This window comes from Terrapene carolina, unplaced genomic scaffold, assembly GCF_002925995.2.
Source record: "Terrapene carolina triunguis isolate 2854851 unplaced genomic scaffold, T_m_triunguis-2.0 Scaffold33452, whole genome shotgun sequence".
Taxonomy (NCBI): Eukaryota; Metazoa; Chordata; order Testudines; family Emydidae; genus Terrapene; species Terrapene triunguis.
Genome location: NW_020697803.1, coordinates 1 through 58,271, shown reverse-complemented (window position 1 = coordinate 58,271; position 58,271 = coordinate 1). Strand labels below are relative to the sequence as shown.

At 50.8% G+C, this 58,271-nt stretch overlaps 1 protein-coding gene across 1 annotated transcript; it reads right to left on the bottom strand.

Moving 5' to 3' along the window:
- Positions 1-14,644: 14,644 nt before the first annotated feature.
- On the bottom strand, positions 14,645-42,565 carry LOC113409465 (tripartite motif-containing protein 10-like). Its single transcript, XM_026663399.2, has 8 exons — positions 42,537-42,565; positions 42,015-42,018; positions 40,172-40,630; positions 34,208-34,316; positions 31,318-31,535; positions 27,540-27,562; positions 25,114-25,229; positions 14,645-15,660 (listed from the first exon to the last, which is right to left on the bottom strand). Exons 1-8 carry the CDS (start codon positions 42,563-42,565, stop codon positions 15,149-15,151), a joined length of 1,470 nt encoding a protein of 489 aa, XP_026519184.2. The 3' UTR covers positions 14,645-15,148.
- Positions 42,566-58,271: the final 15,706 nt, after the last annotated feature.

Here is a 58,271-nt window from a genome sequence, read left to right as displayed (position 1 = left end):
ATATTACAAAATCGAACGTGTGTGTCCACACTAAGGACAGTAATTCGACTTTGTGAGTCCACACTAACGGGGAAAGCGTCGACATTGGAAGCGGTGCACTGTGGGCAGCTATCCCACAGTTCCCACTGCCCATTGGAATTCTGGGTAGAGCCGCCAATGCCTTCTGGGTAAAAAAATGTGTCGAGGGTGCTTTTGGGTAACTGTCATCATCCGTCCGTCACTACCACCCTCCCTCCCTGAAAGCGCCGGCGGGAAGTCATTTTGTGCACTTTTCTGGTCAGTGACAGCGCGGACGCCACAGCACTGCGAGCATGGAGCCCGCTGCGACCATCGCTGCAGTTATGGCCGTTGTCAACACCTCGCAGCTTATCACCCACCTTTCCCAGAGGCAGATGCAGAGAAATCAGGCGAGGAGGCTATGGCAGCGCGGTGAGGGCCTGAAGTCTGAGAGTGGCACAGACCTCTCAGAAAGCACGGGACCCAGCGCAGAGGACATCACGGTGGCAATGGGTCATGTTGATGTTGTGGAACGGCGATTCTGGGCCCGGGAAACAAGCACGGACTGGTGGGACTGCATAGTGCTGCAGCTCTGGGATGAATCCCAGTGGCTGCGAAACTTTCGCATGCGGAAGGGGACTTTCATGGAACTTTGTGAGTTGCTGTCCCCTGCCCTGAAGCGCAATGACACCCAGATGCGAGCAGCCCTGACTGTCCAGAAGCGAGTGGCCATAGCCCTCTGGAAGCTTGCAACGCCAGACAGCTACCGGTCAGTCACGAACCACTTTGGCATGGGCAAATCTACCGTGGGGGTTGTTGTGATGCAAGTAGCCAACGCAATCGTTGAGGTACTGCTGTCAAAGGTAGTGACCCTGGGAAACGCGCAGGTCATCATAGATGGCTTCGCCGCGATGGGATTCCCAAACTGCGGTGGGGCTATAGATGGAACTCACATCCCTATCCTGAGACGGGACCACCAGGCCAGCCAGTACATTAACAGAAAGGGCTACTTTTCAATGGTGCTGCAAGCACTGGTGGACCATAGGGGACGTTTTACAAACATCAACGTCGGATGGCCGGGCAAGGTTCATGACGCTCGTGTTTTCAGGAACTCTGGTCTGTTTAGGCGGCTGCAGGAAGGTATTTACTTCCCGGACCACAAAATAACTCTTGGGGATGTGGAGATGCCGATAGTCATCCTCGGGGACCCAGCCTACCCGCTAATGCCCTGGCTCATGAAGCCTTATACTGGCGCCCTGGACACTGAAAAAGAACTCTTCAACTACCGGCTGAGCAAGTGCAGAATGGTGGTGGAGTGTGCTTTTGGCCATCTCAAGGGGAGATGGAGAAGCTTACTGACTCGCTGTGATCTCAGCGAAACCAATATGCCCATTGTTATTGCAGCTTGCTGTGTGCTCCACAATCTCTGTGAGAGCAAGGGGGAGACCTTTATGGCGGGGTGGGAGGTTGAGGCAAATAGCCTGGCTGCTGATTATGCCCAGCCAGACAGCCGGGCGATTAGAAGAGCCCAGCGGGACGCCCTGTGCATCCGGGAGGCTTTGAAAGCTAGGTTCCTGAGTGAGCAGGGTAACCTGTGACTTTTAAGTTTGTGTACAGAGAAGCTGTACCTGCCCCCATTTCTTTACCCACTAAATGTTCAGTATCCTCTCCAGTTACATACCCCGTTCCCCCCTTCCAACACACGTTTAAAAATAAAAGCACTTCAATTTTGTTAATGAACACCGTTTTCTTTATTACTGTTTCCATGGGAATGTTTTAAACCTGGGACGCAGACTGTGGTGGGGAGCGGGTGTAGTGTGGTGATGCAAACGACGCTTCTAAACTCCAGGAATGACAGGCTCCGCAATGGTGGACTGGTTGTTTCAACGGAGCCTGCCACCCCTCCTGATCGGGACTGTGTGTGTGTGGGGGGGCTATGTGACTTTGTGGCAGGGGGAGGAGGGTTACAGATCCCCTGCTGCGTGGCTCTGTGATCCAGGATAAGGACCGCTGCATAAGATCTGTAACTGCCCTCCCCCACCACAAAGTCACAGAGCAACCCTCCCCCCCCCACAGAACATGAAAACCACCTCCCAGACTGACCAGGGTAACTAGTCACTGCACTGTGTATGTGCCCTGCTGCTGAACCTGCCCCCGCCTCTGTACCCTGCTAAAGGTGACTGTCCTGTCCAATTACCAACCCCCTTCCCCCCCTTCAGACAGACTCTCCTCCAAAAGAACATGATGGAAACAGTAATTAACAGAAACGTATTTTTTATTAGCAACTACACATGAAACTGGGGGGTGAAACTTGGATGAGGGCTTGTGTGAGGTGGGAAGGAAAGGACTTGTCAAATTTTGGGGAATGAGAGCCTTCTAGTACTAGAGCAGTCTGCAGGGGTGGAGTGAGAGTTTTCACGGACTCTGCCGCCCCTCCTTCTTTGGACTTTGGGTGAGGGGGGTATGGGACTTGGTGGCGGGGGAGGGCGGTTACAGATAGACTGCAGCGGGGCTCTGTCCTCCTGCCTCCGGTCCTGCAGAACATCCACAAGGCGCCGGAGCGTGTCCGTTTGCTCCCTCATTAGTCCAAGCAGCGTTTGAGTCGCCTGCTGGTCTTCCTGCCGCCACCTCTCCTCCCGTTCCATGTGTGCTCGGTGCATTTGGGACAAGTTATCCCTCCACTGGGTCTGCTGTGCTGCCTGGGCTCGGGAGCAGCCCATAAGTTCCGAGAACATGGCCTCCCATGTCCTCTTCTTCCTACGCCTAATCTGCGCTAGCCTCTGGGAGTGTGATGCCAGGCTAGGTTGGGAGACAGTCGCAGATGTGGCTGTGGGAATGGGAAAAAGGGAGTGAATTCCTCAGAAAGATAAATGTAGTTGTGAACAAAGAACATAGTCTTTCTCTGTGAACAAGACCATGCACAGCACCTATCACATGCGCACTCAGGACAAGGGCGAATTTTCGGCCCTCGCATTCGGTGCCTGGGGTCTTGCAGTGCAGATCTGAGAAGCGGGGCAGGACACCGGAATTTGTGTAGCAGGCCGACATGGTAAGCCGTAGACTTGTGGCTGCTTAAAACTTTAATAGTAGCACTGGCCTCCTTTCACATTGAAAGCAATGCCAGTCCCTGCTGCCAGCAATCCGGCAAGCATGAACTCTGCCCCTGTCCCACCCCCTCACGGCTGTCCCAGGGAAAGATCCCTGTATGCTGCCCCTCTCCCGCCTCCACCGCGTGGCTGTAAACCGGTGGTTACAGTTCTGTAAAGGAACGGGCAAGCAGTCCCAATACTAACATTCCCCTACCTAATTCAAAGCAGGTCACCATGAGCGACATCACCCCGATGAGGATCTCAGACACGGAAAAAGAAAGAATGCTTCGGGAAAGCCTGCAAAGACCAGGGCCGTATGCCGCCATGCTCTGCAGGGAAATGATCCCGGAGTACTTGATTGTCTCCTGGCGCGGAAACGTTTCATACCACGGAGGACCCAATAAGGCCGCTCTCCCCAGGAACCTGATGCAAAGGCTTTCCAATTACCTCCAGGAGAGCTTCGTGGAGATGTCCCAGGAGGATTTCTGCTCTATCCCCGGACATATAGACCGCATTTTACTGTAGCTGCACTGGCAGGGACTAAACAATAGAGCGGCTTGGGCAGAACAATCATGCGAAACCGGACATTGGTAGATTTTTTTTCAATAGTTGCACTGCCCAGGACTGAAACGTTAAGCGCCTAGGGCAAACTAATCATGAGAAACCCATTGTTGTTATTGTTAATATTCCTGTTCTGTTAAAAATAAATGTTTAGATGTTTAAAACACTTACTGGCTGATCCTTCCCCTGATTCTGTGTCCGGGTTAACGGCTGGGGACGGTTGGTAGGGGATCTCTGTAAGGGTGATGAAGAGATCCTGGCTGTCGGGGAAATCAGCATTGTAAGCGCTGTCGACTGCCTCGTCCTCCTCATCTCCTTCCTCATCTTCCCCGTCCGCTAACATGTCCGAGGAACCGGCCGTGGACAATATCCCATCCTCAGAGTCCACGGTCAGTGGTGGGGTAGTGGTGGCGGCCGCACCTAGGATGGAATGCAGTGCCTCGTAGAAACGGGATGTGTGGGGCTGGGATCCGGAGCGTCCATTTGCCTCTTTGGTCTTCTGGTAGCCTTGTCTCAGCTCCTTGATTTTCACGCGGCACTGCGTTGCATCCCGGCTGTATCCTCTCTCTGCCATGGCTTTAGAGATCTTCTCGTAGATCTTTGCATTCCATCTTTTGGAGCGCAGCTCGGAAAGCACGGACTCATCTCCCCACACAGCGATCAGATCCAAGACTTCCCGATCAGTCCATGCTGGGGCCCTCTTTCTATTCTGAGATTGTACGGCCATCTCTGCTGGAGAGCTCTGCATCGTTGCCAGTGCTGCTGAGCTCGCCACGATGTCCAAACAGGAAATGAGATTCAAACTGGCCAGACAGAAAAAGGAATTCAAATTTTCCCGGGGCTTTTCCTGTGTGGCTGGTCAGAGCATCCGAGCTCGGACTGCTGTCCAGAGCGTCAACAGAGTGGTGCACTGTGGGATAGCTCCCGGAGCTATTAGCGTCGATTTCCATCCACACCTAGCCTAATTCGACATGGCCATGTCGAATTTAGCGCTACTCCCCTCGTTGGTGAGGAGTACAGAAGTCGAATTTAAGAGACCTCTATGTCGAACTAAATAGCTTCGTGGTGTGGACGGGTGCAGAGTTACTTCGATGTAACGGCGCTAAATTCGACATAAACTCCTAGTGTAGACCAGGCCTAATAGGGTTGAGAGTTTAGACTGTGTGCTTATATTGTATTTCTTTTGGTAACCAACTCTAACTTCTTGCCTATCACTTATAATCACTTAAAATCTATCTTTTGTAGTCAATAAATTTGTTTAACTGTTTATCTTTACCAGTGAGTTTGCCTGAAGCGTTTGGTAAGGGTCTTTGCTCAGGTTTGACAAAGGCTGGTGTATATCCACTTTCCATTGATGAAGTGGTGAACCAATTAATAAATGTGCACTGCTCATCTTGAGCAGTGCAAGACGGTATATTCCTGAGGTACAGTGCTGGGAGTTGGGGAGATTTGGCTCAGGTGCCTTTCTCTGTTTGATTCATGAGTAGCTCTGGGAGCATTCATGTAATCTAGCTGGGTGTTGGGCTCCACATGCTGTTGTGCTGAGTGATCACAGCAACTGGAGGGGCCTGCTGCTGTCACTAGCAAGGCATTGTGAAAGACAGCCCAGGCTGGAGAGAGTTAAGGGGGTACAGTGGTCCCATGGTCCCAGGATGCACCCTGGGGATCCCATCATGCACCCACTTAGGGGCAGGGATGAATTTGGTCCATTGCCCTTAAACAGAAATGGCTACAGCTTCCCATGGAGAGGCTGGCCCATGTGTCTCAGCCTCATTCGGAATGTCTGAGACATGATCCCTTGCCCCTGGTTTGTGTGGGTTTTTTTTCCTTCCACTCGCTGCCTTTACCTTAATCCCACAGGCTTTGATAGTTATTTCCTCATTGATCTGAACAGCAGGAGACTGGAGTCTGATAGGACTTCTCTCTCCTCCAGCCTCACCTTCCCCATCTCCTGCCTGCTCATCCTAGGGGCTCGCCCTATGGCCACTAGCTCACAAACCTGCAGCCACTTGGCTCTCTGCACATCCTGTTGAAAGAATTGCAGAGAAGAAACCTCAGGGCACCTCCAGGGAAAAGCAGAGCTGGAGGAGACAAGGGCAGTGCTAGGACACGTCCCCTCTGGTTGGCTTTATGTGGTTATTTCATAAATCGGCTTAGGGTACATCTACACTACAAGATTAATCCGAATTTATATAATTCGAATTTGGGAAACAGATTGTATAAATTCGAATGTATGCGGCCACACTAAGCACAGTAATTCGGCGGTGTGCGTCCATGTACCGGGGCTAGCGTCGATTTCTGGAGCGTTGCACTGTGGGTAGCTATCCCATAGCTATCCCATAGTTCCCACAGTCTCCCCCGCCCATTGGAATTCTGGGTTGAGATCCCAGTGCCTGATGGGACAAAAAACATTGTCGCAGGTGGTTCTGGGTACAGCCTCACCCCTCCCTCCCTGCATGAAAGCAACGGACGGCAGACAACCATTTTGTGCCTTTTTTCCTGGGTGAACACTGCAGACGCCATACCACGGCAAGCATGGAGCCCGCTCAGCTCAAGACAGCAGTCATGAACATTGTAAATATCTCGCACCTTATCGTGCAGTTTATGCTGAACAAGAACCTGGAAAACCAGGCGGCGAGGAGCAGGCTACAGCAGCGCGGCGACGAGAGTGATGAGGATATAGACATGGAATTCTATCGAACCGCAGGACCTGGTGCTTTGGAGATCATGCTGTTAATGGGGCAGGTTATAGGCATGGAACGCCGATTCTGGGCCCGGGAAACAAGCACAGACTGGTGAGACCGCATAGTGTTGCAGGTGTGGGACGATTCCCAGTGGCTGCGGAACTTTTGCATGCGTAAGGGCACTTTCATGGAACTTTGTGACTTGCTTTCCCCTGCCCTGAAGCGCCAGAATACCAAGATGAGAGCAGCCCTCACAGTTGAGAAGCGAGTGGCAATAGCCCTGTGGAAGCTTGCAACGCCAGACAGCTACCGGTCAGTCGGGAATCAATTTGGAGTGGGCAAATCTACTGTGGGGGCTGCTGTGATGCAAGTAGCCAAAGCAATCACTGAGGTGCTGCTACAAAAGCTAGTGACTCTGGGAGATGTGCAGGTCATAGTGGATGGCTTTGCTGCAATGGGATTCCCTAACTGTGGTGGGGCGATAGATGGAACCCACATCCCTATCTTGGCACCGGAGCACCAGGGTACCCAGTACATAAACCGTAAGGGGTACTTTTCAATGGTGCTGCAAGCACTTGTGGATCACAAGGGACGTTTCACCAACATCAACACGGACTGGCCGGGAAGGGTTCATGATGCTCGCGTCTTCAGGAACACTACTCTGTTTAAAGGGCTGCAGCAAGGGACTTACTTCCCGGACCAGAAAATGACTGTTGGGGATGTTGAAATGCCAATAGTTATTCTTGGAGACCCAGCCTACCCCTTAATGCCATGGCTCATGAAGCCATACACAGGCAGCCTGGACAGGAGTCAGGAGCTGTTTAACTACAGGCTGAGCAAGTGCAGAATGGTGGTAGAATGTGCATTTGGCCGTTTAAAAGGTCGTTGGCGATCGCTACTGACTCGCTCTGACCTCAGCCAAAGAAATCTCCCCATTGTTATTTCTGCTTGCTGTGTGCTCCACAATCTCTGTGAAAGTAAGGGGGAGACCTTTATGGCAGGGTGGGATGCTGAGGCAAATCGCCTGGCTGCTGATTACGCGCAGCCAGACACCAGGGCGATTAGAAGAACACACCAGGAAGCGCTGTGCATCAGAGAAGCTTTGAAAACCAGTTTCATGACTGGCCAAGCTACAGTGTGAAATTTCTGTTTGTTTCTCCCTTCATGAAAACCAGCCCCCTTTATTGACTCATTCATTCTCTGTAAGCAACCCACCCTCCCCATTCCCCCAGCTTTCTTTCAAAGGAAATAAAGTCACTATCATTTAAAAATCATGTATTCTTTATTAAGTGATTATAAACATAGGGAGAGAACCAAGAAGGTAATCTGGGTGAGGTTTGGGAGGAGGATAGGAGGGAAGTAAAAGGCCACTGAACAAATTCAATATAATGACAGCCTTTTGGTTGGGCTGTCCACTGGGGTGGAGTGCGAGGGTGCACGGAGCCTCCCCCCCCGCGTTCTTACACGTCTGGGTGAGGGGGATATGGAACATGGTGAGGGGGGAGGGAGGTTATACAGCGGCTGCAGCGGCACTCTGTCATCCTGCTGCCGTTCCTGAAGCTCCACCAGACGCCGGAGCATGTCCGTTTGCTCACGCAGCAGCCCCAGCGTTGCAGCCTGCCACCTCTCATCTCGAGCGTCCCTCAAGACCTCACGTTCACTGGCATTTTTCCTAAATTTAGATACAGTGTCCTTCCACTCATTCAAATGAGCTCTTTCATTGCAGGTGGATTCCATTATTTCTGTGAACATGTCCTCTCGCGTCCTCTTTCTACGCCGCCTTATCTGAGATAGCCTTCGGGACGGAGGAGGGAGGCTTGAAAAATTTGCAGCTGCTGGAGGGAGGGTTGAAAAAAAGGAGAGAAGTTTTTAAAATGATACATTTTACAGAACAATGCTTATACTATTCACATTACATAGCACATGTGATTTCAGTACAAGGTCGCATTTTCCATCTTAATATTGAGTGCCTGTGGCTTTGGTGTTAGAGATCACAGACACAGGTCCGGGCAACAGAATTCAGCTTGCAGGCAGCCATGGTAAGCCATTGTCTTTCGGCTTCTGCGCCCTCCTTTCCCACATACCAAGCAAAGCCTGTTGACTGCTGCGGTTTTCCTGTTAACCTTCAGCAGCAGAAAACAAACTAACCCACCCCCCCGATCCAATTCTCTGGGATGATCGCTTTATCCCTCCCCCCACCGCATGGCAAGTATCAGGGAAGATCCCTGCCGAAACCAAACTAACCCCCCCGCCCCTCCCCTCCCGCCATGAATTCCCTGGGATGATCAATGTACCCCTCCCCCGACCGCGTGGCTGGTAACAGGGAAGATCCCTGCTAGCCAAACGCGAAAAGCTCAGGGCCAATCCCCCCCCCACTGTGCTTGGCTAACTGCAGGGAAGGATTTCTTTTCAGCCACAGGCAAACAGCCCAGTAGGAACGGCCACCTCTGTCCCCTTAATTAAGTTCCCATATTTTAACCAGGTTACCATGAGCGATATCACTCTCCTGAGGATTACACAGCAAGATAAAGAACGGATGTTGCTTGAATGCCAGCAAACACTGGGACCATACGCTGCCAGGCTTTGTCATGCAATGATACCAGATTATTTGCTGCAAGCATGGCGTGGTCAAGTGTCCTACCATGGAGGATGGGATAAGGCTGCACTGCCCAGAAACCTTGTTGCAAGGCTTTTGGAGTACCTCCAGGAGAGCTTCATGGAGATGTCCCTGGAGGATTTCCGCTCCATCCCCAGACACGTTAACAGACTTTTCCAGTAGCTGTACTGGCCGCGAATGCATCCCAAGTCCTCAGGGCAAATTAATCATTAAAAAACGCTTGCTTTTAAACCATGTTTTATATTTTAAAAGGTAAACTCACCTGAGGTCCCTTCCATGGGGTCATGGTCTTGGCTACTGGCTTGGGAGGCTTGGGAGGGTACTTCAGTCAGGCTGAGAAAAAGATCCTGGCTGTTGGGGAGAACGGAGTGCTGGGTGCTCTCTGCAAGCTCGTCCTCCTCCTCCTCCTCCTCTTCCCCATCCGCAGAATCCTCAGGTGTAGCTGATGAGACTATCCCCGACCCGGAATCCACGGTCACAGGTGGGGTAGTGGTGGCGGCCCCCCCTAGAATTGCATGCAGCTCGCCGTAGAAGTGGCATGTCCGCTGCTCTGACCCGGAGCGACCGTTTGCCTCCTTTGTTTTTTGATAGGCTTGTCTGAGCTCCTTGACTTTCACGCGGCACTGATCTGAGTCCCTATTGTGGCCTCTCTCCATCATGCCCTGGAGATTTTTTCAAAAGTTTTGGCATTTCGTCTTTTCGAACGAAGTTCTGTTAGCACTGAATCCTCTCCCCATATAGCGATCAGATCCAGTACCTCCCGTGCGGTCCATGCTGGTGCTCTTTTTCGATTATCAGCCTGCATAGTTACCTGTGCTCTCCTCGCTGGGCAAACAGGAAATGAAATTCAAATTTTCCTGGGGCTTTTCCTGTCTACCTGGCCAGTGCATGCGAGTTCAGATTGCTGTCCAGAGCGGTCACAATGGTGCACTCTGGGACAGCTCCCAGAGGCCAATACCATCGAATTGCGGCCACACTAACCCTAATTCAAAATGACAAAATCGATTTTGGCGCTACTCCGCTCGTCGGGGTGGAGTACAGAAATCGATTTTAAGAGCCCTTTAATTCGAAATAAATGGCTCCGTTGTGTGGACGGGTGCAGGGTTAATTCGATTTAACGCTGCTAAATCCGAATTAAAGTCATAGTGTAGACCAGGCCTAAGTGTAAGAGATCATGTCCCCCTAGTGGCCAGCTCCAGTCATGAACAACCAGCTCATGGCTCACAGCTCAAAGGAGTTTCTGCTTTAAGGCAAGGGGTCGGGGCTTGTGATTTCAGGGCTGAAGTTCCCACTTTAGATGCACAAGTCAAGCCATGAAGCCAGTTTTTTGGTAGAGAGGGACCCGGGCCCGGCGAATCAGCCTGCCCTGGGGAAGGACCACAACTTCTGGGGAAGGGAAGGCAGATCTAGGATGGGCCAGCTGGGATGCATGGGGGGAGCACTAGGATTGCAGGGAGTGCGGGAGATTAGTAGGGAATGTCTGCAGCTCGGAATGAGGGCTGGGTGTTGTAGGGCACCCCCGCCTGGAGCACCCAGTCGTGCCAGGTTGTGGAAGGGCAGGTACACCGGCCAGAGCTTCCCCTCTCAGGTAACCCAGTAACTTCACTTCAGGCTCTCTTGGCACAATCATACCCTCCTTGGGGCTGGTTTATTATACAACCCCCATGACAAAATAGTCCATAACAAAAGACCCAAACACAGTCCGTTTCTCACTGCCATCCAAACAGTCAGTAAAACTTAACATACTTCATCCCTCGATGCCCCACATGCAACACACGGGTGCCTTCAACCATGTGTGACATCTCTGTTGATCGTCTTCTGCTATCCCCGCTCTTCCCAATGAGACTCTGTTCATGGCCTCTCTGCTGGGAGCATCCTCACCCAGTGAGTGCCCCTCATTCCCTCCGGCCCTCTCATGGCTCCTCTGGGTCCAAGTCTCCAGCTCTGGAGCTGTCAGCAAGTAAGCCCTCCACTGCCCCCTGCCTTTAGCTCCAGCTCTCCAGCTTAGAGCCAGCAGGCATCTCCCTCTGTTGTTGCTTCTGCCTTTAGCCCTCTGGCCCTGGCTTTCTGGCTTGGGGACCCCCAGCCAGCAAACCCTTCTTCCTGCTCTCCTGCCTTTGGCCTTCTCCCAGGTCCCAGACACACCGTCTCTGGCAGCTCTCACCTCTGGTCCTTCTCCTGCTGCCTCGGTTTCGCTGGGTCTCCTCCTCACCAGTTGGTCTCCCAGCAGGTTCCCACTGTCCCTGGCACTCACTCCCAGGGGATTTCCTGCTTTCACAGCCCCGTGTCTGCTCCCTCTGCCCCTTTCCCGACTCACTCTCAGGCCTGATGGACCCAGACTTCCCCTCACTGGGACCCCCCTCCTCTAGGGCCCAGCTGCCCTCTTTTAAGTCCCATGCTGCAGTGACCTGATAAGGCCCAGGCCCAGCTTCCTATTAAAGGACCAGTGTCCCCCTATGACACTGGACCAGTGGCTGAAGAAGTCCAGCTTCTCTGTTCAGCTGGGAATTGCTTAAAAACACCTTGTAAAAACAATATTATTCTTCAAGCATCATGATCCTGTCCCCATTATGCCCCTGGTGTTTAGGGCAGCGACAAAGCTCCTCCACTCCTGTCTGTTTCTGGCAAGTCTTTCAGTGGTTCAATGCACAGAGAATCGGAGCACCATCATTGCCAGGAGGCATTGGAGATGGATTGGCCGTGTGCTTCAGAGGGAAACTGATTCCATCACCAGAGTAGCAATAAGATGGACACCTGAAGGCAAGCGAAAACGAGGCTGCCCAAAAACTACATGGCAAAAAGCTGTGGAAGCTGAGCTGAAAACCTGGGGCACAGCTGGGGAACCATCTTCAAGCATGGAGGTGGTTAGTACTGTCCATCTCCTTCCAGGTTCTGCTGTCCAGGCCCCATCTCCTGACACTCCCCAATGCTCTGATTTTGGTCAGCAGCGGTCCTGCACTCACAGAGTATTTTTTATACACACTGACTGGTCAACGCCCGGCGTATCTCTCACCTGATCAGTTACATCTCTCTGCTCTTTGGCAGGTCAGAAGCATACTTTCTCCACCAGGGTCAGAGACATGGGGATTTCAGAGCCCAGAGAATCCATTTCATGAGCCTTGGAGACAGGTATTTCCCCCCTCCTCCCCTCCCATGTCTCAGTGGCACATCTGAGTTAGGCATAAGTGCTGACTTTTGTTTTTGTAAGTGGGTGCTTTTGAAGAGGTGTGTGTGTTTGGGGTTGGGGGGGGGGGAAGGCTATTTTCAGCATATTTATACACTTCTTTCATATTCTAGTTATTGAATATGTGCCTATGTGACGTTCCTCTGATGTTATCTGGACCAGTGATCTGCTAGGTCACTCCAATCCTCGACTCTGGGAGCCAGCCTTACCTTGCTCTGCTGTGAGAACCCCCAATCCTGGGCTGTTCACGTACAACCTCTGGCATGTAAGCTGCTCCCAGCAATGTCAGTGAGCACTTTTGGCCAGCAGGTGCTTGGATTGTGCAACCGAATGACACTAGCCAATATTTCTGGTCCCAGACACAACCCTAGGAACCTCCATCTTGCAGTGTCCAGTTATGCCCGCTGGATGCTGCATGCTTATATGAGTTCTTCAATTTAACAAAGAAATTGATATGTACCAGGCTTGTTCTCCCAAGGGGAACCTCTGACACACTTCAAACCAAATGCACTGCTTCCAGGTAGAATAAACAAACAAATTTATTAACTACAAAAGATAGATTTTAAGTGATTATAAGTCAAAGCACAACAAGTCAGATTTGGTCAAGTGAAATAAAAGCAAAACGTATTCTAAGCTGATCTTAACACTTTCAGTGCCCTTAGAAACTTAAAAAAACAACAAGGAGTCTGACACATTATATAATGCCTGCATCTGTAACTTTCACTCCATGCATCTGAAGAAGTGAGGTTTTTACCCACGAAAGCTTATGCCCAAATAAATCTGTGAGTCTTTAAGGTGTCACCAGACTCCTTGTTGTTTTTGTAGATACAGACTAACACGGCTACCCCCTGATACTTAGAAACTTAGATGCTTCTCACCACAGGCTGGCTGGTTGCCCGTCAGCCAGGCTCTCCCCTTTGATCAGCACTTCAGTCACTTGGTGGTGGTGTCTGTAGATGGAGGTGGAAGAGAGGAAGAGCATGGCAAACGTCTCTCCTTTTTATCATGTCCTTTCTTCCCTCTTGGCTTTGCGCCCCCCGCTTCAGAGTCAGGTGAGCATTACCTCATTGCAGTCCCAAACTGACCAAGGGAGGGGGGTGACTCACTCGAGAGTCCAACAGATCCTTTGTTGCTGCCCAGGCCAGTGTCCTTTGTTCCTGTGAGGCTGGGCTGGGTTTGTCCCATACATGCCCTGATGAGGTGTGAACTGCCCGTCTGCTCTTGTAGAGTTTTGCCTGGGTCTCTGTTCCTGGAGAGTTTTGCCTGAGTTTATTTTAAGCCACGAGGACACATTTTCAGCCTCATAACTATATACACAAAATTACAACCTATAACATTACTATAACAACAATGCTCAGTGTATCATGAGCCTTCCAAAGAAACCCGACATGACAAACTTTGCATTGGATACCACACAATCATATTATAAGGATGAACATGGGGGTGCAGGGTGTTCCCCCGAGGTACAGAGCGTCACAGTCTATCATTGGTATCTTTACCATTTTAAATTAAATAAAAAATAAAAATAAATAAATTTTAATAATGATTCAATTGTTATGAACTACATAATTACATTCTCCTGAATTACAGTATATTAAAATCATTGCAATCACCTAACATCCCCATTTAAAAACATTACGTCTCACTGTAGCTTTCTGGATGAAATTGTCAGCAATCTTATTTACATCTAGTTCCCTGGTATTGTTTTGATGCACGTGAAGGACAGTTACATTATTCAGTTGCATCTGTCCCATTGTTAACAGGAGATAATTTTTAAATCTTCTGAAGCTGGAGAATGAGTTCAGGATGATACAGGCACAGTGAGAAGGATTCTTATGAATTTGAAGAGTTCTGTAAATGACTCCAGGATCGCTTTTTTGATGGGTAACAGCTAATTTGGGTATCATAATTTTGTATGTATGATTGGGATTATATTTTGCCGTGTGTATTACTTTGCATTTAACATTGAATTTCATCTGCCATTTTGTTGCCAATTCACCCAGTTTTGTGAGACCCCTTTGTAATTCTTTACAGTCTGTTTTGGACTTAACAATCTTGAGTAATTTTGTATCGTCTTCAAAATTTGCCACCTCACTGTTTACTCCTTTTGCAGATCATTTATGAATATTGTCGAACAGCATTGGTCCCAGACCCCAGTACAAGCCCCTTGGGGGACACCACTATTTACTTCTCTCCATTCTGAAAATGGACCATTTATTCCTACCCTTTGTTTCCTATCTTTTAGCTGGAGTGCCTGGAAATGCTTTCAGGATCATCTAATGATCCTTAATTTAATTTAATTTAATTTAATTTAATTTAATGACAAGCCTTTTGTTATCTTAAATCACCCTGCCTCTGTTTATAAACAAACTCCCTGCCCCACGGACAGAAGTTGCTAGCAGCACAGAACTCATCACATTCCACACTCAAGCTCTGACTCCTGGGTGCTGAGCACCCCCTATTTTTTTCCGGGGGTGCTTGAGCCTTGGAGCACCCACAGAGTCGGCGCCTATGGAGTTGGGATCTTAAACCCCACACCCAGAAGAAAGGGAGGTTTTATAGAATTAATATACATAAAAAACCCAAACAACAAACAAACCTTTCCCTGTAGACAACAACGATTGTGTGAATAACAACAATGTAAGATCCACTGCATAAAAATAAAAAATAATCTTGTAAAATTCTATATACAACATTCCTACTCTGTGGAGATTATTAATTCCCCCCGCCCAGCACAAAAGGTTTCCTCTCCAGTCCTCACCTTCTCCTCCCCTCCACCAGATCTGCCCATCTCAGTCTCTGACCCTGCTGAATGTTAGAGTCCTCCAGGGATGCAGAGAATAAGTGCTGAACAAGCTGGTCAATATCAGTTTCTGGTCTAGCCTCATCACGATCTTCTTCCTGTTCTGATGAGGCAGAAGCCCTCTGTAGCCTCCAGGTGATGGTAGGTCCTAGAGAAGCCCATCTGTTGATGGGATTCTAGTGGGATATCTCTCTCCCCACCACCCGCCCCGTCTCAGGGACACAGTTGGAGTTGGGATTTCCAGACCCAGAGCCAAGGGCAGATTCTATCCCCAGCAAAAGTGGCCGGTGGGAAAGTGAAGATCGGGGCCTCGTCATCTGCATAGCAGAATGCCACCTGCCCTGCCTCATAGTCCAGAGAAACCCGGATCCTTCTGGGGTTCCGGCTCAAGGAGAGAGGGACCTCAGGGGAGGTGAGAGCCCGGTACTGATCCAGACACCGCTCCACAGCCCAGATCCCCCCCTCAGGGTTAAAGTCGATCAGTCCCTTCCTCCTCAGTGATTCTCTAGCCACCCCCACGGCCCAGCGTTCCCCACCTCCCACCTCCACATCCCAGCAATGTCTCCCCGAAGTGAACCCCTTCCATCCCAGCACACAGGGAACGGGATCAAATCTCTCGGGATTGTCAGGCAGATCCTGCCGGGTGTCTCCACATTGCACACTTTTCCGATCCTCAGACAGGACGAGTCCGGGATAAACCGTGTCTGGCTCCAGAGTCACATTCTCTGGGGAGAGAGAGAATCAGAGCATTAGGGGCAGAGCTCAGCCCTGGGGGAGACTGGGACCATTTCTCACACTCCCCAGCAGCCCTATTCTGGTTGGAACATTCCCAGATTTTCTGCCTTTCTGTCCTGGCCCTAGAGTTCAAGCTGATGGGACGTGTCCTCATGAAGGTCTCCTTTTCATGGGGGTTTGGGGGATCAATCAACAAAGTCTTTTGTCCTCTGATGTTACACAATGACCTGTCTGGTGTCCAAGGGCCTTCCTTTTCTGGGGCAGGAGATGACACCTCTTTTGGTAAACCAGTATTTCACACTCGGTGTGACGTGTCATTCCATATTCTTTGTGAAAATATGCTTATGATATGAATATGACATAACTGAGATATACTTTATGCCAGATGGCTCATGTGAGAAATCGTTAGAAAGGTTATGATTTCCTGAATGTGATTATCCATTTGTATGCATGTATCATTTCTGTATCTGACGTTAGGAATATTGACTATATATCTGTAGTTCAACTATGCTACTCTGGGTGACGCCCACTGCCAACACTTCAGGTACAACAATGGAAAAGCCAGACAGGGCGGATGGCCCATCAGTAAGGACAATGAACTGTGAAAAGCTTGGCCTTCCCATGGATGCTCCATATTGCCCCTGACTCATGGATGCTGTAATCCTACATAGTCAGGTGGTCTTGTGGCTTGATACAAAAACATTACCTGGGACTTCTTGTAACCATCCATTGTAAGAGGGGGAGACGGGGTTCAATCTAGGGAAACAAAGAACTCCCACCTTATGCAAATGCTATTTAAGGGTGGGGAGTGAGGTAATCCTGATGGTCAGTTTTCCCCTGCTACCCCATCCAACAACAACTAAGCTGGAAACAACTAAGACTGAACTGGGGGAAAGAACTGGACCCAGGCTGGAAGGGCATCTGACCTGTGAAGAAGATTATTAGAACCACATTTAGGGTGAGAAATACTATTTGTAACCAATTTCTTTAGTGAAACTAGCTTAGTTTGTTTGTTTGATTTAATTTGCTTAGTAATCTGCTTTGTCCTGTCTGCTACCTCCTTAACAACTTAAAACACATCTCCTATAGTTAATACATTTATTTCTGGTTTACAATGTAACCCAATTTATGTGATTTCTAACTGGGGTGGGGCGATAAGTTGTGCATTCGCTCCTTCACATTGAGGGAAGAGGCGAATTTCATATAATTTTGGGTTTGTACTCCAAGGAGAGATGGACATCTGGGTGCTGTAGAAAATCCCTTAAGCTGAGTCTTCCCAGAGCTGATCTGCAGCTGGGTGTGGCCCTGCCTGTGTGTGTTAGAGGAGGTTTTTTAAGAGCCTGGCTCAGCAAGACAGGTTAAAGGGGGCCCAGACTGGCAGAGCAGGTAGACTCAGTGGTATCTCAGCACACCAGGTGACATCCCAGGGGGTCCAAACCGTCACACTTGGTATTGCTTCTCTCCTGACTGGGGGGTTTACAGTTTCAGAGCAAACACTTAAATATTACCTTGGAACATGGGCGTGAAGGGGCACACCCTCCTGCTGACAGAGAGGAGACTAAGGGCATGTCTACACTACAAAATTAAGTGGACCTAAGTTACGTTGACGCACAGCCGCTGCCATCATTAAATCGCTTTTGCATGTCCACACTACGCTCCTTGGTTCGGCGGTGCGTGTCCTCACCAGGAGCGCTTGCTCCGATTCTGTGCTGACCCTGCATCAACGTAACTGCATCAGCCTAAGAGCTCCACCTCTCACAGAGGTGGAGTTATTAAGGCGGTGTAGCGGGCGAGTTACGTCGGCGGCAGCAACATTTTAGTGTGGACGCTTACAGAGCTCGGTCGAAGTAAGCTGCCTTGCATCGCCCTAACTCTGTAGCATAGACCAAGGCTAATGAGCTCCTCTGAGTCTATTCAACATTGCCCAGAGATGTGGGAGCTTATTACAAGAAGATTCTACCTCCTTTCGGAAACTAACAATCCAGGAAGTTTTTGGAAAGTGTAGGGGACAATTTCCTGGTGCAAGTGCTGGAGGAACCAACTAGGGGCAGAGCTTTTCTTGACCTGCTGCTCACAAACAGGGAAGAATTAGTAGGGGAAGCAAAAGTGGATGGGAACCTGGGAGGCAGTGACCATGAGATGGTCGAGTTCAGGATCCTGACACAAGGAAGAAAGGAGAGCAGCAGAATACGGCCCTGGACTTCAGAAAAGCAGACTTTGACTCCCTCAGGGAACAGATGGGCAGGATCCCCTGGGAGAATAACATGAAGGGCAAAGGGGTCCAGGAGAGCTGGCTGTATTTTAAAGAATCCTTATTGCGGTTGCAGGAACAAACCATCCCGATGTGTAGAAAGAATAGTAAATATGGCAGGCGACCAGCTTGGCTAAACAGTGAAATCTTTGCTGATCTTAAACGCAAAAAAGAAGCTTACAAGAAGTGGAAGATTGGACAAATGACCAGGGAGGAGTATAAAAATATTGCTCAGGCATGCAGGAGTGAAATCAGGAAGGCCAAATCACACTTGGAGTTGCAGCTAGCAAGAGATGTTAAGAGTAACAAGAAGGGTTTCTTCAGGTATGTTAGCAACAAGAAGAAAGTCAAGGAAAGTGTGGGCCCCTTACTGAATGAGGGAGGCAACCTAGTGACCGAGGATGTGGAAAAAGCTAATGTACTCAATGATTTTTTTGCCTCTGTCTTCACGAACAAGGTCAGCTCCCAGACTGCTGCACTGGGCAACACAGTATGGGGAGAAGGTGACCAGCCCTCTGTGGAGAAAGAAGTGGTTCGGGACTATTTAGAAAAACTGGACGTGCACAAGTCCATGGGGCCGGATGTGCTGCATCCGAGGGTGCTAAAGGAGTTGGCGGATGAGATTGCAGAGCCATTAGCCATTATTTTTGAAAACTCCTGGCGATCGGGGGAGGTCCCGGATGACTGGAAAAAGGCTAATGTAGTGCCCATCTTTAAAAAAGGGAAGAAGGAGGATCCGGGGAACTACAGGCCAGTCAACCTCACCTCAGTCCCTGGAAAAATCATGGAGCAGGTCCTCAAGGAATCAATTATGAAACACTTAGAGGAGAGGAAAGTGATCAGGAACAGTCAGCATGGATTCACCAAGGGGAAGTCGTGTCTGACTAACCTAATTGCCTTCTATGATGAGATAACTGGCTCTGTGGATGAGGGGAAAGCAGTGGATGTGTTATTCCTTGACTTTAGCAAAGCTTTTGATACGGTCTCTCACAGTATTCTTGCCGCCAAGTTAAAGAAATATGGGCTGGATGAATGGACTGTAAGGTGGATAGAAAGCTGGCTAGATCATCGGGCTCAACGGGGAGTGATCAATGGCTCCATGTCTAGTTGGCAGCCGGTTTCAAGCGGAGTGCCCCAAGGGTCGGTCCTGGGGCCGGTTTTGTTTAATATTTTTATTAATGATCTGGAGGATGGTGTGGACTGCACTCTCAGCAAGTTTGCAGATGACACTAAACTGGGAGGCGTGGTAGATACACTAGAGGGTAGGGATCGGATACAGAGGGACCTAGACAAATTAGAGGATTGGGCCAAAAGAAACCTGATGAGGTTCAACAAGGACAAGTGCAGAGTCCTGCACTTAGGACAGAAGAATCCCATGCACTGCTACAGACTAGGGACCGAATGGCTAGGCAGCAGTTCTGCAGAAAAGGACCTAGGGGTCACAGTGGATGAGAAGCTGGATATGAGTCAACAGTGTGCTCTTGTTGCCAAGAAGGCTAACGGCATTTTGGGCTGTATAAGTAGGGGCATTGCCAGCAGATCGAGGAACGTGATCGTTCCCCTTTATTCGGCATTGGTGAGGCCTCATCTGGAGTACTGTGTCCAGTTTTGGGCCCCACACTACAAGAAGGATGTGGAAAAATTGGAAAGAGTCCAGCGGAGGGCAACAAAAATGATTAGGGGTCTGGAGCACATGACTTATGAGGAGAGGCTGAGGGAACTGGGATTGTTTAGTCTCCAGAAGAGAAGAATGAGGGGGGATTTGATAGCAGCCTTCAACTACCTGAAGGGGGGTTCCAAAGAGGATGGAGCTTGGCTGTTCTCAGTGGTGGCAGATGACAGAACAAGGAGCAATGGTCTCAAGTTGTAGTGGGGGAGGTCTAGGTTGGATATTAGGAAACACTATTTCACTAGGAGGGTGGTGAAGCACTGGAATGCGTTACCTAGGGAGGTGGTGGAGTCTCCTTCCTTGGAGGTTTTTAAGGCCCGGCTTGACAAAGCCCTGGCTGGGATGATTTAGTTGGGAATTGGTCCTGCTTTGAGCAGGGGGTTGGACTAGATGACCTCCTGAGGTCCCTTCCAACCCTGATATTCTATGATTCTATGATTCTAAGACTCTGACTTATTTGTGTGTGTGTTTAAGCTTGTAAATAATTCTCACTTCTTTTTCTGAATTACTACATCTTTAGATAGTTTATTACTGGATTGGCTACTAGCATTGTCTTTGAACATAAGAACGGCCCTACTGGGTCAGATCAAAGGTCCATCTAGCCCAGTCTCCTGCCTTCCAACAGTGGCCAATGCCAGGTGCCCCAGAGGGAATGAACAGAACAGGAAATCATGAAGTGAGCCATCCCCTGTCGCCCACTCCCCGCTTCTGGCAAACAGAGGCTAGGGACACCATCCCTGCCCATCCTGGCTAATAGCAATTGATGGACCTATCCTCCATGAATTTATCTAGTTCTTTTTTGAACCCTGTTATAGTCTTGGCCTTCACAACATCCTCTAGAAAAGAGTTCCACAGTTTGACTGTGCGGTGCCTAGTAATTTCATTTCATGACTCCCTAGTTCTTGTGTTATGAGAAGGAGTAAATGACACTTCCTTATTTTCTTTCTCCACACCCATCATGATTTTATACACCTCTATCATATCCCTCCTTAGTCGTCTTTTTTCCAAGCTCAAAAGTCCTAGTCTTATTAACCTCCCGTCATATGGAAGCTGTTCCATACCCCTAAACATTTTTGTGGCCCTTTTCTGAACCTTTTACAAATCCAATATAAGATGTAAGATCTAAGGTGCAATTTCCCTGGGATAAAGGACTGGTTCTTTGGGACTGGCCGTAACCTGAATATTGGTGTGATTTTTGGTTTAAGGGACCCTCTATCGCAAAGGCCGGCTTGCCTGGGTGGCAAGATAGACTGGAGCACCCAAGGGGACGGTCTGTGACTCCACGTGAAGACTGTTCTAGTGCCTGAGGGGTTCACACTCGACACTTGGTGGGTGAAGTCTAAGTGTTGTAAAACGCACAGCCAGGTTGGGGGGTGTGCCCTGCTTCTTAACAGTCTGCCCCGAGGTTGGCACTCATGCTCTTGAGCTGTTCCACACAGCCTGCACTGGCATAGTAGGAGTTTGACAGCCTGCTTGGGGGTTACTAACTCCACATAAAATGCTGCGGGGCGGGGGTCTCCCACTGGCTAGCTTCGGTGGCTCCCTAGCTAGGAGGCTGGTTTTCGTGGATCCCATTCTCACGCACCTCTCTCTCCTCATACATAACCGAGGCGCAAGCTAATGGAGAGGACATGTGACTGCCCCACGTCTCCCCTGCCCAGTGACCCCTCCCATCCTGCGCCCAGCCCAGGACATAGCGCTCTCCCCACCCCACGTTACCTGCGGGGGGTGGGCCACTTCTCTGTCCTTCTCTCCGTGCGTCTCCCCCCGGCACGTTCGGCTGCTCTCCCTGGCAGCTGGGTGGAGAGTGCGACAAAGCTGCCTCTCCAGCCAGGCGCTCTCAGGCAGAAGTGGCTCCGTCCCGCTCCCCGCCCGGCTGCCAGGGAGAGGGGCCCAACGTGCCAGGGGGAGGCACAGGGAGAGAAGAACAGAGCCCCTCTCCCTCCCCGGAAGACCAATCTGGGGGGGCACTTGACCCGCCCCATGCCCTCCCTATGTGTCACCTCTTCGCCTAACCCAGTTCCTAAGTGCCTCCATGTCAGGTATTGCAAAGCTGAGCATGGCAACCCCCATGTCCCGATGTGGGCCTCAGCGCCTCGAAACGAACAGCACAGCTGGGAAGTCCTGAATTGCCTCAGTGTTTCCCGCTCAAACATTGACCTGGCAGTGAAAGGGTTACAGGTCAATTCACATCACTGCCACTGATGACAAGAGAGGGAGAAACGGAGACTTCACACTTAATATTATTCCTGCAGCCCAGCCACAGCAAGAGTCAGTCCGTCCAGCTGCCCCCTCCTCCATCAGTGTCCATCTGTCTGGGGTACAGCAGCCCCCCGTCAATCACAGGCAGTGTGTGTTCAGCACTGGATCCCCCCGGGCAGGGAGAGGTGGTCGGTGTGTGTCACAGCAGCTCCATTCTCACTTGCATGTGATGCCTAGATCAGGGTGAGCTGGGCCTCTGGGGGTTTGATCCCAGAAAGTTTTTTTGCACATTAATTGAGAGTCTAATTTGCTCTTAATCTGAGTGTGTGTGTGTGGAGGGGGAAACGCTGGGAAAACTCACCCTTTCTGTATAGTTTTTTCACACCCCTTGCTGGAGACAGTCCCCAGTCTCTCTTCAGGTCAGATGACAGTGTGTCTAGAGAGAGAGAGAGGAGAGAGGGGAGATGTCATGCTGCTGTGTCTATGGCAAAATTTTTACTGTTTGATTTATTTGTGCTTTGATTTTGAAACAGACAAAACGGTAGAGATATGGAACCAGGCAGAGAAATGAAGACACTCTGGGAAAATTTCTGGACAGGACAAAAGATGATAAATGAGAATCACAGATATTCTCTGCACACGGCGCATGACTAGGGCCCTGATTGTCATTTACGCCTCTCTGGCAGCGTAGTGAGATGTTTATACCAGCTTTAAAGCCCCCTTTAAACTGCCAGGGAGGTAAAGGTGTAAAGAACCCTTAACATAAACAAGAACCAGGACCTATATCACTTGTTTCCTCCAAGGATTTCACATGTACCCTCTGCACACACAGGATCTCATTTTCTAAGGCTTTGATCACCCACAGCCGTAGGCGCCGACTCCATGGGTGCCCCGGGGCCCAAGTACCCATGGAAAATAAAAACAGGCGGTGCTCAGCACCCGCCAGCCACACTGGTTCCGGCCCTGGGGCTGGCCGCCAATCAGCTGTTCCGAGGGTGGGAGGCACGCGGGGGAGGGGGCAGAGAGGAGGGAGAGGTGGGTTGGCGGGGGGCCCACGCGGAGGGGGCAGAGCAGGGGTGGGAAGAGACAGAGCGAGGGCAGGGCCTCAGGAGAGGGGGCAGAGCAGGACAGGAAGAGGCGGCATGAGGATGGGCCACGGGGGTGGAGCACCCACTGGGAAAATTACATTTGAGAATCAGGTCCATTGAGCTTCTTACATCCAGGGAGCTGGAAGCATTTTAATACAGCCACAGGTTAAGCATCAGACTAACACCCTCCTGTGAGGTCTGCAGTTATGATCACCCTCCCTGCTTTTGATAATGGGGGAAACTGAGGCAGGGAGCCATTACTTGATTCGGCCATGGTCACACCGTGAATCAGTGGTAGAGCTGGAACAGAACCCAGCTCTCCTGACTCCCAGACCCACGCATTATTTGCTGGATTTGTTTACTTTCTGTGACGCATGGCCAGAAAGGGTTAAGCATCCTGCAGGATAAATGACCCAGAGTCATTTTTTAGTGACATGTTAGAAAAGTATGTAAATGGTAGTTAGGGCCATTTCATGTTAGATAGGCTAGAACTTTGAAATGCAAACCTGTATTGTTAGAGAATTAGAGGTGATACTAACTGTGTGTTTACAATGTAATCAAGAGGTTAACAATGTAATCAAACAGTCCTGTCTGTGCTGTATTCTGTTAATTCAGAGATCAAAAGGAGATCTTAATATTTAAATGAACTGTAAATATAGTGATATTACTGTATTCGTCTCTCTTTGAAATGTACAGCAAATCACCTGCAAATGGTGGAAAACAGTCAATTGTCTTTTGTTAATCCCTGTAGCTAATTAGTGATGCTTAGGAAATAGGTCTACTTCAAAGTCTCCATGGTTGTCTGTTGTTCACCTAAGAACTCCTAGCTGTCAAGAGAAGGCCTGGAACTGTATAAAGGTCTCTTGGGTCCTGATCCTTTTTATCTCAGATCTGCTCGATGCTTTATGCAGGGGAAGTTTGAGTCATAAGATTGAGCTATCCAGTCCCATTGGATCACCCAGAATATGGACATTGGACTATAACCTATGGACTAATTCTGAAAGAACTCTTTGCAACTACAAAGCTCATCATCTCTACTATGAATCTGATCTCAGAACTGTACTTATGTCTGTATGCATACTGATCTTTTAACCAATAATCTCTCGTTTTTCTTTTTTAATAAATTTTAGTTTATTGGCTGTAAGCATGTATTTGGGTAAGATCTGGAATATTCATTAACCTGGGAGGTAATGTGTCTGATCCTTTGGGATTGGTAGAACTTTCTTATATGATGAATAAGACTTTCAGTAATCCTCATCATATTTGACTTGGGTGTCTGGATGGAGGCCTAAGGCTGGGTTGCTTTAAGGGAACTGTGTTTTGGCTTCTGGGTAACCAGAGAGGTATTATAAAATTGTTTGAGGCTAGCTTGGTGGATCTAAGTACTGGAATGACCACAAGCTTTGGGGATTGTCTGCCCCATTCTTTGCAGTTTTCCCTAATTAAGTAACCTCACTGTGGCCCCCCTTGAGACCCCGGTCACAGTTTCTCTCTGTTATTAAATAGCAGTTTATCGGCTCCAGTCTCCATTTATAACGAGATCCCTGTGCAGATACAAAATTTGTATTCACATCCGATCGCAGACATGGTCCGCGGATATCCGCATCCGCAGCCACGTATATAAAGCGGATAACTGCAGATTTGCAGGGCTCTATGTATGACCAGGATTATGCCACAACTGAATCTGTCAGACAGGAACATGTGATCCGGCTCCCTTCACCTGGACCCCATATTTCCATGGCTTAGGAGAAACCTGTTTGCGGGGAAAATGAATCCCCTTCACATGGATTATTGACTTTGAATAATAATTTATTTTGCCTTGGAAAACCCCCCAGGCCAGGAGCGGCAGAAACTTCTTAAAACCATGGCCCCGCCCCTGTGCCATCCCTCTCTCCTGCCCCTGCTCTGCCCCTTCTCCCCCAAGGCCCCACCCTCACACTGCCCCTTCTCCCTGAGGCCCCACCCCTGCGCCACTTCTTCCTCCAAAGCCCTGCTCCCGGCTCACTCCTCTCTGCCCTCTCCCTGCCGTTGCTCGCCCTTACGGTCAGTAAAATGTGGTGGTGCCATGGCCCCCTGGCTCCCCCTCCATTCCAATGCCCCAGCCCATTCTTCTGATTTAATGCGTCAATTTCATTTATTTCTACTTTCCATCAGCATCTAACCATGAAATAATTGACCAGAGCCCTTCGTCTCTCAGCGTCACGGACACGTTTCGGTTTCCCCTTCTCAATACCTTTGAAGGTCCTCAAAGTTGCCTTTAGAGCAAGAGTTTGTTGAGAGTAAATGCTGAGTCTTTTTTCCAGCACAGGAGAGATCTTCACCGGCACCTGGAACTTCCCTTTTTTGCACCTAGACCGCAACAGATTTTGTTAATGGAAGATCATTGGATTTTCATATTTGACTCCGAATGTCGAACTAGTGAATGTTGCTGAACTAAGGAGGCTGGAGAATGAATTGCTTTGTACATACCAGTGCTCAGATGAGGTACAGTCCAGGCAATGGCAGTGCAAGGTCCCCGCACCAGTAGCCCATTAACTTGTTTCAACTCTGATCCAGGGAGACCAGTTCAAGGGATAGGAAGGGAGTTCAATCCCCATGGCCGTCCACTCCTTGGCCTTCCTGCTCTGATGGCCAATCAGTTCCAATATTCCTGATGAAATTTGTGTTCTGCGCCACAGAGGCTGGACTGAGATCAACTCTTGTCTCCCTCGTTCAGTGGTGCCCAAACTTTTCCTGTTGTGCCTCCGCCTTACCAGTAGTGGAATCTGTCCCACCCCATTCCCACCCCCAATACTGGCTCAGCGGCAGAGCTTGGGCTAAAGGTGGATCTGGCCTGGGGGCTGAGAGGGAATGAGGGCAGAGCTGGGCCCAGCATGGAGAGGAGTTGGGTGGTGCTCCCTCCCTGCTCCCACCCTATGGGGCCTGGCCCCCAAAATTCCTCCACCCCCCCAGGGGAGCGCACCCCACAGTTTGGGGACCACTGCCCTAGTTTGTTCCTCAGGGGTAGTCAATTATTTTTTGTCATGGTCCAAATTACTTGGTCAAGGTATAGTCAAGGTCCAGACTCCAGAGAAAATAATAAAAGAAATACCATATATACTTGTTCATTAGCCCATTCATTTATAAGCGGACCCCCCAAGATGGTTAGGTAAAAATAGCAAAAACGGTATGACTCTTTCATAAGCTGACCCTATATTTCAGGGGTTCACAAACTTTGACTCCTGGCCCATTAGGGTAGGCCTCTAGCGGGCCTGGACATTTTGTTTACCTGGAGCATTCACGAATGGCGAACCGCGGCCACAGGGAGCCGAGGTGCTCCATGCCTGCAGACGCTCCAGGTAAACAAAACAACAATATATTAGATATTCAATTCAATGATTCCATAGAGTTTAAAATCATAAAATTTGGGGGTAGACCCGTTTATAAGCCGACCCCCACTCTTCGATGCGTCACCTTTTTACCAAAAATATTCAGCTTATGAACGAGTATATATGGTAATTACAATAATGATAAGAAGAAGTAAATGAAAAAGATTTTGGGATCCGTTCAAAAGCATCAGGTGGTCTGGATTTGGCCCGCAGTCCACCTATTGACTGCCCCTGCACACAAGTCTCCAAATAATTAACAGGTCATAAAGACTTCTCTTCACTCCTGACCTGGACACGACAGAACCAGAGTCTAAGGCCTAGTCTACACTAGGGGGGATCAATCTAAGAGACGCAACTTCAGCTACGAGAATAGTGTAACTGAAGTTGACATATCTTAGATCGACTTAGATTGACTTAGTTTGCGTCTTCGTGGGGCGGGATCAACGGCCGCCGCTCCCCCATCGACTCCGCTTCCGCCTCTTGCCCTGGTGGAGTTCCGGAGTCGACGGGGAGCGCGTTCGGGGATCGATGTATTGCATCTAGACGAGACGCGATACATCGATCCCTGATAGATCGATCACTACCCGCCGATCCGGCGGGTAGTGTAGACGTACCCCTAGAGGTGAAAGGTCCATACTCCACCCCCAGAGCCCTGGGGCATCTCCCCCACCCTTGGAATTCAGGTGATTATAAAAATATCTATATTCGTTTAGTTTTATAGGAAACACAGGAGATATCCCCCATTTGTATTAAACAGAGGGAGATTCTGACCCCATTTGTCACCCTGCCCTGCTTTACTGTTGTGTCCTGGGATGATTTTTTTAAACATCTTATTCAAGCCCCTAAGTGGCACAGAGACGTGTATGGATGGTGGCTATCGAAGGTCAGGGGAGGCTAAGCCTCCCCTAACCCCTGCCACGGCCCCACCCACGCTCAACCCCAAGGCCCTGCTCTCCCTCCCCCTTTCCCTGAAGCCGGCGGGGGCTCAGCTACTGCCAGCGGCCTGGAGCCTGGGCTCAGGCTGTTGGCCAGGGTGGGGGTGGCTTGGGACAGTGCTCAGGCCAGACAGTGGCCTGGGACAGCTCAGCCTGGCCTGGGGGTCGGGTCAGCCAGCGTGTCTGGGGCGGGCCAGCCGGAGTTCCTTTGGCTGCAGCGGGGGGTGTGCGAGGCTCTGGCGGGTGGGGGGAGAGGCCTTGGGTGGTAGGCGCGTGGCCAAGGCTAGCCTCCCTGAAGGGGGTCATTCACCCGCCACCCATGCAGAAATGTGAATGGAAAGTGAGGAGCCACGTACCTGCTCAAGGTGCTTCTGGAGTCCTATGGGGAGAGAGAGAGAGAGAGAGAAGGAAGCTCAGTCCCATATACCACACACGGGGGCTCCCTCCTGCTCTGGCCAGATTTTCCTAACTGGCCACTGTGTATCTCCTGCAATTATTTGGTCACATTCTATTGTCTGGAATTGGGACGTGTGTGTGTAAGTAGCACATGGAAACCAATGAGCTACAGCCTGGATCCACAAACGGACCGAGTTGCTGCAGTGCCTAACTTTTGGGCACCTAGAAAACCACTAGAGTGACAGGATCCACAAAGAACATAAGAGAACATGAGAACGGCCAGGCTGGGTCAGACCAAAGGTCCATCTAGCCCAGTATCCTGTCTCCCAACAGTGGCCAATGCCAGGTGCCCCAGGAAGCCTAGGCTCCCGATACCATGCATGAAGAGAGACAGGCGCCCGGCTGTACAAAGTCAGCAGGCTGGGCGGCGAGCTGCTTGAGACAGCCAATGGGAGAAGTTGACGAGTGGGGTGTGCCCTAAGCCCCATCCCTTTCACAGAGTTTTTCACCTTACTACAGGGAGGCCGGATCTCTGTGGAAGACAGGAGGAAACAGGCTCCCATATAACTTTTAGCCCAGTGGTTAGCGCGCTCACCCAGGAGGTGGGAGACCTACTTTCAGTTCCCCCCTGTGCCAAGAAAGGGTTCAAACAGGGGGTCCCCCACCAGGGCCGGATTAAGTTTTTGTGGGTCCGGCGCCAAACATATTTGTGGGCCCCCATTGGGCAAATAGGGCATGTGATGGGGGGGCGGTCCGCGGAGCGAGGGGCTGGTTGGGGGCAATGAGGCACAGTGGGAGTGGCCCCACTCAGCCCAGCACAAGGGCACTGTTTACAAACCCAAAACTGCTAGACGCACACTGGCCTGCCCAGCCCTGTGCTGCCAGTGTGCCCCTTCCACACTGCCCCCTGCCTCCCCCAGTGCCCTGCCCTTATGTCCAGCGCCCCCTCACCCAGAGACTTCCCCCACAGATCCCTATGCCCAGCACCCCCTGCCTAGAGACCCCTCCCGCTGACCTCCCACCACAACTGCATAGCACCCTGCCCACCATCCCCCTGCCCAGCTCCCCCACCCACAGATCTCCTACTGTCCAGCACCCCCTTCACAGTCCCACCGTCACAGCTGTACAGTGCCCCATATTCCTGAGGGAATTCTGCATCAAATTCTGTGCATAATATTTTAAAATTCTGAATTTTTTTTATAATAAATAAATGTGGAAGCTCCACCGTGGCAGTGAGGAGCACAGGCCACTGGCTGCATGGAGGTGGGAGAATACCCTGCAGCCTCCCCCACCCCCCTGGGACAGGGACTTGGCAGTGAGACTGACCCTGACCCTGACACAGCACAAGGGCCAGGCCTGCCCCAGAAACACCCTGGGGCCCTGCTCCTTTGTGCAGGCACACCAGATGTGGGCAGGGAGGCTCAGCCCGGCAGCAGGATCCAAGTGCAGAGGGACTTAGTGTGGGGGGATCCAGATGGGGGTAAGAGGGGTCTGTGGGGGGCAGTCTGGGTGCAGGCAGCTCAGTGGGGGATCTGGATGCACAGGGAGGTGCCAGGTGCAAGGGAAATGGGAATCTGCAGGGGGGACCAAGTGAAAGTGGTTGGAGCTCAGCAGGCGGAGGGGAGGGGGTTGTTGTACTTAAAGTACTGCACAGGATCTTTTCAGGGGGAATAAGGCAAACGCCACATTCATTGGTAATACATGCATCAATCAACACTGTATCATATGCATATGATCTATATTACACTCATGCACTCACATACACACACACTCTGTCTTGTTGTTGTTACCAACTAGTTGCTCCCCTTAACTGCACTGGCCAGGTGAGTTAGATGGGGGAGGGGTGGAGCCGAGCTTCTGCCAATCCGGATTGATGCTCCGATGTTGACAAGACAAGACCCGGGGTCCTCTGCAAGATACCTCACATTTATAGCAGCTTCCCTCTCATGCAAATCTGTACCAGATTCAAAATCTGTCTCTGTGTCAGTTGGTCCTTTGTGCTGCTTCCTTCTGGGTGTTGTCCCACTGCTGTTCAAAGAGGGTGTTTCCAAAAGAAGGTGCTTGCTTCTAACACCCCTCCCCCCCCAGGCCATCAATATGTCTGCTCTTCTTTAGTGAGCCCACTTGGCAAGTTTTATTGTCCTTGGGTCTGGCTTCCATCCCCTCTCCAACTAGCTGTCTGGAGGTGCTTGCCTTCCACGCCTTGCTCATTCACACCTCATTCATTCAACATGGCAATCGATTAAGGGGGAGGGGGGAGAGATCTTATTCTACGCCTAGCAAAAAGACATTTTTCTTCTACTTTAACTATCCTTAGGGGCTATAACATTATACCAAGGCTTAACACAAAGTTTTCTATAAGTTTTTCTACATAGGGATCTGATACAAAGTTCCTATTTCAAAGGACTTGATACAAAGTTGTATGAAAATAGCTTAATACAGGGTTATATGAAGAGGCATAATACAAAGTCATATGAAAGTTATGTGAAGATGCTTAATACAGAGATTTATCTACAGGGTTCATTTGGGTGGGGGTCTAGGTGTAGGTGGTTGGGGCTCAATGGGGAGGGTATCTGGGGAGGCTCACCGGGGTGGTACAGATTCAGGGGAGGTGGGGCTTGTCAGGATGAGGGTTTGATGGGCCTGCTTAACAGGGGAGCCCCAGCTGCTGCCAAGGGGATCCGCATGCTGGGCCCCCGTTTCCCCTATCCCACGGATCGGCAATCTTCGGCATGCGGCCCACCAGGGTAAGCCCCCTGGCGGGCCAGGCCGGTTTGTTTACTTGCCGCGTCTGCAGGTTCGGCCAATCGCGGCTCCCACTGGCCGTGGTTTGCCACTCCAGGTCAATGGGGGGCTGCGAGAAGCCGCGGCCAGCACATCCCTTGTCCTGCAGCCCCCCATTCGCCTGGAGCAGCGAACTGCAGCCAGTGGGAGCCGCGATTGGCCGAACCTGCGGACGCGGCAGGTAAACAAACCGGCCCGGCCCACCAAGGGGCTTACCGCGTGCTGAAGGTTGCCGATCCCTGCCCTATCCCCTTCCCTTCCTCATCCCATGCCCCTTCCCCACTACTCCATCTCCTCCCCATCCCACCCCCTTCCCTCCCCACTGCCTCTGTCCCCCTGCCCTGCCTGCCCCACCATGGGCACTCACTGTTGTACAAGATGAAGGATGGCTCCCAGCACACAGAAGGGAGCTCAACCAGCCCTAACACCCAGAAGGTGGTGTCCAGCTGCAAAGTCCCCGGAGCTGAGCAGCACCTTCTTTTTTCAGCCTGGCTGTGCAGCTCTGCAGTCACAGAGTAGGTATGCTCGTTCCACCCCCCTTCCCCAACGCCCCACCTCTGCCAGCAAACAGCTGATCGGCAAACAGCTGATCGGTGGCAGGGAGGGGGAGGGCAGGAACGGAGCAAGCTGTGAGAGGAGGCAGGGGAGGGGGAGTTTGGCTGCCCTACTGCAGCAGGAGCCTCAGTGCCAGGAGCACCAAGCTTCTGCCCCCCACAGGAGAGAGCAGGGGGCAGAGAAGAGTGGACCTGGCCGGGGCCCCCCTGGAGTGTGGACCCGGCGCCATGGCGCCAGTGGCTCCATGGCAAATCCGCTACTGAGGAGAGGGCTCTAACCACTGGGCCCTTGAATATTCTTACATGGGTTTTTTCACAGTCTCTCCTGTTGAACCTGTTCAACTGTGGATAAATACTTAGAGAGGCAGAGGGATCTGAGGTGTCTCTATCTCAGTCTGACCTGCAGGAATTCCCTCGCTGGCTGCTGCCCCTTCCCCTCCATCTCACTGATCAGCTCGCTGAGATGGGAAATCTCCTTGTTGAGTTTGGTGACAGTCTCGTTCTGCCACCTCACAATCTCCTGCTCCAGCTCTCCCAGCCGGGCCAGCAGGAGTCGCTCTTGTTCCTCCAGGAACTGGTGCAGCTGTTCAAATTCAGACACAACCTTCTGCCTCTCAGCTTCTTTTTTGTCCTTTAGTCAAGAGACACAAATAGAGAAAAGGTTTCAGAGTAGCAGCCATGTTAGTCTGTATCCGCAAAAAGAACAGGAGTACTTGTGGCACCTTAGAGACTAACAAATTTATTTGAGCATAAGCTTTCGTGGGCTACAGCCCACTTCATCGGATGCATAGAATGGAACATACAGCAAGAAGATATTTATACATACAGAGAACATGAAAAGGTGGAAGTAGCCAGACCAACTGAAAAGGAAGAGCAGGGACAAGGAGAGAAACATGAGACATTTCATAGAGCCTTGGTTATGCCAGGGGAGTACTTCCCCATGACCTCTGCAATTCAGCAATTTGTGAGACACTTCTTGTGGATGCGAAATAATTTTTTTCTAGAACTCCCTCATGAGGCCTAATTTCAGTTACCGGCGTGCAACGTCTGGCATGCTTGGAATAATGTGATATCACCGACCTCTGACAATCCTGATCTAAGAGCCGGACTCAGAACCACACAGGAATGGGTGGCTGGGGAGAGAGAACTGGGGAACACACGCAAAACTGCACAGCAGCAAAACGTAAGTGAGGAAATCATGCTATCCTGACAACAGTAACTGAATAATAATACACACACACACAAAGTGTTAAACAGAAACATAGCTACACCCACAGGGAGTGGCAGACATACACACAAATATACACACATTTTCAGATGTGGTAATACAAGGTGAGACGGAAATTGAGCTGTTCTGTAAAAATTGTGACTGCTTTGTATTTACTAGAATGTTTACTGTATGAATGTATTGCTGTAGTTTCATGGGGAGCTGAAAGGGGAAAAAATCTAGCAGGAAGGAAATAGAATGGTTCCAAATAAGCCACACACACACACACACACACACACACACACACACACACACACACACACACACACACACACACACACACACACACACACACACACACACACATAGAGGATCAAAAGGAATATAGCCCCTGGCAAAAAAAATTCTTTGAAGACGGGGGGGGGAGTTCTTTGGGGAAACCAGACTGAAGCACATGTACACCAGTGGCTCTCAGCCTTTCCAGATGACTGTCCCCCTTTCAGGAGGCTGATTTGTCTTACATACCCCCAAGTTCCACCTCACTTAAAACCGACTTGCTTACAAAATCAGACATAACAATACAAAAGTGTCACAGCCACACTACAACTGAAAAATTGCTGACTTTCTCATTTTTACCATATAATTATAAAATAAATCAATTGGAATATAAATATTGTACTTACATTTCAGTGTATAGTACATAGCGCAGTATAAATAAGGATGTGTGTATGAAATTTTAGTTTGTACTGACTTTGCTAATGCTTTTTATGTAGCCTGTTGTAAAACTAGGCAAAAATCTAGATGAGTTGATGTACCCCCGGAAGACCTCTGTGCACCCCCAGGGTTACATGTACCCCTGGTTGAGAACCACTGATCTACACAACAGCTGGAGGGGTCATTTCCAGCTGGAGAGGACTCAGGCGGTGGGACAACGTAGCTGCCCTGAGTACAGGGCCGGCTCCAGGCACCAGCTTAACAAGCAGGTGCTTGTGGCGGCCAAGGGAGAGGGGCGGCACCTGTGGCAATTCGGGGGTGGCAGGTCCCTCACTCCCTCTAGGAGCGAAGGACCTGCCGCTGAACTGCCGCCGCCGATCGCGGCTTTTTTTTTTTGCTTGGGGCGGCAGAAATGCTGGAGCCGGCCCTGCCTGAGTACAGTCCTGTGTGAGACCCTAGGTTGGGTCTCAGGCAGGTAACCCTGCCACTGTGAGTACACTGCTATTTTTAGCACGCTAGCTCAACCAAAGCTAGCGTGCATACGCCCACCTGAGCTGGAAGTTATGCCTCCAGCTGCAGTATAGGTGTACACTGAGCTGTCACAGGTCCACAGGATCGGTGCTATGCCCCAGCTTTTGAACAGTCTCTTGGTTGGAGGAACCCCTTAGATGTGCCAGACCCCCCCGAGGGGTCTCACTCTTCCTTCAGGAAGGACCACGCGGCCTCACCACTTCCTTAGACTAAGATCCTGGGCTCCAGCCCTCCTGATAGAGACTTGTCCACTCTTCAGGCACCCAACATTTGCAGTGACACCCCAAACCACGTAGGGTTTATTAGTGGACTAGAACACAGCATGGGACACCCATAGGTTAGCACAGGGACATACAGGTTAAAGCACAGTCCATTCTGGGGCAAGGCACCAGCCAAGCTGTAGTGAACTCCATCCCCATGCTCTGCCTTCCTCTCTGACTTCCAGCCTTCGTCAGTTCCCAGGTGAGAGAGCCCCAATGGCCCCCCCATTTTTACTCAGGTTCCGGTGCTCCTGCAGGAACCCCCAAATTGGCCAGGGCCCCTAGGCAGGGGCTCATTAATTCGCCACTGCCTGGAGGGAAGAACTACAGGTGCCAGAACACAGCTGGGCCTACGGCGTGAGAATGGTCGATACCCAGGGTTATGTAGCCCAGGGCCCGATCTACGAGTGGGAAAATTACAGAATTCCATGTCAGGACAGGTAAAGGTGCAAGGCGTGCACTCAGGGACACCAGAAAGGGGACAGAGGTGCTGCTAGCTCTGCAACCGTGACCCAGAAGGGTCACAGAGAAACACACCCCCATGCCCACAACACTACAGAGAAATGCTGGGTATTGACTATGGGCACTTACCCGGTACTCCTTCATTTTCCTCTCTTCGGTCTCCTTAAATCCCAGAAGCTCCTCTCGCTCTTTCTTCAGAGTCTTCAGTTGGGTCAGGGTTTGTTTCTGAGTGGAGAAAAATGATGCGTGTGATTTGTGTGATGGGGTGGGACTTGTTCCTACCACAACAAAAAATATATATCCAGTGTGGATAGAATCTGGTCTTTGATGAAACTCTTTCTAAACTGTCGCCATCGGCAGGAGGATGTGATGCCAATTCCCTGAAAACCCACTGGCCAGACGGAGGTGCTGGGTGGGAGGAGGTTTGTCTCTAGTAATTCCCCTGGATCCCCTTCCCCGGCAGTAATATTGACAGCGATCGTTCTGGGCTGCCCAATGCACAGCAGCAAGGGGCCCTGCACCCAGCGATGCCCTGGCTCTGAGTGATCAGGGTAGTTTGGTCCCAGAAATGGGTGATTCCTTTATTGGAATTGAAGTGAGCACCATAGACAAATGGGTGAATCCCCCGGCATCAGGGGGAATCCTTTATGGCAATGAGCCAGCAGAATGACCATTCACCAGCTCTCTCAAAGCCTCCTTCATAGGGGCCCGCTGGGAAGGCAGGGGTTGTGGCTGAAGCATGCTGCACTTTGCCTATTCTCAGCTGCTACAATCACCCAGAGAACAGAGGGTGAGTCAGAGCAGCCCCTGGGGCTGAGGGTCCAGGCAGGACCCTGGAGGAGCAGATACTACCAGGAGCTGGAAAGGTGTCAGACAGCCACCTCTGCCCCCACTCTCTGATCCTGCACTGAACTCAGCTGTGCCGGGTGTGACGCTGGCAGACCAGGTGCCAGCTCATGCCAAACCAATTCACTTGTGTAGTAGTATAGATCAAAGCGATTGTTAAACATATAAGAACGTAGTTGGTGTTTAAACTTCATGAGAACTAATGGGATGTTACTTGCATTGTTTTCACTTATCTGTATCCTGTTATAATGGAGTAGCGAACATTTCCATTGTGTATACCCCGTAAGAAGCTGCATGGAATGCAAATGAAGGACATTGAATAGCATACCCTATTCCTTTTTCCTAGTTAATAAATATTTAGATAGGATTGGCTACAGGTGTCATCTTTGGTTGGATGATCCAGTTGATCTGGGGTAAGTGACTGGTCTCTTGGGACTGGAAGCAACCCAAATAAGGTATGTTTTTTGGTATAAGTGACCATTTATCACAAAGTCCAGTTTGTCTGGGTGGAAAGATAGACTGGAGAGCCTAAGGGGCATGTCTGTGACTCCATGGTAAGACTGGTGGAGTGATCCAGGAGTTCATTTTTGTTACTGTCTTGGTAAAATCTAATTATAGAACTCACCATCAGTTTGGGGTGTCTGCCCGGTTTTCTGCCCGTCTGCCCTGAGGTCGGCACTCACATTCCTAAGCCACTCCAGAGAACGTGACACCAGGAGGGAGAGTAAATGACTCTGGTCTATTTAATGCAAAGTGCGTGCAGACCCTGCAGAGCATGTTTCAAACAGAGAGCAGATGGGAGGTGCAGCTCCCGGTTCACTTTCTACCTCCTCTATATTTTTTTATAGACTGTGAATCCTTTAGAGCGGGATACTCTTCACATGTAAATTCTCAGCACAGATATGACATAAACATAGCAGAGGACTACCTCTGCTGTAGTGAAGGTTAAGCACGTCTTTCTGTTTAAAGGGTGCTTATTATAAGCCCTGTAAAATCTGCCCAGTTGCTCAGACTGCATTGAAATTTGTTGTGCTTCATGAGGCTGTGTGGTCGAGCTAGTGATCTAAAGTTGGGGTCATTTGACCAAGGAGTTTCTAAGATACAGACCCTTGAAGAAAACAGCTTTTCAGAGTCTACCGAATAACCCTTTGGGGGCAGCAAAATTGAAAATTGGGAATTTTGAACCTATGACCCCCACTCCCGATCCTGTTATTTCTTAGTTGTCCCCCGCACTCAGTTGAACCCCGGGTTCAGTGGCTCCTCCTGTAAGGTTGGGAGAGGGGCCTTTAGATGCAGGACTTCAATGAGGCCCCTTCCCCGAGGCCCCCCTGACACAACCCCTTCCCCGAGGCCCCACCCCTGCGCTGCCCCTTCTCCCCAAGCTCCCACCCCCTACTGTCCCTTCTCCCAAGGCCCCGCTTCCATGCCGCCTCTTCCCCCCACTTTTAAAAGGGGGCGGCATGGCCCTCTGCCCCCCCCCCCCCGTTCCAGCATCCCTGGTTAAGTATTATCATCATTACCTGGCCACAGTTGTGTCACAAGTGCAAACTTACATGATAATTATAACTGCCTAAAGGACCCTACCGCCTACCCACAACATTGCTCTCTGTGGTCAAAATCTTGAAATTCACCCCTTAAAACCTCCCTCAAGGCTAGGGTGACCAGATCAGCACTATAAAATATCAGGACACGGGGTGGGGGGGAGCGAAAAAAGGGGGGGGGGAGCAAAAAAAAAAGGGAGTTTCAAAGGGGCCGGGGGCATTGGCAGGCCCCGGCCGCGCGCGCTGCCCTCCCCCGGAGCCTCCCGCCCCCCGGCCTGCCATGGGCATATGCGGTGCGCAGTGGGTCCGGGCAGGGGCAGCGCGGAGCGGGCAGGGGCCGGGTGGGCGGCGCGGGCCGAATCCCCACTGCTGCTGGGGAGCTCCGCGCCTCTCCCTCCTGCTCGCGGCTGCGGCTCCTTCCCAGCGGGACGCGCCTCCCGCTGCCCCGGCCACATGCGAAACTCGTCCCCCGCGCCTAGTCTCCCTCCCGCCGGGAAGGAGCTGCAGCCACGAGCGGGAGGGAGAGGTGCGGGGCTCCCCGGCAGCAGCGGGGATTCGGCCCACACCCCCGCGCCGCCCACCCAGCCCTTGCCCGCTCCGCGCTGCCCCCGCCCGGACCCACCGCGCTGCCCCGCGGGCTGCAGGGCTGGAGCAGCCTCCAGGCTGCGCTCCCGGCCCCGGCCCCCGTGTGCAGCAGCCCGGGGGCCGGGCAGGAGCCCTCTGGTGCGGCGGGGGGCTCAGAGCTGAGCCCCCCCATCTCCTTCCCTTGCCAGCCCCCCTTTGCCCGCCCGCCCGGTGTCCGGGTACCGGAGCTGACTCACCAGCTCCAGGATTCAGGCACCGTCGCCACTCCCCTCCCTCCCAGGCTTGCGCCGCCATGCAGCTGCAAGCCTGGGAGGGAGGAGGAATGCTGCATGGTTGGGGAAGAGGCGGGGCCAGGATGGGGATTTGGGGAGGGAGCCAATGGGGGAAGGAGGGGGCGGAGCTGGGGCGGGGGGGCGAAAGTCCCGCCGGGAGGGCAAAATTTCTTTTTTGTCAAGTGTCCCGACCAAACATTGGTCGGGACGCGGGACAAAGGAGCAAATATCGGGACAGTCCCAATAAAATCGGGACATCTGGTCACCCTACTCAAGGCAGAGTTCAGGTTGTCTGGAGGCATAGCGTGTCCTTCCAGAACACTAAGTCCAGCCAAATGCAAATATCTGCAAACCAGAAATACCGACTTCCAGTACGTGCCTATGCAACTTTAGCTACGTCCTCTTTGAATGCTGCCCCATGTGCCAATACCCAGGAGAGGCACGTAATGCAGGTTGGGGCACAAAGCATTTCCGGTCTTGAGGCTTCAGCGGGGGTGGGGAAGGAGTGAGTGTGGACGGGGCCTTAGGGGGGAAGAGGCGGAATGAAGGCGGAACGGGAATGAGGCCACGGGGGAAGGGGAGGAATGGAGGCTGAACGGGGGCAGGGCCACAGGGGAAGGGGAGGAATGGGACTGGAGCCGTGGGAAAAATGGGGTCAGGGCCGGGGGCAAGTGATGGAACGGGGGAGAGGCTCCAGGCTCAGAGCTCCAGCCAGGGCCGAGAGCTGTGCTGTGGTCCCAGCCGAGGCTGAGAGCTCGACCCCAGCCGGGGCTAAGCTCTCAGCCCACCTCCACCAGTGGCCCCGATTGAGCTCTCAGCCCCCCCCCACCTCACCCCAGCCAGGGCCACTGGGAGTGTGACGCTCTGTACCTCGGGGGAACACCCTGCACCCCCATGTTCATTCTTATAATAGGATTGTGTGGTATCCAATGCAAAGTTTGTCATGTTGGGTGTCTTCGGAAGGCTCATGATGCACTGAGCATTGTTGTTATTGTTACAGTGATGTTATAGGTTGTAATTTCATATATATAGTTATGAGGCTGAAAATGTGTCCCCATGGCTTAAAACAAGCCCAGGCAAAACTCTCCAGGAGCAGAGGGGCAGTTCACACCTCATCAGGGCATGTATGGGACAAACCCAGCTCAGCCTCACAGGAACAAAGGACACTGGCCTAGGCAACAACAAAGGATCTGTTGGACTCTCGAGTGAGTCACTCCCCTTCCCTTGGTCAGTTTGGGACTACGATGAGGTAATGGTCAGTTGACTCTGAAGGCCGGGGGGGGGGGGAGGGGGGAGCTAAGAGGGAAGAAAGAACATGATAAAAAGGAGAGACGTTTACCATCTGCCCTCTACTCAAACACTTAGCCTACTCCAAAGACCAGTTGTACAACCCCTGCACCCTCACGCACATGGTCATCCAACATTTGACTTTCACTTACCCTTCATTAAGCCCACAGACATCTCCCACTTCACTGCTGACAATCCCCATGGCAAGAAGACCCCTGTGCCCCACTACTTACAGAGACCCCCACTATCCTCTCCCACAAGAGTCATGGGTTCAGCAGGCCCCCATCACTCAGGACTTCGCTGTAGCCAGGCCATATCTGCTTGGGCGGGTGGGTGACCCCCTGTGCTCCTCCACTTCTGCCAGGCACAAAGCCCTTTGGTGCGGTGCTGGGGTGCTGTGGGTGGTAGTTAACACTCTCTTAAAAAAATCTATGGGGTAGGACTATTGTCTCAGGCTCTCTGCAGACTCAGGCAAATGTTGCTGCATGGGTTAAACTTGGGGAATAGTTTAAAGATTTCTTCATAACATATGCACTGACTCCATGGGTGCTCCGGGGCTGGAGCACTCACATAAAAAAAATAGTGGGTGCTCAGCACCCACTGGTAGGCCCTGCTGATCAACTCCTCCTGCCCCCGGCCAGGGCCTCCTGCCCGCTGAGGATCAGCTGTTCAGCGGCAAGCAGTAGGTGCTGGGGGGGACGGGGAGGAGCAGGGCAGGAAGAGGTGAAGTGAGGGAGGGGTACGCTCAGGGGAGGAACAGGGCAGGAAGTGGCAGGGCGGGGACAGAGCAGGGGCAGGAAGAGGCAGGGCATGGGTGGGGCCTTGAGGGAAGGGGCGGCGTGGGGGTGGGGCCTGGGCCCAAGCACGAGTCAAGTTCCCCACCCCGGGAAAGCAGGAAGTCGATGCCTCTGCTTCATAACTATGAGGGCTAGAACTTAGGGTGGGTTCCCATTTTCAAGCTTTTCCTCTGCAAACAGGAGGGCTAGCCACTTACTTAATTTTATTATTTTTAAAAGGAAACCAAGAAGGTTCTGGTGCAAAGCAACTGACTCCAGGAGCTGGGACTCTAGAGAGGTGTCCTTAGTGTCTCTGCCTTAACGCAGCACTGTAAATGCTGCATGCAGCAGAGTGAGGGTTGCATCCTGAATGTGAACGCCTGCTGGCGGTGCCTGGGCTATCAGGGGTGTGGAGGGAGAACAGCTTGTTCTCTCTATTCCTGGCCTGCCAGCAGCACGGCCACATCTTGCTTAAACCCCCTTGGTGGAGAAAGCACCACACACTGAGCTCTAGTGCCCTAATGAACAGAGCCGGGTTGATTGGCTGGGACAGCATCAATGGCCAGGGGTCTCTGCAACTGACAGAAGAGCGGGGCCTGCAGGGGAGAGATTTTGTCAGAGCTGGAGATATTGAGGGGGGGAGGGGAATCTGGGAAACTGGGGACTTGGTGGCTCTGAGAGACTCGGAAAAACTCCAGCTCCTCTGGGAGGAATGTCCATATCATGCTGAAAAGGGAAGGATCGAATTAACCAAGATCCAGTTCATTTCCTACCTTATATTTCCAGGCAGCCACTTCAAGGAGAAGCACCGGGTGAGACCTGTGCTCTGGGGATCTCTCGCAAACCGCACACACGGCTTCCCCATCCTTCTCACAGAACAGGTTGAGTTTCTCCTTGTGTCTCGCACACAGATTCTCTTTTCCCGCTTCGTCTGCTTTTAAACCCTCTTCTTGGATTTTTTCTATTATATGCGCCAGGTCCCGGTTGGGCCGGAGATTCCCTGTCCGGATCCGAGCTCTGCAGACGGAGCAGCACAAAGGCCCGTAGTCTCCCGTTGTCCATTCTTTACAGTACCGAGTGATGCAGCCCCGGCAGAAGTTGTGCCCGCAGTCTGCGCTCACTGGCTTTGTGAAATATTGCAGGCAGATGGGACATATGGGTTCCTCTGTGATTTCCTGTTCAGGAGTCCCTGAGGCCATGGCTGCTGGGATCTCTGCCTTCTGCTCTCTACTCTGGGAGGAGCAGCAAGGTAAAAGATAAGAAAAGGAGGAAGTGGAAACAATATGGGATGAGGAGGAAGAGGAGGAATGGGAGGGGAGGAAGCTGGAAAGAACACAGGAAATGAAAGGGTGGGTGATGAATAGACGGGGAAAAAACAAAAAGCCCTCAAGCTAAATTGAACAAGGACACTCTTAATCTGAAATGAGCGAGTCACAGACACAGACACTGGAAAGTCTACGAAGCGGTTCTCAAACTTCATTGCACTGCGATCCCCTTCTGAGAACAAAAATTATTACATGACCCCAGGAGGGGGGACCGAAGCCAAAGCCCAGGAGTTCAGCCCTGGGCGGGGGGCCTGTAACTTGAGCCCCACTGCCAAGGGTTGAAGCCCTTGGGCTTTGGCTTCAGCCCCGGGCTTCGGCCCCAGGTGGTGGGGTTTGGGGTTGGGCTTCAACCCCGGGCCCCAGCAAGTCTAACGCCAGCCCTGGCAACCCCATTAAAACTGGGTCATGGCCCACTTTGGGATCCCCACCCACAGTTTGAGAACTGCTGGAATGGGATTGAATTAAAAAAAACAATGTAGTGCTTGATTTGCTGTGTCTCACTGAACAGCTAACCTGTCCCTGGGACTGTCAGCGTTACAGTCACTTCCAGCGTTAAGAGCTTGTGGATCAGCAGCGAGGTGTATGGTGGTTGGACTTCATTGATTCGGATTAGGACGGATAAATACGTTCTCTTATCTGCATCCTGACCATGAAATTCAGTAAATAATTAAATCGGGAGCAACCTTTAAACTGAAGGGCAATTGTAAGTTTTAAATTTTATGACTCTACCATGTCAATGTATAGCCCAACCCATGGAGACTGCAGATAAGATTCAGAAAGAGGCTCGTAGTTTTAATTTTTTTACAACATTCAGTATAGAGGAGGGGAAAAATACTTTCCCCCCATTTCTTCCCCCTTGGACCAAGACTGAGTTTGGAATTACTGCTTGGTCTTGCTTTGCTGGAGGGGAAATGTGAGCCATGGACCCTAGACTTGCGTTTGTCTGGAGTGCCAGGTGTCCGGTTTTTGACTGGAAAGTCCGGTTGAAAGGGGACCTGTACAGTGTCTGGTCAGATGTACTAACCATACGTCTGTGGCCGGGACACAGCAGAGGAGGCAGCAGAGCCAGGGTGAAATCACGTTGGAGGCCCTAGAGGACATGGCAAGCCCCAATCTATAGGGGAGCGTACAGTCTGCGCAGTCCGGGTGGGGTAGGAGTAAGATGCAATGGATCTTGCAAGAGGAGTGAGCCCTGCTCCCTCAGATGGATGCAGGGGGAACACCAGGGCCGGGCAACCAGCCCCGGAGAAAGGAATAGCCGGGGGCACAGAATGAAGAGACCCCTCCTCACCCAGCTGGAAGCACAGAGGAGGCAGCCCCCAGCGGAGAGCCCCCAAGAACAGGGTGAAGGGCAGGGTCTAGCTGGAGACCCAGCAACCCAGGAGGAAGGGAAAAGGGAGATCCATGGGATCAGTGAGGGAGGGGAAGCGACAGAGAAGGGGACCGTCACAGTTTACTGATAGGCTCCTCTCCTGCCTTCTTCCCCGTGGTAACTGCACCAAACCCAGTGGTTGTGCCTTCACTGTAGCCTTCCCTCCATCATTTCTACAGGAGCATCAACAGCACTTTTTGGCCCTCTCCCTAGGACCTTAGGGGAAGATAGGTCTTCCTCCCCCTGAGGCCTCCATGTTACTGAGCTTAACTAGCCCTGGTCCCCTCTCTCTCTCCTCACCTTCACTTCCTTCCTGCCTCTTTATCAGCCTTGGACTGATAATTGGCTCCATAGACCATCCAGCCTGATTGTCTAATTACTCCCTGTCAGCTTTGACAAGGGGAACTGATTAACATCCGAGTGACCAGAGTGCAGGCTTACCTGCGCTCGGTCACGGGGACGATGTCCATGGAGATCCGGGGGGAGAGGCGTGGGGGGGATCACTGACGATGCCAGGAGGGTCACGTGAAAACAGGGTCAGTGCCACTCCAGGGCCAGGCGGTGTATCGCTCCCCTTCTCGGTCAGAATCAGTCTCTAAATGGCAAAGCAGCCCCTTTCTCTCTCTCACACCTCTCGTGCCTGCTATGTGATAAGAACAGTTAGACTCATAGACTTTAAGGTCAGAAGGGACCATCATGATCATCTAGTCTGACCCCCTGCCCATTCCAGGTCACAAAACCTCCCCCACCCACTAATAGTTGGGGGTTAGGAAGTTATTTGGGGTGTTTAAGGTCCTTTCCTGGTCCTGTAATGCTCCATCTGTACAAGAGCTTCTGTTTTGTTTGATCCCAAGAGCTTCTTTGACAGTCAAGCCAGAATCACACACACATGAGCTGTTCTTCTATCTTCATTTTAGGAAAAAAGCCACTCCCCTTACCCCTTATCCCATTCTGTCTCCAGTTCTAATGGAACAGTGTCTAGAGCAGTGGTTCTTAACCTTTACTACAGCCTGCACCCCTTTGGTTCTCAAAATATGTTCTCGCACCCCTTATCAAAAATCGTTGAAGTAGGTGAGTTCTTTAAACCTAGATATATCATAACTATATTTGTTTCTATATTACAATAATCGTTAAAAAATGTATAATGTTAATAAATACATAGGTTTGATGAAACAAAGTAGTTGTACTTACGTGCCTGTGCTTAATTTGTGTTTTCGATGATTTACCTTCTAAAAAAATCTGGCATGTCTCGCACCCCCAGAAAGGGCACCTCGCATCCCCCAAAACCCCAGATTCTAGAGGGAGGAGTTTTCCTAGTGTCCCTGCAGGACCCCATTTGGGCTGGGACCGGGGGTCTGGGGGAGGGGCCCAGAGCCCAGGCTCCAGCCTGAGTGTCTACACTGCAATTTTATAGCCCAGCAGCCCAAGCCCTATGAGCTCAAGTCAGCTGACCCGGCCCAATCGCCGCTGTGCCCTGGATCTTTGATCGCAGGGCAGATGTACCCTGAGGGATCCTAAGTCCCACTGACTTTCAATGCACTTCTAAACATTTTGCCCCATACTGAGTTTGACAGGCCTATTTTCCATTAATGCCAATAGGCCATAATTTCGCAGTCTTTTATTTATGCTGTCACTACTGACACACTGCAGCGTTAAGCTTCTTTCGCTGTCCTACCTGGTCGTTCCAGCCATTACATTTAAAGAAATGCAGACACGTTGAACTTAGCTCTGAGTTTCCTGGATTTATATCGCCTGTTGTTGGAATAATTACATCCCACCTGCCAAGTAATTCATTACACTCTTTTACTGGTAGGCCACGACTGCGTAACTCCATTTTACAACAGTTTGTTTCTGTGTAAAATATTCGTCCTAATTGGAAGGTGGAGAAACAGAAGGTAATTGGCTTGAGTCCATCTCCTTCCACAGTCTTAGTGCATGTCTACATGACAATTACAGGGTGTGATTGCAGCTCACATAGATATACCTTAGCTAGCTATCTCGGGTATCTCAAAGCATTATGAGGCTGCAGCAGCGCACACTTCAGCATGGGCTATTCCTGTGACTAGTTACCCAAGGTTTGGAGTGCACTTGTACCCCTCGGGCTGCCACAGCTTGACTGCTCCAGGACCCAAGCTGACTAAATTAAAGCTAGCTCAGATACGTTTACACATAATGCATTCACAGCCCAGGATTGCAGTCTAAACAGACCCGCACAGAAACACAATTCACTTTCCCCTCCTAGATCCCTTGTCAGTTCTCAGAGTCTCTTTCAGGAAGATCATGGGCAGTGGGTATAATAGGCCAGGGGAGTTTAAACCTCCCCTAATCCAGGCCCTGGCCCCACCCATGCTCTGTCCTCTCCCCCAAGTAGGCTGGAGCTCAGCTCCGGAGGAGGCCAGAAGGTGGCTGGTGGTGGGCTCGGTGGTGGGGCCCAGTGGCCTGGGGCGGTCCAGCAGGGGCTCTTCCAGCTACGGGGGGGAGGGAGGAGCGGTGCTCGGGGCTCTGGTGGACGGGGGGGAGGTAGGGGTGGGGCCTTGGGTGGAAGGAGCAGAGCCACGTGGCTAGCCTCGCTGAAGGGGATGCTCATGTGTTGCCCATGAGGAAGATGTATGTTAGAGAGAAATCCTTGAGATTCACCACCTCAGGAGAAAGCTTGTGTCAAGGCTGCTTCCCCATTCTGAACTTTAGGGTACAAGTGTGGGGGCCTGCATGAAAACTTCTAAGCTTAACTACCAGCTTAGATCTGGTCCTGCTGCCACCATTCCCACTGGATTCCCTCCCTGGGTAGCCTTGAGAGACTCTTCACCAATTCCCTGGTGAATACAGATCCAAACTCCTTGGATCTTAAAACAAGGAGAAATTAACCATCCCCCCTCCTTCCTCCCACCAACTCCTGGTGGATCAAGATCCAACCCCCTTGGATCTAAAAACAAGGAAAAATCAATCAGGTTCTTAAAAAGAAGGCTTTTAATTAAAGAAAAAGGTAAAAATCATCTCTGTAAAATCAGGATGGAAAATAACTTTACAGGGTAATCAAACTTAAAGAGCTCAGAGGACTCCCCTCTAGCCTCAGGTTCAAAGTATAGCAAACAAAGATAAACACTCTGGTAAAAGGTACATTTACAAGTTGAGAAAACAAAGGTAAACTAACACGCCTTGCCTGGCTGTTTACTTACAAGTTTGAAATAATGAGAGACTTATTCAGAAAGATGTGGAGAGCCTGGATTGATGTCTGGTCCCTCTTAGTCCCAAGAGCGAACAACCACCAAAACAAAGAGCACAAACAAAAGCCTTCCCCCCCCCCCAAGATTTGAAAGTATCTTGTCCCCTTATTGGTCCTTTGGGTCAGGTGTCAGCCAGGTTACCTGAGCTTCTTAACCCTTTACAGGTAAAAGGATTTTGAAGTCTCTGGCCAGGAGGGGTTTTATAGTACTGTACACAGGAGAGCTGTTACCCTTCCTTTTATAGTTATGACACGCCCCCCAAATCACAGATAGTATTGGACAGCCGGTTCCACACTGGCTGTGATTTTTTCCTGGAGCTCTAGGAGAAAACAGAGTTAATAAGACACATGTACCTTTAGACATACTACTGATTATAAAAAAACTAACAATATGTTCCAGTCCAAGAACAATTGTTAACCAGTTAACTCTGGGAAACTTTCCCAGGAGAGTGCATTAGCCACTTTGTTAGAAGCTCCCGAAATGTGTTGTATTTTAAAATCAAAATCTTGGAGAGCTAAACTCCACCGAAGAAGTTTTTTGTTATTCCCCTTGGCGGTATGAAGCCACTGTAGCGCAGCATGGTCTGTTTGTAGTTGGAAACGCCGTCCCCAAACATATGGGCGTAGCTTTTCCAGCGCATACACAATGGCGTAGCATTCCTTTTCGCTGATTGACCAGTGACTTTCCCTCTCAGACAGTTTCTTGCTGAGAAACACGACAGGATGGAATTCTTGATCCGGTCCTTCCTGCATTAAAACTGCTCCCACGCCCCGCTCGGACGCATCTGTGGTTACTAGGAACGGTTTGTCAAAGTCTGGGGCCCTTAGCACAGGGTCAGACATGAGTGTCGCCTTAAGCTGGTTAAAGGCCTTTTGACATTCATCAGTCCACTGAACTGCATTTGGCTGTTTCTTTCTGGTTAGGCCTGTCAGCGGGGCGGCGATTTGGCTGTAGTGTGGTACAAATCGCCTATAATATCTGGCCAAGCCTAAGAAGGATTGGACCTGTTTCTTTGACTTTGGAACCGGCCACTTTTGGATAGCATCCACTTTGGCCTGTAGGGGATTTATAGTTCCTTGACCCACCTGGTGCCCCAGGTACGTCACTCTGTTTTGGCCTATTTGACACTTTTTAGCCTTAACAGTTAGTCCTGCCTGCCGGATGCGCTTGAAGACTTTTTCCAGGTGCTCCAGGTGTTCTGTCCATGAATCAGAAAAAATGGCCACATCATCGAGGTAGGCAACTGCAGATTCTCCCAATCCCGCGAGGAGACCATCTACAAGTCTTTGGAAGGTGGCGGGTGCATTTCGCAACCCGAAAGGGAGTACATTGAATTCATACACCCCCGCCTGGGTGACGAAGGCTGACCTTTCCTTAGCAGGTTCATCTAGTGGTACTTGCCAGTAACCTTTTGTTAAGTCTAAAGTAGAGATGAACTGGGCATGTCCCAATTTTTCCAATAGCTCATCTGTGCGTGGCATTGGATAGTTGTCAGGACGAGTTACAGCATTTAGCTTACGGTAGTCCACGCAAAAGCGTATTTCCCCATCTGGTTTGAGAATTAGAACCACTGGAGATGCCCATGCACTATTAGAGGGGCGGATTATACCCATCTGTAGCATGTCCTGGATCTCCCTTTGTATAGCCGCTTGGGCATGAGGTGACTCCCGGTAGGGTGGGGTTCTAATTGGGTGAGCATTACCTGTGTTAATGGAGTGGTATGCCCGTTCGGTCCGTCCTGGAGTGGCTGAGAAAATTGGTGCAAAGCTTGTGCACAGCTCCTTGATCTGCTGTCGCTGCAGACATCCAAGGGTCGTGGAGAGGTTCACCTCTTCCACGCCACCATCCTTTTTTCCTTCGTAGTAGACACCTTCAGGCCACTCCGCGTCATCTGTTTCCTGGGCTGTAAACTGACAAACGTTTAATTCTCTGGAATAAAAGGGCTTAAGAGAATTAACATGGTATACCTTAGGCTTTATGTTGGAGGTGGGGGAGGCTATGAGATAGTTAACAGCTCCTAGGCGCTCCTGGACCGTGAATGGTCCTTCCCACGACGCTTTCATTTTATGGGCCTGGAGCGCCTTTAAGACCATGACTTGGTCTTCTACTTTGAAGGACCGTTCTCTAGAATGTTTATCATACCAGGCCTTTTGCTCTTCCTGAGCATCCTTTAGGTTTTCTTTAGCAAGGGCTAAAGAGTGTCGGAGGGTGCTTTGTAGGTTGCTTACAAAGTCTAGAATGTTAGTTCCTGGAGAAGGCATAAACCCCTCCCATTGCTGCTTCACCAACTGTAATGGCCCCTTAACCTCGCGGCCATACACAAGTTCAAATGGTGAAAACCCTAAACTGGGATGTGGTACAGCCCTGTAGGCAAAAAGCAACGGCTGCAACACTAGGTCCCAATCATTGGAGTGTTCATTTACGAATTTACGTATCATGGCCCCCAATGTTCCATTAAACCTCTCCACCAGGCCATTGGTTTGATGGTGGTAAGGGGTGGCAACCAAGTGATTCACCCCATGAGCTTCCCACAGGTTTTTCATGGTCCCTGACAGGAAATTAGTTCCCGAATCTGTAAGGATGTCGGAAGGCCAACCTACCCTGGCAAAAATGTCTGCTAATGCCTGGCACACACTTTTAGCCCTGGTGTTGCTTAAGGGTACTGCTTCCAGCCATCGGGTAGCAAAATCCATGAAAGTCAGTACGTACTGCTTTCCTCTGGGTGTCTTCTTTGGGAAAGGACCCAGATTATCCACAGCTACTCGCTGAAATGGGACCTCAATTATGGGTAGTGGCTGGAGAGGGGCTTTAACCTGGTCTTGGGGCTTTCCCACTCGTTGGCACACCTCACAAGACCGGACATAATTAGCAACGTCCTTGCCCATTCCCTCCCAGTGGAAGGACTTCCCCAACCGGTCTTTGGTTCTGTTCACCCCAGAATGGCCTCTGGGATGATCATGGGCTAAGCTCAAGAGCTTTACCCGATACTTAGTGGGAACTACCAACTGTCTTTGAGGATGCCAGTCTTCCTGGTGCCCACCAGAAAGAGTCTCCTTGTAGAAAAGTCCTTGTTCTACAACAAACCGGGATCGGTTAGAAGAGCTGAGAGGCGGTGGGGTGCTCCGTGCTGCCGCCCAAGCTTTCTGAAGGCTGTCATCTGCTTCCTGCTTGGCCTGGAACTGTTCCCTTGATGCTGGAGACATCAGTTCCTCCTTGGACTGTGGACTGGGGCTTGGTCCCTCTGGAAGCAATGCAGGTGCTGGGGCTGTTTCCATTGACTGTGGACCGCTGTCCGCTAGTGCACTATGTGGTATTTCAGGCTCTGGCTGAGCCTCTTGGGTAGGGTTATCTGCTGCTTCCGCCAGTTCAGGCTCGCTGGTGCCCTCTGGCATTGGAGTTGTAGACGGGTTTGCAAGCGCTGGACTCAGTGCTGGCAATGGTTCTGTTGCTGGTTGCGTTGCCAGTTCCAGTTCTGGGACTGGCTTTGGCTGGGTCTCTGGGATTGGATCCACTACGGCTGTTGCAGTCGTTGGCAGGGGATCCGGTTCCACCACCTCTGGTAACACAGCCGGGGCCCTGGTGGACGGCTCAGGAACAGGGATGGGGGTGAAAGCTTGCTTAGCCTGGCTGCGGGTGACTATTCTCACCCTCTTGGCTAGCTTCACATGGTTGGCCAAGTCTTCCCCCAGCAGCATGGGGATGGGATAATGTCATAGATTGCACAAGTCCACATTCCTGACCAGCCCTTGTACTGAACATGTAACTTGGCTGTAGGCAAGGTTACAGACTGTGACATGAAGGGTTGAATTGTCACTGGAACCTCCGGGTTGATGAGTTTGGGGTCCACTAGGGATTGGTGGATAGTTGACACTTGTGCCCCAGTGTCCCTCCAAGTGATAACCTTCTTTCCGCCCACTCTCAAGGTTTCCCTTCGCTCTGAGGGTATGAGAGAGGCATCTGGGTCTGGGGATCTTTGGTGTGATTGTGGTGTAACGAACTGTAATCGGTTGGGGTTCTTGGGGCAGTGAGCCTTTATATGTCCCAGTTCATTACATTTAAAACATCGCCCTGCTAAGGTATCACCGGGGCGATGTTGGTTGGTGGAGACTGGTGTGGTGGGGTGAGAAGGCGTCTGGGGTTTCCCTTGGGATGTGGGTGGGGCCTTGGGTTGTCCCCGGTGGTAAGGTTTTGTTTCGGCTTGCCCCTTCTGATATTCGCTCCAACTGCTACTAGTTTTTTTCTTTTCTGCCACCTCCACCCATTTGGCTCCAATCTCCCCCTCCTCGGTTACAGTTTTGGGCTTCCCATCTAGGATGTACCTTTCTATTTCCTCAGGAACACCCTCTAAAAACTGCTCCATTTTTACTAGGGAAACCAGATCTTCCAGAGATTTAACATTTGCTCCTGATAACCAGGGTATGTCTACACTACGAAATTAGGTCGAATTTATAGAAGCCGGTTTTATAGAAATCGGTTGTATACAGCCGATTGTGTGTGTCCCCACATAAAATGCTCTAAGTGCTCTAGTCGGCGGACCGCGTCCACAGTACCGAGGCTAGCGTTGACTTCCGGAGCATTGCACTATAGGTAGCTATCCCACAGTTCCCGCAGTCTCCGCAGCCCATTGGAATTCTGGGTTGAGATCCCAATGCCCGAATGATGCAAAACAGTGTCGCGGGGGGTTCTGGGTACATGTCGTCAGGCCCCTCCCCCTCCGTCAGAGCAATGGCAGACAATAGATTCGCGCCTTTTTACCTGGGTTACCTGTGCAGACAACATACCACGGCAAGCATGGAGCCCGCTCAGCTCAGCTCACCGTCACTGTCAAGGCTGTATTCCCACTTTGAACTTTAGGGTACAAGTGTGGGGGCCTGCATGAAGACTTCTAAGCTTAACTACCAGCTTAGATTTGGTCCGCTGCCACCATTCCCACAAGCTAATTCCCTTCCCTGGGAAGCTTTGAGAAACCTCTCACCAATTCCCTGGTGAATACAGATCCAAACCCCTTGGATCTTAAAACAAGGAGAAATTGACCCTTCCCCCCTCCTTCCTTTTACCAACTCCTGGTGAATACAGATCCAACTTCCTTGGATCTAAAAACAAGGAGAAATTGACCCTTCCCCCCTCCTTCCTTTCACCAACTCCTGGTGAATACAGATCCAACTCCCTTGGATCTAAAAACAAGGAAAAATCAATCAGGTTTTTAAAAAGAAGGCTTTTAGTTAAAGAAAAAGGTAAAAATCATTTTTGTAAAATCAGTATGGAAAATAACTTTACACGGTAATCAAACTTAAAGAGCTCAGAGGACTCCCCTCTAGTCTTAGGTTCAAAGTACAGCAAACAAAGATAAACACTCCAGTAAAAGGTACATTTACAAGTTGAGAAAACAAAGTAAAACTAAGACACCTTGTCTGGCTTTTTACTTACAAGTTTGAAATATGAGAGACTTGTTTAGAAAGATGGGGAGAACCTGGATTGATGTCTGGTCCCTCTCAGTCCCAAGAGCGAACAACCCCTTAAAACAAAGAGCACAAACAAAAGCCTTTCCCCCCCCCCCCAAGATTTGAAAGTATCTTGTCCCCTTATTCGTCCTTTGGGTCAGGTGTCAGCCAGGTTACCCGAGCTTCTTAACCCTTTACAGGTAAAAGGATTTTGGAGTCTCTGGCCAGGAGGGGTTTTATAGTACTGTACACAGGAGAGCTGTTACCCTTCCCTTTATAGTTATGACAGTCACCATATGTCATCTGGGTGCCGGCAGACGTGAGACTGCATTGCTACACAGCAGCAGCAGCTAACTGCCTTTTGGCAGTAGACGGTGCACCATGACTGGTAGCCTTCATCGGCGATCTGGGTGCTTGCAGCCGTGGGGCTGGCAGCCGTAGGGCTGCATTGCAGCAGCCCCTTGCCTTTTGCCTTTTGGCAGTAGATGGTTTATTATGACTGGTATCCGTCGTCATCGTACTGCAGTGGCTGTCGATCATGGGCACCTAGGCAGACATTCTCAGTCCTATCGAACTGTCTTGACGATGATGGCTATCAGTCGTAGTATGCTATTTTCTGCCAAGCGCCCAGTATTTTCTGCTAAGCACCCAGAAGAGGCCGAGGGCGATCTGGGTGCTGGCAGACGTGGGGCTGGCAGACGTGGGGCTGCATTGCTACACAGCAGCAGCCCCTTGCCTTTTGGTAGAAGATGGTATATTACGATTGGTATCCATTGTCATCATATTGCAGTGGCTGTCAATCATGGGCACCTGGGCAGACATGCTCAGTCCTAGCGAACTGTCTTGATGCTGATGGCTATCAATCGTAGTATGCTATTTTCTGCCAAGTGCCCAGTATTTGCTGCCAAGCACCCAGAAGATGCCGAGGGCTATCAGTCATGCTGCACCGTCGTCTGCCAGCTTAAGATGTAAAAAATAGATTTGTTCTGTATTCATTTGCTTCCCCCTCCCTCCATGAAATCAACGGCCTGCTAAACCCAGGGTTTTGAGTTCAATCTTTGGGGGGGGCCATTCTGTGTGACAGTTGTTTGTGTTTCTCCCTGATGCACAGCCACCTTTGTTGATTTTAATTCCCTGTACCTGTACGCCTTGTCGTCACTCGGCCCTCCCTCCCTCCCTCCCTCTTTCCCCTGGTCCGTCAGATACTAGTTTCGCGCCTTTTTTCAGACCAGACGCCATAGCTAGCACTGGGATCATGGAGCCCGCTCAGATCACCGCGGCAATTATGAGCACTATGAACACCACGCTCATTGTCCTGGAGTATATGCAGAGCCAGAACATGCCAAAGCAAAACCAGGACCAGCCAAGGAGGCGATTGCAGCACGGCGACGAGAGTGATGAGGAAATTGACATGGACATAGACCTCTCACAAGGCACAGGCCCCAGCAATGTGGAAATCATGGTGTTACTGGGGTAGGTTGATGCCGTGGAACGCCGATTCTGGGCCCGGGAAACAAGCACAGACTGGTGGGACCGCATCGTGCTGCAGGTGTGGGACGATTCCCAGTGGCTGCAAAACTTTCGCATGTGTAAGGGCACTTTCATGGAACTTTGTGACTTGCTTTCCCCTGCCCTGAAGCGCCAGAATACCAGGATGAGAGCAGCCCTCACAGTTGAGAAGTGAGTGGCGATAGCCCTGTGGAAGCTTGCAACGCCAGACAGCTACCGGTCAGTCGGGAATCAATTTGGAGTGGGCAAATCTACTGTGGGGGCTGCTGTGATCCAAGTTGCCAGGGCAATGAAAGACCTGGTGATATCAAGGGTAGTGACTCTGGGAAACGTGCAGGCCATAGTGGATGGCTTTGCTGCAATGGGATTCCCAAACTGTGGTGGGGCCATAGTCAGAACCCATATCCCTATCTTGGCACCAGAGCACCAAGCCACCGAGTACATAAACCGCAAGGGGTACTTTTCAATGCTGCTGCAAGCACTGGTGGATCACAAGGGACGTTTCACCAACATCAACGTGGGATGGCCGGGAAAGGTACATGATGCTCGCGTTTTCAGGCACTCTGGTCTGTTTCGAAAGCTGGAGGAAGGGACTTTCTTCACGGACCAGAAAATAACCGTTGGGGATGTTGAAATGCCTATCGTGATCCTTGGGGACCCAGCCTACCCCTTAATGCCATGGCTCATGAAGCCATAGAAAGGCAGCCTGGACAGGAGTCAGGACCTGTTCAACTACAGGCTGAGCAAGTGCCGAATATTGGTGGAATGTGCATTTGGACGTTTAAAAGCGCGCTGGCACAGCTTACTGACTCGCTCAGACCTCAGCGAAAAGAATATCCCCATTGTTATTGCTGCTTGCTGTGCGCTCCACAATATCTGTGAGAGTAAGGGGGAGACATTTATGGTGGGGTGGGAGATTGAGGCAAATCGTCTGGCCGCTGATTACGCGCAGCCAGACACCAGGGCGGTTAGAGGAGCACAGCAGGGTGCGGTGCGCATCAGAGAAGCTTTGAAAACGAGTTTTGTGACTGGCCAGGCTACGGTGTGAAACTTCTGTTTGTTTCTCCTTGATGAACCCTCCGCCCCCCCCCCACCCGGTTCACTCTACTTCCCTGTAAGACAACCAACCCACCCTCCCCTCCCCCCTTCGAGCACCGCTTGCAGAGGCAATAAAGTCATTGTTACTTCACATTCATGCATTCTTTATTAATTCATCACACAACTAGGGGGATAATTGCCAAGGTATCCCAGGGTGGGTGGGGGAGGAGGGAAGGAAAAGGACACACTGCAGTTTAAAACTTTAACTCTTATTGAAGGCCAGCCTTCTGATGCTCGGGCAATCATCTGGGGTGGAGTGACTGGGTGGCCGGAGGCCCCCCCACCGTGTTCTTGGGCGTCTGGGTGAGGAGGCTATGGAACTTGGGGAGGAGGGCTGTTGGTTACACAGGGGCTGTAGCGGCGGTCTCTGCTCCTGCTGCCTTTCCTGCAGCTCAACCATACGCTGGAGCATATCAGTTTGATGCTCCAGCAGCCGGAGCATCGACTCTTGCCTTCTGTCTGCAAGCTGACGCCACCTATCATCTTCAGCCGGCAACTTGCTCTGTTCATCCCGCGATTCAGCCCGCCACCTCTCCTCTCGTTGATATTGTGCTTTTCTGTAGTCTGACATTGACTGCCTCCACGCATTCTGCTGTGCTCTGTCAGCGTGGGAGGACATCTGGAGTTCCGTGAACATATCATCCCGCGTCCTCCGTTTTCTCTTTCTAATCTTCACTAGCCTCTGTGAAGGAGAAACATTTGCAGCTGGTGGAGGAGAAGGGAGAGGTGGTTAAAAAAGACACATTTTAGAGAACAATGGGTACACTCTTTCACGTTAAATTTTGCTGTTCACATTACACAGCACATGTGCTTTCGTTACAAGGTCGCATTTTTCCTCTTATATTGAGGGCCTGCCGGTTTGGTGTGAGAGATCACTCACGCAGTGCCAGGCCACAGATTTCGGCTTGCAGGCAGCCATGGTAAGCCACAGTCTTTTGGCTTTTTTAACCTTCTTAACATGTGGGAATGGTTTCAAAGAGTAGCGCTCTCATTTCCCATACCAAGCACCCGTTGGGTTGGCCATTTAAAATGGGTTTGCAATGTAAAAGGAGGGGCTGCGGTTTCCGGGTTCACATGCAGCACAAACCCAACTAACTCCCCTCCCGCCCCACACCCAATTCTCTGGGATGATCACTTTACCCCTCCCCCCCACCGCGTGGCTAACAGCGGGGAATATTTCTGTTCAGCAGAGCAGGAAGGGGCACCTCTGAATGTCCCCTTAATAAAATCACCCCATTTCAACCAGGTGACCGTGAATGATATCACTCTCCTGAGGATAAGAAAGAGCGATAAGGAATGGATGTTGTCTGCATGCCAGCAAACACCGGGACCATACGCTGCCATGCTTTGTTATGCAATGATTCCAGACTACGTGCTACTGGCCTGGCGTGGTAAAGTGTCCTACCATGGCGAACGGGATAAGGCAGCCCTCCCCAGAAACCTTTTGCAAAGGCTTTGGGAGTACATCCAGGAGAGTTTTCTGGAGATGTCCCTGGAGGATTTCCGCTCCATCGCCATACACGTTAACAGACTTTTCCAGTAGCTGTACTGGCCGCGATTGCCAGGGCAAATTAATCATTAATCATTAAACACGCTTGCTTTTAAACCATGTGTAATATTTACAAAGGTACACTCACCAGAGGTCCCTGTGCGCCCTCAGGGTCTGGGAGCATGCTTTGGGTGAGTTCGGGGGTTACTGGTTCCAGGTCCAGGGTGATAAACGTATCCTGGCTGTTGGGGAAACCGGTTTCTCCGCTTCCTTGCTGCTGTGAGCTATCTACATTATCTCCATCCTCATCTTCCTCGTACCCCGAACCCACTTCCCTGTGTGTTTCTCCAGTGAGGGAGTCATAGCACACAGTTGGGGTAGTGGTGGCTGTACCCCCTAGAATGGCATGCAGCTCTGCGTAGAAGCGGCATGTTTGCGGCTCTGCCCCGGACCTTGCGTTTGCTTCTCTGGCTTTGTGGTAGGCTTGCCTTAGCTCCTTAATTTTCACGCGGCACTGCTGTGCGTCCCTGTTATGGCCTCTGTCCTTCATGGCCTTGGAGACCTTTTCTAATATTTTGCCATTTCGTTTACTGCTACGGAGTTCAGCTAGCACTGATTCATCTCCCCATATGGCGAGCAGATCCCGTACCTCCCGTTCTGTCCATGCTGGAGCTCTTTTGTGATCCTGGGACTCCATCACGGTTACCTGTGCTGATGAGCTCTGCGTGGTCACCTGTGCTCTCCACGTTGAGCAAACAGGAAATGAAATTCAAACGTTCGCGGGGCTTTTCCTGTCTACCTGGTCAGTGCATCTGAGTTGAGAGTGCTGTCCAGAGCGGTCACAATGAAGCACTTTGGGATAGCTCCCGGAGGCCAATAACGTCGAATTCCGTCCACACTACCCCAGTTCCGACCCGCTAAGGCCGATTTTATTGCTAATCCCCTCGTCGGAGGTGGAGTAAAGAAACCGGTTTAAAGGGCCCTTTAAGTCGAAAGAAAGAGCTTCGTCGTGTGAACGTGTCCAGGCTTAATTCGATTTAACGCTGCTAAAGTTGACCTAAACTCGTAGTGTAGACCAGCCCCAGGCATCACAATTTTTGTCAATGTGGTAGGCATGTCGGGTAAATGACACGTCTGGTTTCCACCTTAGGGCTCTGAACCGCCGACGGGCATGCTCGGGTGTTAGCCCCATTCTGATTCTGGCCTTGTTTTTAAAAAGTTCATAACTGTTCATGTGTTCCTTAGGCATTTCAGCCGCCACCTCTGCTAAGGGTCCACTGAGCTGCGGCCTCAGCTCTACCATGTACTGGTCTGTAGTGATGCTGTATCCAAGGCAGGCCCTTTCAAAATTTTCTAAGAAGGTCTCAGTATCATTGCCTGCCTTGTAGGTGGGGAATTTTCTGGGATGGGAAGGGGTACCTGGAGAGGGGTTGCTAGGATTGGCTGGTATATCCGGCCTAGCCCTTGCTAATTCCAGTTCATGCTTCCTCTCTTTTTCCCTCTCCTCCATCTCTTTTTCTTTCAGCTCCATAGCTCTCTTGTGGGCCTCCTCTTTGGCTTTCTCTTATCTTTCATGGGCCTCCTCTTCGGCTTTCTTTTCAGCTTCTTGCTCGAGTTTTTTTAATTGAAGCAGTCTCTGATTTTTTTTTCATTTTCTTCTGCTTCTAGTCTGGCCAGTTCTAGTTTGTTAGCTACTTCTTTGGTAGTCATTTTCCTGTTTTCTTGTGCTGGGCCACACCCCTCTGCAGTTGACTGAAACTGGGATGCACTCAGCTCAGGCTGCTGCTGAGGTAACAGAGACTTTCTAACTAGCTATCCCCGAGAGGTAGAAAGAAAAAAAAAACAATTCAGCTTGTAAATTCCTTTTACCAGCTGTTTGCTCATTGATTGAACCCTTCTCTTAACAAAGACCCTTGTTAAAAAAACTTAACACCTCTGCCTTCAGGCAAGGAGAGATAAGATATGCATCTACCTTCAGCTCTGCTTTCCAAGCAGCTAGAGAGGAGAGAAAAAAAAATCTTACTGGCTTTTGGTTTAAAATGATCCCACCGGTCTGCCAGCATGTCAAAGCTGCTTCCCCACTCTGAACTTTAGGGTACAAATGTGGGGGCCTGCATGAAAACTTCTAAGCTTAACTACCAGCTTAGATTTGGTCCGCTGCCACCACTCCCAAAGCTAATTCCCTTCCCTGGGTAGCTTTGAGAGACTCTTCACCAATTCCCTGGTGAATACAGATCCAAACCCCTTGGAGCTTAAAACAAGGAGAAATTAACCATCCCCCCTCCTTCCTCCCACCAACTCCTGGTGGATCAAGATCCAACCCCCTTGGATCTAAAAACAAGGAAAAATCAATCAGGTTCTTAAAAAGAAGGCCTTTAAGTAAAGAAAAAGGTAAAAATCATCTCTGTAAAATCAGGATGGAAAATAACTTTACAGGGTAATCAAACTTAAAGAGCTCAGAGGACTCCCCTCTAGCCTCAGGTTCAAAGTATAGCAAACAAAGATAAACACTCTGGTAAAAGGTACATTTACAAGTTGAGAAAACAAAGGTAAACTAACACGCCTTGCCTGGCTGTTTACTTACAAGTTTGAAATAATGAGAGACTTGTTCAGAAAGATGTGGAGAGCCTGGATTGATGTCTGGTCCCTCTTAGTCCCAAGAGCGAACAACCACCAAAACAAAGAGCACAAACAAAAGCCTTCCCCCCCCCCCAAGATTTGAAAGTATCTTGTCCCCTTATTGGTCCTTTGGGTCAGGTGTCAGCCAGGTTACCTGAGCTTCTTAACCCTTTACAGGTAAAAGGATTTTGGAGTCTCTGGCCAGGAGAGATTTTATAGTACTGTACACAGGAGAGCTGTTACCCTTCCCTTTATAGTTATGACAGCTTGTCTGCCTGTAACTTTCCCTCAGGCCCATCCTTGGGGGAAATGGCACCCTGGGAGAACTTCTATTTTGGCACCCTTTCTTTGAGTCTGGATTCATGGGGGTTGGGCAGACGGGGGGCAGCTCCCTGTATAATGACTATGGTTGCTAACCATCTAATTGCACAAACCCAAACACCCTTGCCCATCCCTTCCCCAGGGCCACGCCCCTGCCCACCCCTTCTCTTAGGCCACGCCCCCACTCACTCCATACCCCCTGCCTCCGTCGCTTGCTCTCCCCCACCCGCACTCATTTTCACGAGGCTGGGACAGGGGGTTGGGGTGCGGGTTCTGGGAGGGAGTTTAGTTGCAAGCTGCAGGCTCTGGGCTGGGGCAGGGGGTTGAGGTACAGGGGGGTTCAGGGTGTGGGCTATGGGAGGGAGTTTGGGTGCAGGAGGGGGCTCTGGGCTGGGGCAGGAGGTTGGGGTATGGGGGGTGAGACTCTGGCTGGGGGTGTGGGCTATGGGGTGGGGCCGTGGATGAGGTGTTGGGG

Coding starts and splice junctions, on each gene's coding strand:
- LOC113409465 (XM_026663399.2), bottom strand. CDS start 42,565: ATGGACATCGTCCCCGTGACCGAGCGCAG. Junction 27,563..31,317: donor CAGCGAGGGAATTCCTGCAG/GTCAGACTGAGA, acceptor CTCTCCCCATAG/GACTCCAGAAGCACCTTGAG. Junction 15,661..25,113: donor AACTTTGAGGACCTTCAAAG/GTATTGAGAAGG, acceptor CTCTCTCCCCAG/AGAATGTGACTCTGGAGCCA.